The 72,089-nt window shown below is 37.0% G+C and overlaps 1 protein-coding gene and 1 long non-coding RNA gene across 3 annotated transcripts; both read right to left on the bottom strand.

Moving 5' to 3' along the window:
- Positions 1-15,438: 15,438 nt before the first annotated feature.
- Positions 15,439-19,479, bottom strand: LOC136203403 (phytoene synthase 2, chloroplastic). Its single transcript, XM_065994555.1, has 7 exons — positions 19,191-19,479; positions 18,555-19,114; positions 18,412-18,462; positions 17,389-17,561; positions 16,728-16,963; positions 16,386-16,578; positions 15,439-16,216 (listed from the first exon to the last, which is right to left on the bottom strand). The coding sequence occupies exons 2-7, from the start codon at positions 18,955-18,957 to the stop codon at positions 16,034-16,036; spliced, it is 1,239 nt and encodes a 412-aa protein (XP_065850627.1). The 5' UTR covers positions 18,958-19,114; positions 19,191-19,479; the 3' UTR covers positions 15,439-16,033.
- Positions 19,480-50,500: 31,021 nt separating this feature from the next.
- On the bottom strand, positions 50,501-54,037 carry LOC136210798 (uncharacterized). Of its 2 annotated transcripts, XR_010678211.1 has the most exons (4): positions 53,948-54,037; positions 53,530-53,599; positions 52,304-52,777; positions 50,501-50,636 (listed from the first exon to the last, which is right to left on the bottom strand). It is a non-coding gene; the product is annotated as an uncharacterized lncRNA (long non-coding RNA). The 2 variants fall into 2 exon arrangements; XR_010678210.1 differs by lacking the exon at positions 50,501-50,636 and having other exon boundaries at positions 52,229-52,777.
- Positions 54,038-72,089: the final 18,052 nt, after the last annotated feature.

Below are 72,089 nucleotides of genomic sequence, written 5' to 3'. Positions count from 1 at the left end.
TAATACACAAGAAAAGCAAATGGCTCAGTGGTAACGAATGTGGAGTATAGCTGAAGGGTCTAAGGTTCGAACTCTAAGAGTAGCATCAGTATTTTTTAATTAAATTTTACACTCAAAACTACGTAGTTTTGAGTGGTTCTCACCTAAGAAAGGGTTCTCACAAGAACATTCTCATATATATATATATATATATATAATTTTAATATTTTTAAACATACATATTTATTTATTTTTTAAGAAAACATAAATATTTATATTTAGTTTTTAAATTTAAAATATTTAAAAATTTATTTTGTACAAATGTTTTTAGTTGAATTTGAATTTTAATAATTTATAAAACTCTAGGTGTTTTGAAAAGTGCATTTATCTTTACTATTAAATTATATACTTTCAAAACTACGTAGTTTTGAGTGGTTCTCACCTAAAAAAGGGTTCTCACAAGAACACTCTCCTATATATATATATATATATATATATATATATATATATATATATATATAATTTTAATATTTTTAAACATACATATTTATTTATTTATTAAGAAAAATAAATATTTATATTTAGTTTTTAAATTTAAAATATTTAAAAATTTATTTTGTACAAATGTTTTTAGTTGAATTTGAATTTTAATAATTTATAAAACTCTAGGTGTTTTGAAAAGTGCATTTATCTTTACTATTAAATTATATACTTTCAATTAGTATATTTAAAATATTTAAGACTCTTAAACTTCTTATCCCAAATCGAATGCAAATTTCCAAAATATGTGAAGTTTGATTGATGTTAACTTCATCAACACTTGCAATTATAGAAGAAACAACTTGTTAAGAAACCTAAAAAGGAAGTGGGTAAGGTTTGGAGTCCTAGGGATCCTTGTACAAGTGTTCCTGGGGAGAATTTTACCATAGGGGATGACGTTGGGAAAATGATGAGGATATTGTGGTTAGTTATTTTGGAGAATGGCGAGGGTCACGTTCCTCTCACTATATCCAACCCGGACGCACTAGTTTAGAATATCGTACCATTTTTTCTTTTGTTTATGGGATGGGAGCATGTCTGATGTGTAGCGCATCCAGAGCTATGGATGGATTTGCCTGATTACGCATATTCTTCTTCGGAGCGTGCCTGCCTACCTCTGTGTATCATAGGAGACTTCAACGAGATTCGAGGTGCCCATGCTCATGAAAGATAAGGAGCCCTTCCCTTGAGTATTTCTATTTTTGCGTCATTAATTTAGCTCTTTTCTCTAGGACTCTGATTTATCTGAAAGTTAATATGTGATGGCCTATTTATACCTAGACCAACAATAGATTCCTGTTGAATTGTGGGAAATTTGGAGTTTCACTCTCATTGTTCCGACTAATGAGTTATTGTTGGTATGAACCATGTGGCTGGCTTTGGTTTTCATACCGTTTCTACCTCTTAGAACGATGCCTCTCCAAAGATGTCGCATATGCAGAAGCTTGAGTTTCGACAATGTAACTGATAGAATCAATATTTTCTCGATATGCATATGCTGGAGTGGAGGGAATTCAAAGGAAAGTTTCTTTGCATGGTTTTTCAGAGCAGTTACATAAGATGCATGCTCATTCTGCTAAGGGAGACCATTAACGGGACAGGAGGGAGGAAATCCACCAGCTTCGATTTCTACAGATGGGTTGGGTGTTCACTCTTTTTCTAACCCGTTCGCCGACGATAATGATAGTTGATTCGTTTATTGCTTATTTAGTTGCAATACAAGATAGATAATGCTACTTTGCTTCTTGTTGTTTCTCATTTTCTCATTTTGCTAAAATCATGGCTACTAGAGTAGCTTTAATTGCTCCAAGGTTGGGTTATCTTGATTACATTTCAAAGGCCTCTATCCGCTCAATAAAAAATTGTTTTGGATACAATGGATTTCAACTTTCTATTACAATTTTGGAAAGGTAGTTGTCTTCTAAAGAAACAAGGGCATTCCCAACCCTTCTTCAATTCGTTGCTCAATTTTGTCGCCAATTTATGTCTTGTGGCACTTGCGTAATGAGGAAATTTTCATTCTATTGGTCTCTTCTTAAGATTAATTTGGAAAGCTATTAAGGATGTTGGTTTTTATGGACAATTCTGTTTAGGACAAGGAATATAAGATCAACTTTAATGTGTATAATTTCTTTGTTCTTTTTAACATATTTGTTTTAACTACCCACTTGGTAACAAGCCTTTTCTACTTTTTTTTTTTTTTTTTTTTGTTGTTTTTTTATCACATTTTTTATCTTAAATAAATTCTAAAATTGTATTTTATTTAAATTTTTTAAAGTATCTTAACATTGTATTTTATCTCAAATAAAAGGTTATCGTTTTTATCTCAATGTTGTGTTTGATGATAAGTAGGTCATGTATAATTTAATAATAATTATTTATTTATTTAAATTTATTAAAATAATAATACGTATTGAATTAATTATTATATTAGATAAATATTTTTTTGTATTAATAATTAGTATGAATTAATTATATTGTTGGATAAAAATTATTAATTATATATTAATTAAATAAATATAGAGTGTTTTATGACACGTGAGGTCTACCAAAATAACAAAGTGCCCTAGTGGTATATAATTTTAGAATGTTATTTTTTATGATATGGATGTAGAAAGTAACAAATTTTGTTAGTAGTGCTCTTAGATAAATTTCACATCAAATGCATACCAAAACCTTCTTTATAGGTCATTTCCCACTTTTGGATTTTGGGGTATCTTTTGCATTAGTTGTGGTTTTTTCTGAGCTTGTTTTGCGTCTCCTTTAGACCAAAAGGAAGCTTTTTTGCACAATTAAACCATCTGAGAGGTTTAATTAGTTCCCACTTTGGATTGAGTAAGACTACTTTTATATGGTAAATTTGCTTCTTTCTCGGTCCACTAATGTGTTGGTTCCTGATAATTAGTTCCAAGGGGGGTTAGGAACTAATATAATTTTTTCGCGTTTTAACTGAGTTGACCAGAATTTATATTGGGAGTTTATTAACTCTGATTTTGGTCAGCTTGGTGAGATATATTTGAAGACAGCTTTAGTCAGGAGTTGACTAAGGTTGTTTTCACGTGAGTTGAGAATTGACACTCTTAAAGGTCAGCTTCTAACTCAGCACCACTTATTTACTCAAGGTCAGCTTAGTGAATTTATATGCTGAGTAAATTTAGCAAACAACATATGCAATATAAGAGAGAGTTCAGAAATTACTCAGTATCACTTATCCTGGTTCGGCCTCTCTGCCTACGTCCAGTCCCCAGAATCCTCCGGGCTTTTTGAATCCAATACTGAGCTCTTTAACGGTAGAGCACAAACCAATTACAAGGCAGTTGAATATGCAAGAGTACCTTCCTCTATTCGTCTACTCAACTCCTACTAAGTGCTACAGCCCAGCACCTAGATTTCTCTACTACTGAAATGCCAACAACCTAGCACTCAGCTTTACTCTCTCAATATCACTATTGATCACAGACTTGTTCCTTTTTGAACTAAAGAACACTTTAGATGATTACAGCTCAATCTAGCATTTACACAAGAATAAAAACGTGGGTGTAAGATTCTTTTTGTATCTGAGTGCTTTTGAGACTTTCTCTCTTGTATTTTTCTTTTTGATAGATCAGTTCACCGTATATGTTTAGGTTCTTCGATTGTCCTTATATAGGCTAAATCCTGTGGATTTGATCGTTTAAAATGTCTTGACCGTTGCTACCAAAACGGCTCTTTTGGGGAACATTTTCAGACTCCCCACCATTTCCTTCTTCTGTTTTTCTTCAGGCGTCAGGTTGTCTTTTAGCGTCTATTTTGTTTGTTTGTGACAGTTGTCTGTTTCCAATAATCCAACGTCCCATGACTCTCGGAATCAGTCTTCTTAGGTATCTTCGAGGTTTCAATTATTGGTGTAGAAGATTGGCAGACTTTGTCTTTTAGTAGGACAAATCCTTTATGTTGTCCTGATGTTTGTTCATGGTTCTTGCTGAGTTCCTCCGAGGTCAGCTTTGTTTTGTTTAAACGCTCCTGACGAGGTCTTTAGCTTTAATCAGCTTTGCTTTGTTTCTGAATTTTAACTTCACTCAGCTTCCATACTGTCATGCTGAGTTCTTTTCTACTTAGCTTCGCTTTTGCTGTCTTTTGTCCTGTCTTTTACTTTATATAATTTTGCACTCAAATTTCAACAAACATATTAGTACAACTAAATCAAAGCATTTAAATTTAATTGTCTCTTAATCATGGATGATTTTGTCAAATCAAAATCTTGTGGAAAGGTGTTTCAACAAACTCCCCCATTTTGATGTTGGCAAAATACATAATTACGGAACTCAGTTTTAAGTTGCCCCATGATTGAAATTTTTGAATTAACTCCCCCGTAAGGGTTGCATTCATTTTATCTTAGGCCTTCTATGGTTAGATTTGTTGCTTTTGATTATATTGGCTTAATTATGGAAAGATGTTGTTCCTTTGACTGGATAGATCAGAAAAGGGACAAACTGATATTGGATAACTGTTAACAACATACACAACAACCATAATTTCTAAACAACAGAACAAAAGCACATTATCCTAACCAGTGGATAAAACAGGAAAGAATATGGTGCCAAAATTTCCAAAATTCTAGACACAGAAACTCTAGACACAGACTGGCTAGATTTACTTCACTTCTTCTTCCTTAGAGCTGATGGGTCAACCTGAGCAAAGCCTTTGCCTTTGTTTCCATGCGCAGACGCAGACGCAGTTCCACCTAAAGTCAGAGGTTGAGTTCCTCTCTGAGTTCCTTTTTGACTGGTCTCCCCCGTTTTGCCATCATCGGGTTGATAAAGGAAGGTTTTATTCCTGGCGGCAGAGGAGAGGTAATTGGAATAGCGTTGAAGTCTTTTGGTGCTTTCTCCCAAACAGTCAATTACAGGAATGCTATCGTCCTGAACATGTCTGGGGACTCTAAGAGAACTGCTTATCATACTCAGGAGACATTCATATGCCTTACTTAGAGAAGAAATGGAGCTGGTGACCTGACTGTAGGATTGATGGAACAACTTTAACAGCGCAGAGTCATAGAACATTCGTTGTGCATTGTTGATCCTCATGGCTTTCATGATGGCTTGTGAGAAGCCCATTAGCTCGGTGTTTGATACTGGATCAACGTCCATCTGTGCCCTATCAATGTTCAAGGGTCTTACTGCCTCGCTCAGTTGATCAATCGTGCATTGAGAGGAAGAGGATACAAGGTCACGGGTACTTGTCAGCTCTGCTTGAATCTTAGTAAAACATTTTTGAAGCTCGGTGGTGGTGACAGATTCTGTACTGCTTGGACTGGATTTAGTTAGCTCAACATATAGCTTGGTGAAGCAGTCGTGCAATTCAGCAGATGTTGCAGATCCAGTGTGTGCAGTTGCTTTGGAGGGGGACAGTTCCTCTACTAGCTTAACAAAATGGTTTTGAAGCTCAGAGGAAGTGACGTACCCTGGATTGACTTCAGATAATTGTTGAATTTTTCCTTCAAGAGTGTTCAGATGAGTGGCCATGGTGAATACTACGTCAGTCAATTTGGCCATTTGCTCTTGTGTTGGTTGCTGGGTTTGTACTGCAGTAATAATACTGACCAAGTCTTTCAGACTTCGGAGTTCTTGTAGAAGTTGAGTGATACTGGTTAGGTGAGAGGGCTCTTGAGTGGACTGGCTACCTTCAGCTTGAGTAGAGTGAAAGTCTTTAAGTAAAGACTGAGCTGAATCAATGACCCTACGGCCAGATTCAGTTGCATTCAGGTATGCGAACTTTGCAGCATTGGACTCAGAGGCTGGTGTAGGATTTTCTGATGGTGGAGGTGTTGGTTCTTTTCCAGACTGAGTACTTGGACTTTTATGAAGTTGTTGAGCTGAGTTGTCAACATTCTGTGATGGAGGTGGAGTTGAGATATGAGTTGGCTCAATTGGTGCAGTTTGACTTGGATTTCTAGGGTTCTTGGCATGTTCCTCATGTTGAGTAACGGTGGCTTGCTTTTCCGCTAGATCTTTCGGTGGAGATTCAGTGGCAGTAGAGAAATACTTGAACTGTATTGTAGACAGATCCGTTTCTGGCTCGTCAAGGGGAAAATCGGTCATTAGATCAAGATGTTTTTGCGCTTTCTTCTTTAATCTCCGCCGAGTCTCAGTTTTTGGCAGAGAATGGTCAAGTTGAAGACCTTCACTTGACTCAGCAGCAACAGTTCCTTCCCCTACTGGTTGCTTAATATTACCTTCTTCTTTTGTTTGCTCAGTATCATCACGAGGGCATGCTTCCTCCTCAGTATTACCTTTTTGTTGCTCAGCTTGTTCCACATCTTTCTTTTCTAGGTCAATCCCATGACCTTCAGTTTGTGGTACGGCTTCCACTATCCTCAAGGAGTGATCTCTTTTCCTTTTCTTTAGTGGGGTTTCCGGAGTCTCTTCGTCCTCATCTTCAGACACTTCTGGCCTTTTCCTTTTCTCACCGTGCTCATCAACTTTGTCAGCCTTGGCTTTCTGCCTTGATGAAAGCCTTATTTTCTTTAGAACAGAGTGGATATCCTTGGAGCTAACTTCTGAAGCCTTCCTCTTCTTCCCTTTTTCAGGCTGAACTGACTTGGGTGACTCAGTATGAGCCTCAACTTCTTGAGCAGGCTCTGCTTCAGGTTCCATTTCTGCATGCTCTTCTTCCTCATCCTCCTCTGCATCTCTAGTTCCTTCATACCCTTTCAAGGGTTGATTGTACAATAGTCCATTCGGGAGGACGACAGTGATTTCATTTCCCAACGAACTTACCTCACCCACAGATTCTATTTGCTTGTCCTGTAGAATCTTTGTAATGAGTGAACCCAACCGTAGTTTACTACCGCCTCGTTGAAGGGCTCCAACCAGGAACACAGGGAGATTGAATGGAGTGGAAGTCAACATGTGCCATATGAAGCACTGTTCGAAGTTAGACGCGGAGGAGGCAGAGCCAAGTTTAGGAAAGATAAAGTTAGTCAGCATGAAATGAGCCATCTTTTGATTCTTACCCATACACGTACTGGGTACTTCTCCTTTGTGATCTTTGGGTTGACAAAATCCTTTTAACTTCTCAGACGTGGCTTTAGGTATCTTTTCCTTTGTTGTACGAAATTGGATTCCTTCGTTTGGTATTTCTAACAGTGTTGCTAGATAAGCAGGGGTAGTAACAATTTTCTGACCTTTCACATTTGTCTCCAAGTAATCTAAGTCGTCTGCATCAACTCGTAAATTTGAGTAGAACTCTCGAACTAATCTTGGGTAGGCTGTTCCTGGAAGGGAAAAGAGACCTGTCCAGTTGTTTTTGGCAATCCATTCACAGAATGGTGTTTCACTCGACACGAAACTCGCAGAAAACCACCGGCATTTTAACACCTCCATATTGTTAACCTTCGAGTGTACCTTGATCATTACCCTCTCTTTTTCTGTTGAAGGACCAGCGTGGTCAGTAGACGTGTTTTGTGCTTCAGGGGTTTTCTTTTTGCTTGGAGACATTTTTGGCGATTTTGACATTTTTGGCGATTTTGAGATTTTTGGAAAGGAAGAGGTTTGAGTTTTAAGGATTGCAAGAATGAGAAAGGGCGAGTGAGGGTTCAACTATTTTATATAAATCTCTGAGGATCCTAAATTATTACCTTGCCGTTTTTCTCCTAGGGACGTTCAATCATCAGATACTCTGTTAATTATGAAATCTTCGACGCATGGGTTTTTGCCATTAATGTGCGTCTTCCCAATGTGTCAGATTTTACACATGTAAGTTTACTTTATAAGAATGGTTTATTGCCGATATTCGAAACGTCAATGATGTTGAGTACCTATCGTTTGTTAAGGTGATCTTTCTATCTCCTATTGACTCAGCATAGTTTACGCACTCAGCTTGAGTCTTTACTCAGCATGAATTGATTCGCTTATCTACTCAGCATGGGATGTCTATTCAACCATTATGCTTAACTTAGTGTAATTGCTTACCATGTGTACGCAGGATGGCCATTTTAACCTAAGCTTGGTGAAGAATAAGTATTTCACTCAACATGACATACGTACAATCATTCAAGGTTCCACTCATATATATTTAATGCAAAATTTAGTTACAGTGGATTTGACATACCAATTGCTTCCCTTAGTGTGTTGAATTGCTCTCGTGCCAAGGGTTTTGTGAAGATATCTACAAGCTGATCGTTTGTTGGCACGTAGGTCAGCTTGATTTCATCCTTTAGTACGTGATCTCTGATGAAGTGATGCCTTATGCTAACATGCTTCATCCTGCTATGTTGGACTGGATTTTTGGATAGATCAATGGCACTTTTGTTGTCACATTTGATCTCTATTGTCTTTGTTCTGACTCCGTAATCCTCGAGCTGTTGCTTTATCCATATGACTTGTGCAACACAGCTTCCAGCAGCTACATACTCAGCTTCAGTTGTAGATAGAGCTACGGATGATTGCTTCTTGCTAAACCAGGATACTAAACAGCTTCCAAGGAAGTGACATCCTCCTGAAGTGCTTTTCCGTTCTAGCTTATCTCGTCCGTAGTCAGCATCAGTATATCCAATGAGTGTGAAGTCATTTGAGGTTGGATACCATAGACCTGCATCAACTGAGCTTTGCAAGTATCTAAAAATTCTTTTTACGGCAGTTAGATGAGATTGCCTGGGGTCAGCTTGATATCTAGCACAATTGCATACTGAGTATTGAATATCTGGTCTACTAGCAGTGAGATAGAGTAATGATCCTATCATACCTCGATAGAGTTTACTATCAACTGACTTACTCCTTTCATCCTTGCATAGAACAATATCAGTACCCATGGGGGTTGATATTGGTTTGCATTCTTCCATGCTGAACTTTTTTAACATTTCCTTGGTGTACTTAGACTGACTTATAAATATGCCATTTTTATCTTGCTTGATTTGGAGTCCAAGGAAGAAGTTGAGTTCTCCCATCATGGACATTTCGAACTCAGTTTGCATCTGTTGGCTAAATTCCTTGCACAAAGATTCGTCAGTAGCACCAAAGATTATATCATCAACATATATCTGTGCAAGTAGGGTATGTTTACCCTTTTTCTTAATGAACAAGGTTGTGTCAGCTTTTCCCCTGACATAGTTCCTGGTCAGCAGAAAGTTGGTCAACCTCTCATACCAAGCTCTTGGAGCTTGCTTCAGGCCGTACAGAGCCTTTTTGAGTTTATAAACGTGATTTGGAAATTTTGAGTCTTCAAAACCAGGAGGTTGATTAACATATACCTCTTCATTTATAAAGCCATTAAGAAATGCACTTTTTACATCCATTTGTTATAATTTAAAGTTCATGTAACTGGCATAGGCACACAGTATACGTATAGCCTCTAATCTAGCAACAGGAGCAAATGTTTCTCCATAGTCTATACCCTCTTGCTGACTATATCCTTGGGCTACAAGTCGAGCTTTGTTTCTAATCACATTTCCATGTTCATCTAGTTTATTTCTAAAAACCCACTTAGTTCCTATAGGCTTTTGATTCCTAGGCTTAGGTACTAAATCACATACCTCATTTCTGGTGAATTGATCAAGCTCTTCTTGCATAGCATTAATCCAATACTCATCTTGCTCAGCATCAGCAAAATTCTTTGGCTCATGTATTGATACGAATGCAACATTACTGAGGTATTTTTTAAGTTGATCCCTGGTCATCAGTTTGTTGTTAGCGGCATCAAGAATGACTTGTTCTGTATGGCCTCTTGGGATCTTTATTTCCTTTAGCATTACTGAGTCGTTTGGAAGAGGTGTTTCTACAATCTCTACAGGAATAGATGGGTCAGTAAATGATATTTCAATTTCTTGCTTACCTTGAGTCAGCTCCTGTATGTTAGGCATTATGGCTTCTGGTTGATCAGCGGAAGCTGAGCCTGGTTCTTCTTCTTCAGGCTGAGCTGACTTACCTGTAGGGTCAGTTTCATCGAACTCAACATGTACAGACTCTTCTACAATTTGAGTCCTTTTATTAAATACTCTATATGCTTTACTGTTTGTTGAGTACCCTAAAAAGATCGCCTCATCAACTTTAGCATCAAATTTAGCAAGGTTGTCTTTTGTGTTGAGTATAAAACACTTACAACCAAAGGCACGAAAGTATCCAATGTTGGGCTTTCGTCCTTTCCAAAGTTCATATGGGGTTTTCTTAAGTATAGGTCTGACTAGAGCCCTATTCAGTATATAACATGCTGTGTGAACAGCTTCACCCCAGAAGTACTTCGGAAGCCTATTTTCACTCAGCATCGTCCTAGCTATTTCAACAATGGTTCTATTTTTCCTTTCAACAACCCCATTTTGTTGAGGTGTTCTTGGAGCAGAGAAGTTGTGGTCAATACCACAGGTTTCACAGAATTCATCAAACTGTTGGTTTTTGAATTCTCCACCATTGTCGCTTCTAATATGAGCTACTTTTAGGTCTTTGTCATTTTCAAGTTTTTTGATCAATGTGGTGAACATCTCAAAGGTTTCATCCTTGCTACTAAGCAAAATGATCCAAGTATACCGAGAGAAATCATCTACAATAACCAAAGAAAATTTCTTACCTCCCAAGCTGAGTGGCTGGATAGGTCCGAAAAGATCTAAGTGTAGTAATTCCAATGGCCTTTTGGTTGAAATGACATTTTTACTATGAAATGACTTTTTAGTTTGTTTTCCTTGCTGACAGGCTTTACATAGCTGATCTTTTTCAAACTTTAATTTGGGTAATCCCTCAACTAATTGCTTTCTAGCTAATTTGGCAAGAAGATCCATGCTGACATGCCCAAGTCTTCTATGCCATAGCCACGAGTTGTCCTCTTTAGATACCAAGCATATATTTTTAGAAAATTGTTTTTCCAAGTTCAACATATATACATTTTCTACATGAGGGGCAGTTAAAATCAATTCATTTGTATTTCCCTCGAGTATTTGACACTTAGTATCATCAAATACAACCCTTCTGCCGCTTTTGCAAAGCTGAGCTACACTCAACAGGTTGTATTTTAGACCTTTAACTAAGGAGACATACTCAATGGTTGGGTTACCTCCAATAGTACCTGAGCCGACTATCTTACCCTTCTTGTTGTCTCCAAAGCTTACACTTCCACCTCGTTTAAGCTCTAGTGTGATGAACTGAGTTTCATCACCTGTCATATGCCTTGAGCATGCGCTGTCTATATACCATAGTTTTGTTTTCTCCACGCATGTCAAGCTGACCTGCAGTTCAAACTATTCATTTTTAGGTACCCAATTTCTTTTGGGTCCTTTCGTGTTAGTGTAGATAGGTGCAAAATCATGTTTCAATTTATGACGGCATACTTTTATGGTGTGGCCTGGTTTACCACAGAAGTCACAAAAAGGTACCCTTTGTGGGTTGAACTGAGTATAGTCAGCATTATTGTGTTGGGCATGCCAACATATTTTTGTGGTATGCCATTTTCTTCCGCAGAAGTCACATTGGACAGTCCGCTTGTTATGCCAACACACATCCGTTGTGTGTCCCCGGTTCCCACAACATTCACATTGAGTGACTTGCTTATGCTGACTAATATTTGCATACTCAGCATGAGCTCTATTTCTATTTAAGTCTTTCCCTTGACTTTGTAATTGTGTGATATCCTTTCTAAGTTTCTTTGACTCAAATCGGACCTCCGTGACAAACTTATGTAAGATTTGCATATTGGTATGCAAGTCAGAGTTGTCCTGGAGAAGATATCGGAGATCACTCAGCTTGACCTCTTCAATCTCATCACAGCGCCTGCTGAGTGCCTTAATCTTTTTGTTACACTTCTTAGTTAGTGTATATAACTCACTCAGGACATTCACCATTTCATTTCTAAGCAAAATTAAGGATGTTACCTCATTGTTGTGATTTTCTTGGTCAGTTTCATCAGAAAGGTCAGCATGCTCAGACTGCGATTGATCAGCTCCATCATCTGCCATAAAACATATATTGGCTGTTTCATTCTGCTCAGCTTCAGATGATGTTGACTCATCACTGTCACTCCATGTGGCTACCATAGCCTTTTTGCTTCCCTTCTTCTCTTTCTTGAGATTGGGACAGCTTGACTTGATGTGCCCGGTCTGATGACACTCAAAGCATGTGACAGATTTCGAGCTGTCCTTTTTGTACTTGTCGCTTGACTCAGCTTTGTACTTGTCATTTCTTCTAAATGATCTTTTGCCATTTCTATCATTCCTTCTGAACAGCTTTTTCATCTTTCTGGTGAACATGGCCAATTCCTCATCATCGGTTGACTCTGCTTTAGTTGAGTCTGCTTTCATGACAAGAGATTTTTGTTTTTTATCCTCTGATTTTTCCTTCTCTTTGGCTTCAAAGTTTTTCATAGAGATTTCATGGGTCAGCAAGGATCCTATCAGCTCATCATATTTGTAGGTAGTCAAGTCTTGAGCTTCCTCTACGGCTGTCTTCTTTGCTTGCCAGCTTTTGGACAGACTTCTCAGAATCTTCTTTACTTGTTCTTCTTCAGTGAAGTTCTTTCCAAGCCTTTTTAGCTCATTTATAATGTTTGTGAACCTTGCGTTCATTTCTGAGATGTCTTCATTTTCCTTCATTTCAAACAACTCGTAGAGTCTCATGTGTTGATTGAATTTAGACTCCTTAACTTTGCTTGTGCCTTCATAGGTTACTTCAAGCTTCTTCCAAATCTCCTGTGCTGACTCACAACCTGAAATCTTATTGTATTCTGCAGCATCTAATGCACAGTGAAGCATATTTATAGCCGAAGCATTATTTTGTAGTTTTCTGAGGTCATCCTCTGTCCACTCAGCCTCACTCTTAACAATTTTCTCATTGTTAATAGTTTTGCATGGCACATGTGGACCTTGAACAATTGTAAGCCATGCACTCATGTTTGTGGCTTGAATAAATTTCTTCATCCTATTCTTCCAGAATGTGTAATTTGATCCAAAGAATAGGGGTGGTCTGGTGATTGATAATCCCTCGGGGAGTATCTGTGTTGTTTGGTTTCCAGGAAGGAAACGAGTGCTATTCTCACCCATTTTTAGGGATCAGCTCAAGATTGTTAAATCTCTGAGTAGTGAGCTTTTAGGCTCTGATACCACTTGTTGGTCCCTGATAATTAGTTCCAAGGGGGGGGGTTAGGAACTAATATAACTTTTTCGCGTTTTAACTGAGCTGACCAGAATTTATATTGGGAGTTTATTAACTCTGATTTTGGTCAGCTTGGTGAGATATATTTGAAGACAGCTTTAGTCAGGAGTTGACTAAGGTTGTTTTCACGTGAGTTGAGAATTGACACTCTTAAAGGTCAGCTTCTAACTCAGCACCACTTATTTACTCAAGGTCAGCTTAGTGAATTTATATGTTGAGTAAATTTAGCAAACAACATATGCAATATAAGAGAGAGTTCAGAAATTACTCAGTATCACTTATCCTGGTTCGGCCTCTCTGCCTACGTCTAGTCCCCAGAATCCTCCGGGCTTTTTGAATCCAATACTGAGCTCTTTAACGGTAGAGCACAAACCAATTACAAGGCAGTTGAATATGCAAGAGTACCTTCCTCTATTCATCTACTCAACTCCTACTAAGTGCTACAGCCCAGCACCTAGATTTCTCTACTACTGAAATGCCAACAACCTAGCACTCAGTTTTACTCTCTCAATATCACTATTGATCACAGACTTGTTCCTTTTTGAACTAAAGAACACTTTAGATGATTACAGCTCAATCTAGCATTTACACAAGAATAAAAACGTGGGTGTAAGATTCTTTTTGTATCTGAGTGCTTTTGAGACTTTCTCTCTTGTATTTTTCTTTTTGATAGATCAGTTCACCGTATATGTTTAGGTTCTTCGATTGTCCTTATATAGGCTAAATCCTGTGGATTTGATCGTTTAAAATGTCTTGACCGTTGCTACCAAAACGACTCTTTTGGGGAACATTTTCAGACTCCCCACCATTTCCTGCTTCTGTTTTTCTTCAGGCATCAGGTTGTCTTTTAGCGTCTGTTTTGTTTTTTTGTGACAGTTGTCTGTTTCCAATAATCCAACGTCCCATGACTCTCGGAATCAGTCTTCTTAGGTATCTTCGAGGTTTCAATTATTGGTGTAGAAGATTGGCAGACTTTGTGTTTTAGTAGGACGAATCCTTTATGCTGTCCTGATGTTTGTTCATGGTTCTTGTTGAGTTCCTCCGAGGCCAGCTTTGTTTTGTTTAAACGCTCCTGACGAGGTCTTTAGCTTTAGTCAGCTTTGTTTTGTTTCTGAATTTTAACTTCACTCAGCTTCCATACTGTCATGCTGAGTTCTTTTCTACTTAGCTTCGCTTTTGCTGTCTTTTGTCCTGTCTTTTACTTTATATAATTTTGCACTCAAATTTCAACAAACATATTAGTACAACTAAATCAAAGCATTTAAATTTAATTGTCTCTTAATCATGGATGATTTTGTCAAATCAAAATCTTGTGGAAAGGTGTTTCAACATAATGTTCATTGAAAGTTGCGTCACAATTGATTTTTTGGCTTGGGGTTTTGAACTCTGGATATGTGTGTCTCCCACATTTTTCAAGGAGGGAATAACACTACAAATTGCTTGGATAGACTGCGACTGCTGACGGTTGGTGGCCAAGCTTTCTTGATTTCTACGCACCTTTTGTTTTTAAAATTGTTCTAGAGCGAAGTGTTTCCATTTTGCTTAGGTTTAACTTTTTCCTTGTTTCTCCATTTTCTTTATTCTTTTTTACCTTTCTTTTTTTCTTTTAATAATATTTGGTCACTGGCCAACTTAGTTGGAATGATTATTAGTTCTCCTTTGCTAGGAGGTTACCCTCCTTTTATTTAAAAAAAAATATATGATTTAAATAATTATATATTAAAAGTTTTTTCTTATGAAAAGTCACTCATAGTTAACCAATAAGTAGTACGTACTAATAGAAAATTCCAACACTATGCAATCTTGTTAATACATCTCCCGAAGATATGGCAAAAAAAAAAACATCTTTAGACACTTAATATCTTGATTTTGGTGCATTGAGCTCTTGATTTTTCATTTCAACACATTAAGTCTTAGATATATTTTCTTCTTTTTTTTATGACGATAATCAGAATAGTCAATTTTAAACATAAAACTCGGTTATTCATTCTATTTGTGGTTTAAAATTTACATCTTAACAGTTTGAAAGTAATTTCTTGTTACATGTAATGTAGTTATAGAGAAACTATGAAAACTTTATTTTGAACAATAAAACATACAATTTCAGACAATTAACTAATTTGGTAAGTAGAAACTTAATGTGATAAAAAAAATAAAATAAAATAAAAGATTAATGATTTAATATATTGGAGAAAAGATTAAAGACTCGACTCAATGTGCTAAAATGGAAATGATAAAGGTAAAGTCAGCATGGTTTTTGGCTAAAGATATTTATCCATAAACAGTAAAGAACTATAGAACGTTGGCAATATATGTTAAGGTAGCCCAAACACTAATTGAAAATATATGATAAGCATTACAAGACTTGGAACCAAAAACGAAAAGTATGAACAAAAATCCATAAAAATTATACAGATATTCAGGGAGAAGAACGAGGTCAAACCCATCTTCATATATGCCCCATGGCCTTCATGACCCTAACCTAAGAAGAAGAAGCAGCTATCTCTTCCAATTTTTGTGCAACCCAAAACTCAATTCATAATATTCCTTCTTCAGCCACTTCAATTGTATGTCCTGATACTTCTTGGCTTCCTTCAGAGAAGCTGCCTGCAGAAGCCCTTGTCTCATCCAACTTCATCTTTAAGTCAGCGTGTTATAGGCTGCTTCTAGCTTATATTTTTGTATGGTACAATGTTTGAGGGTAGGTTTTCTCTTAGAAATGGATTTCTAAGTTTACTTGCTTTCAATTCAGATTTGAGCTTGTAACAGAATGTATACATCTTGAATTCAATTCAATTGAATTTAATTGCCTTAATTACTTTCAATGAATACGTGCTGCATTATAACATTTGGTCATATACAAATTTTGATTTTCTTTTTCTGTTGTATATGCTTTTAGAATACTTTTATGCCTTCTTCGGTGAAGATGGTGATATTCTTGGTGCACCAAGAAATGATTTTGCATATGCCATTGGCAAAAAAGCTAGCTTCTTGCTTTTGCTTACATACGCCCTCTTCGTGAAATTGTTGTAATCATTTGCTTCTATCTCGTCCAATATTTGACGGTATAACAGTAATGCTGCCCATACCTGCAATATCCAATTAACACTTATGATTCTTGCTCCCATACAAAAGTTCAAGACTCAATCACAGTGTGAATTGTGTTTGCCCCTCTATGATCAGAATGAATCCAAATAAACATCGAAAGAAATCAATCACAGTACAAAATGCGTTTGATGGGAGGTCGATGATGCTTACCGGCCATCTGCTTGCAGAACTCAATTCTGTAACTCCTTTCTCCGCCTCATTAAAGAACATCCTCGCTCTCTTAATTTGATTCTTCATAAAATGTCTCCATTTATCTGTGACTCTTCCAGCGAATATGTCTTCATCTGAAAGCCCCGCCTTCGCAAGCTCATCCTGCGGTAAATACACCCTTCCTCTTCTTGCACTGCAGAAGAATATACATCAACGATGATGAGTTAATGGAAGGAAATATGAACTTTACTATGGTCTCTTGTCTCTTTCATTTTTGGAGCCAGAGGCATTCTTTTTGTCAATGGAAATCAGAAAGTTAGAGCATGAAAGCACTATACTTACTCCTCTCCAACATCCCGCAGTATGTTGGTGAGCTGATTCGCGATCCCTAATGCCAAGGCAGCATTGTAGACACTCTCAGTTGACGATTGAGATTCAGGTGCAATGCCCATCACCGGAACACTCATTAATCCAACAGTACCAGCAACGTAATAACAGTACAGATAAAGCTCATCAAAATTGTTATATCTTGACTTCTTCAAGTCCATCCTCATTCCGTCTATCATATCTTTAAATGGCTGAGAAAGAGAAACTAAAATCATCAGCTAAAAACTCAATCATCTAAACAATGCAACATAATCTAAATTCAAAATAACACAACAAATATTCTGCCTAAAGATGTAACTGCAAATAATATTGGGAAAAACAAAGAGTTTATTTGTGGTATCTCCTAAAAAATTTCAAATGAAAATGTTGAGAAATCGAGTATCCAGCAGCCTCAAAGAGTTGCCTTTTATGTGATTGCTCCAAATTCATGCATAAAACCTTACTGAAGTGAATGGCCAAGGAAGATTCAAGCACAAAAAGGTTGTATGTACCCTCCAGTTCTAATTGTAAGCTGCTGTTCATCATTTTCAAAGTGGCAATAAAACAGCTATCTGATATGCTACTAAAATAAATTTGTAGCAATTCTCTGATGAAAATCTAAAAAATATGACGTAACCTGAATGTCGACAGGAAATTTAGCAACAGTATCTGACAAAGCAGCATCAAGCATATCGAAAGGACGACCTTGGAAAAGATCTTCCAATCTTGCCTCCCACCTATCTAAAGCCATCGGCGTTATGTGTGAAGCATTTGGCCCATCAACAAGCTCATCTGTCCTCCTACACCACACTACATTTGCACACAATATCATAAGGAACTGAAAGGAGAATCTCTCTTTCTTTCAATATCTCTAGCATTGCTTTTGGTCCCTGATTAATGTTTATCACACTGCTATTGAACAATGGAAAACATAAATTCCAGCAGTCATTTGGAATGGAATTAGACCAGACAGCTGATACCAAAATATCAACTTATTCAGAGTGAGGTATGAAAACAGTGCAAAGCCATCGTCTTCCTAAGTCTATGTTCCTCCTCTTGATTACATATAATCAAGGGGAAGAAAGAAACGATGAAGCAAGATAGAATTCAGATTCAATCGTCACGATTGCTTTAACTTTATCGAATACTAACAACGTTTAAGCTTGGCTTAAAATGGCTTGGATTCATTAGTCCAAAAAAGGAAAGACTAAGAGCAATACTGCTTCCAATTATACATGATTTGAATTCCATATTTCCATATCAGTATATGTTCAATCTGTTAGCCAAATAACACTAACCGATTATTAGCATATAAGTTGGCATTCAAATTCAAAGTCATCTATACTGCTGGATATCCATATTAAGATATTAGAATCCCCTTTAATCAACACTAACCAAGATTCCATTTGGATGGATACTAAAAAAGGCTTTGCAATGGCTTAGTTGAAATCATTTGCTTGGAATTTGGAGTTTTATAACAAAAAGACAAAACTAGAAAATTTTATATTCCAAACCAAACCCCTTATCATTTCAATCCTCATCATCTATCAAAATGGACCCTAATTTTTTTCATATTTTCTTTGGGAAGGATAGAATCCAAGGTTGTTTCCAGTTCTAGTAAGAGAGCATAATTTAGAATCGAAACTCGTATCAGACTCACCATATATTGCCCAGATAGCCCTTCGCCTTTCCGGTGTCATCAGCAAAGTTCCTGAGTAACCAGAAGCCATTGATGATTAAATCTCCAAAACATAATAATAGTAAGAATTCCTGAAGCAAAACATAAAAGAAGAGAAAGCTAACCCAAGTAAAAGGTTTTGGCATATTCAGCACAAACTTCACCACAACGATCATAAGCTTCAGTCAACAATCCCAAATTTCCAGGAAGAAGAATATCAGGTTTAACATCAAGATCCCCAGTTGTGGTCAGTTGTTTCTTAACCAAAGCCGCTTGTTGCATGACCACATTGTAGACCTTCTCTTCAGATGAGATGGCCAATTCTCCGGCAGGAGTTGCTATTGTGCCTGATATTACATGGAGTTTGCTTTTGCTATGATTTCTCATCCATTTCTGCTTGTTTGCTTTCCCCTTAAACATCAAATTCCGGTCCCAAGAAGCAAACTTTGATGAATCCAAAACCCGGACAGAATGAAGTAACCCAAACTCTGCACTTGGGTTGGCAACCCATAGCAATGCTACCGTCATGTTTTCTTTCAATGGCCAAAAAGCTTAAAACTTTATCTTGTTTTGAAGATAACCCACTTCAACTTTTAATTCTTAAAAAAAAAAAAAAAAGAAGAGCCACAAACAAAAAGGAAACCAACTTTATTGGAGAAATGGGGGTTCCGTTGGAGGTCTGCAACTGCAAGTAATAAACATTCAGGAAAATTAAAAAGCAGAAAACATAACATAACATAATGAGATCTCAAAACAGTTACCTGAACGAAAGAAATTAAGGTGAGAGTCTGAATTATAATACTAGTAGTCCATTTCCATTAAAATTGGATTAAGCTCTCAAAAAGTTGATTTGGTTTTGTATATTCTAAAAAGAATATACTTAAAAGCAGAGAAATATAGTGCCAAAATAACAATAAAAAGGAGAATGAATGAATGAATATAAATAAAAAGCTGAAACCTTTTTGGTGTTTAGATTGGAACCACTCACTGAATAAATGGAAGGATAAATAAATAAAAGAAAATTAAGCAACGCCCGCCCACTACTACACTCTCTAATCTTCCAGACCCTTATTTTCTTTTTACTGGTTTGTAGTATATTATTATCTTCCAAGGGTTTGGATCCGAATGGGTTGCCTGCCTGAACCCGATTGTGGTTTGCCCGCTCCCTTTTTCACGCGTTTCCCTTCCTGTCGCAATAATTTGGTAATAGAAAGAAAGACAGATGGACTTTGCTTTCCACGTTTTACCATTCATTTTCCAACATTACCAGTGTATTTATTACATTATTAATAAAAATACTAATTTTAAAAATGTTATTAACACTGAGAGAGGAGCAAAACAAGATCATTTCGTTCCATTTTTAGTAAAATAGTGAAAAGATATTCCATTACTAATGAACTCTTAATTTGTGAAAGCACCGGAAAGTTATTCAACTATTCTAAAAATGCTTTAATAGGCTTCTCAATAATTATTTAGAAGATTAGGACAATATAATTGAGGTATTCCAAACATACTGCGTTGAAATGAAATAATGATAAATAATACATTATACTGGATAGTCTTATTTGATAGTATAATATTAAAATTACAACATTTTATCTCATTCTTTGTATCACCCTCTCTTGTATAAGATTTGATCATATCATTTTTCAAACAAACATTAAAATAAATGAGCCTTATATTTTTTATTCTTATCGTACCTCGATTATCCTCATACTAAACATCCTCTTAGTGATTTGAGAAATAAATAAGGCTTTATCTTTTATCACTTAAAAAAACTGAACTGAATGTTACTGAATTAAACTGAACTGAATGCTATTGAATATTACTGAAGTTTTTTTTTATTGAAAGTGGGGGACAAAGGAAGAAGACCCAGGATTCCCAACAAGGTTGGCATCATCTAAGCCTTCAAACCCAAACCCGAACTGAATGCTAGTGATCTTGACTGAATTCTACTGAACTTAACAATAATGATGATATTAGCCTTTGAAATAATTTTAATGATAATATTAGACATTAATAAATTTATAATAATAACAATAATAAATAAATAAATTATTAAAGATAAAAGGGATAAGGTACCAAAATAGGCCTGTGGTTTTTAAGGAAGTATTAATTTAGGCTCCACGTACAAAATAGCATCAATATAAGCTTAACTTTTAAAAAGGGTACCAATTTAGGTCTCAATAACGGAATGAGACACGATGTTGATATTACCCCGTTAAGTTCTGTCAATTGTACGTGTAGGGAGAAATCAAAACTGAACGGAGTAATAGAAATGACGTGTCTAATCCGTTCTCGATACCTGAATTGATACTATTTTATTATTGATTTATTCTTTTATTAGTTTAATTTAGTTATTCTTATAAGATTTCAATAATTGAAATGTAATACGTGTAATATAATTTCAGGGAGCAGCAAACGCTCCAGGGATGCTACAGGTTGTAACAAACTGAATTCTTCCGTAATTGTTATTGATGACAAATTGTCTATTTATACAAGAGTACAATTTGTGTTGTGTTCAATGACTAGTCTAAGATACACACCTAGATATGAGGAACTAACTATGAGATACAAAGTTATCTATTTAATATATTCTCTAATACACTCCCGTAGTCGAAGGGTTCGGAGGCCGAATATTGAGACTAGTCCTGAAGTCTTCAAACAAAGGTGACGGCAGACCTTTGGTGAAGATGTCGGCAATCTGATAACGAGATGGGACGTGTAGAACACGGACTTCACCTTTTGCCACTTTTTCCCGAACAAAGTGAATATCCATCTCAACATGTTTGGTGCGATCATGCTGAACCGGATTGCCACTGAGATATACTGCACTAACGTTATCACAATAAACCAAGGTGGATTTTGCAATTGGGCATCCAAGTTCAAGAAGAAGGTTACAAATCCAGCATGTTTCAGAAACTACATTTGCAACCCCACGATATTCAGCTTCAGCACTGGATCTGGACAATGTAGGCTGTCGTTTGGCGGACCAAGAGATGAGACTGTCGCCGAGAAAGAGACAGTAGCATGAGGTGGAGCGACGTGTGTCAGGACAACCAGCCCAATCAACATCATGACGTCAATTGAGTGGGTGATGAGGCTAATAAAATTTTATCTATTTTATCTATTTCCCTTTTCCAAGATCTGTTAATTGTTATTTCATATAAAGAGGGATAGAAAGTAATACCTTCGGTGAAGAACTATCTACGGTTGCAAACGAAGTGCCCACAACTTCTTATTATCAATCCGTGAGCAACGAACTTTTTTGTTCAACACAGAAAAACAAAACTAATCAGTAATCAACCTTTAAAAGCAATCGCAATGATTGCCTCTAACGGAAATCGATACGAGATCAAAGAGAGAGTAAGAATAATGAGAATTAGCCGAGACGACGACGGAACGGTTTCTCCTCCTTTTATCTGTGTAGGTCGAAATTCCTGGGGTTAGGGAGTCTATTTATAGACTTCTCTAAACCCTAATCCCAGTTGTGTTAGGTAATTAAATAATTGGAATCTTATTCGGAATAGGATTCCTAATTAGATAATTAAATAAACACTTTACTATTATCTAAATAATAACTAATTATATCTAGATAATTATTATTAATCAAATTAATAATTAATTAATGTTAGGATAATTAATTAGAGTTTCAATCACATAAAACTTCTAATTAACATTATCTGATAATCCTTTAATTTAATTCACAACCATAATCAAATTACAGTTATTAATCAAATTAATTTATCCCTAATTAATATGCAAATTTCGGCCCCCTATATAGTGTCTCACTAATTACATTTTTGTCCTCCGATTCCAAGTCCCATATGCGACCCATTAGGTTCTTTATTGCCACTAGCCATATATATCATTTGAAATTATTCATCACGATTAATTCCAACATATATATATATATATATATATATATATATATATATATATATATATAAGGGAACACCGTCGCGAGCTGTTACTAGCAGAACCTATGATATTCCCCCAGAGCAATTAAGAAGTCAGGTTGATAACTGACGTTAACCTTTCTGCATTAGGTACAGTATAATACGATCCTTCATCAAATATATCATGTTGGTCAATTCCTTATAACCATGGAGCGTGTCAAGGTTACATATAACGAAGAGTCGGTTTTACTTGTACAGGTTGAATTCACTATGAAAGATAAGTTAAGTGAAATATTCATTTCTACTCTTAACTCTATCACCTTGCAATGATTTCAGTTAATTCACCACAAGCGACCATTTGGATATATCTCCCACTTATCATGAGTGACGAATGCCCAATCTGACATTAACTATTCTGCAATCACTTTGTGTGATACCCAACCCTGCTCTCACACACCCTAGGCTCTCACCTGTTGGATCGTGCTCGCATAGAATCAAAGTACCAGACTCCATAATCCAGAATCACTAATTAACGAATGTTTGAGTCTACTAATACCAATGAGATGAACAGTTGACACTTTTAGATAAATTAATCCATACTGTTATCTCAAGTCGGGTCCCAATCCTAATGAACTCCTTCACCGGATCCATGTAACTATCTAGATATCTAAATATCTAAAGCTTGTGAGATCAGCTTTCTGTCTCGACAGAAAACACTGTTACATACAAGTCTCAATAGTAATATGCCAACCCCTATAACATATCACTTGACTTGGGTTTACTTTAAGTCTATTGGTCTATTATAAAGTACAGTCTCACTCCATGCTTGTATGAACACTTTATAACTACTTAAATGAACTTAGGGTTACTTTCTTTATGAAAGATTTGTGCCTTTATATATAGCTACATTTTAATGCTATATGTCTGATTAAACAAATGATCAAATAAACAATTTATTCATTAATATTAATATCCTAAAACAATTGTCTTTAGGACACTAAACTCCAACATTCTCCCACTTGGACTAAAGCCAATTGTTCCTGAAACTAATACCAGAAGAAATAAGATGTTTATCATGAGCTCTTTGTGGTAATGGCTTGGTCAACGGATTTGCAACGTTGTCCTCAGTATGCACCTTTTCTATTCTCACATCTCCCCTGGCTATGATCTCTCTAATGAGATGATATCGCTTGAGATAATGTTTGGATGCATTATAAGACCGTGGTTCCTTTGCTTGTGCAATGGCTCCAATGTTATCACAGTACAGAGTAATGTGATTCACAATGTCAGGCACCACTCCAAGTTCCGTTATGAACTTCCTAATCCAAACAGTCTCCTTTGCCGCTTCTGCAGCTGCGATGTACTCTGATTCAGTCGACGAGAAAGCAACACTTCCTTGCTTGGAACTCTTCCAACTAACTGAACCTCCATTTAGGATAAACTGGTATCCTGATTGGGATCTATAATCATTTTCATCAGTCAGATGACTAGCATCTGAATATCCTTCAATTTTCAATTCTCCGTGTCCATATACGAGGAACATGTCTTTGGTCCTTCTAAGGTACTTAAAAATGTTCTTGACAGTAATCCAGTGATCAAATCCTGGATTTCCTTGACAGCAGCTCGTCATACTCAATGCGAACGCCACATCAGGTCTAGTGCAAAGCATGGCATACATGATCGAACCAACCGCACTGTAGTAAGGAATTACAGCATACGATCCTTATCACTGTCTATTTTAGGACACTGATCATTTGATAACTTGACACCATAGACCATTGGCAAGTTACCCCTTTTCGATTCATGCATGTCAAAATGCTTTAGGACTTTGTCAATATATGTAGACTGGGATAGTCCAAGCAGTTTCTTTGATCTATCCCGATAGATCTTAATTCCCAAAATATAAGCTGCTTCTCCCAAGTCTTTCATGGAGAAATTTCCCGATAACCAAACTTTTACTGTTTGCAACATTGCGACATCGTTTCCCATAAGTAGTATATCATCAACATATGGTACTAAGAAAACGACTGAGCTCCCATTTCTCTTCTTATAGACACAAGCCTCTTCAAAGTTTTGTTCGAAACCAAATTGTTTTATGGTTTCATCAAAACGCTTGTTCCACCTTCTAGATGATTGCTTAAGTCCATAAATGGACATTTGAAGTTTGCAAACCTTGGTTGCATCCTTCGACGTGAAACCTTCAGGTTGCATCATGTATATATCCTCAAGCAGATTTCCATTTAGGAAAGCTGTTTTCACATCCATTTGCCAGATCTCATAATCAAAATGAGCAGCAATTGCAAGCAATATTCTGATGGATTTGAACATGGCTACTGGAGAGAAAGTCTCGTCATAGTCAACTCCTTGCTTTTGACGATATCCTTTCACTACTAACCTAGCTTTGTAGGTACTAACCTTTCCATCCATGTCAGTCTTCTTCTTGAAGATCCACCTGCACCCAATGGGTTTTATCCCTTCAGGTGGATCAACCAAAGTCCATATTTGGTTGGTATACATGGAGTCCATTTCAGAATTCATGGCCTCAATCCATGCTTTAGATTTTGGACTAGCAAGAGCTTCTTCGTAGGTTTCGGGTTCATCGTCTAATACGGGAACTAGTTCGTCATCTCCCACTAGAAAACCATATCTAACTGGGAGTTCACGAACTCTTTGAGACCTACGAGTGGGATATGACATTTGTGTTTCATCTAGTGAAACGGGTTCGGGTTCAACTTCTTCTTCCGCGGTTTCAACATGTGATTCCTCTTGAACTTCCTCAAGTTCAATTACGATTCCATTCCGTGTCTCTTCCAGAAACTCTTTCTCTAGAAACACTGCGTGTTTGGATACTATTACTTTCTGATCATCTGGATGATAAAAGTAATATCCCACAGTTTCCTTTGGGTATCCAATGAAGAAACACTTGTCAGATTTGGGATCTAATTTATCTGACACAATACGTTTGACGTATGCTGAACATCCCCATATTTTCATGAAAGAGAAGATGGGTTTTCTACCAATAAATAGTTCATGTGGTGTAGAACTTGTGGATTTAGTTGGAACTCGGTTTAAGGTAAATAGGGCAGTTTCTAAGGCATAGCCCCAGAATGATTTTGGAAGAGATGTGGTACTCATCATGGCTCGTACCATATCCAATAAGGTTCGATTTCTCCTTTCTGACACACCATTGTGTTGTGGTGTATAAGGAGGCGTCCATTGTGAGCATATTCCACATTCATTTAGATAATTCATAAAATCTTCTGAAAGATATTCCCCACCTCAATCAGATCGAAGTATTTTAATAGTCTTTCCGGTTTGATTTTCAACTTCATTCTTAAAGCATTTGAATTTCTCAAAAGCTTCTGACTTGTGCTTCATCAAATAGATATAACCATATCTAGTATGATCATCTATGAAGCTAATGAAGTATCTGAATCCTCCTCTTGCTTGGACTGACATAGGACCACATACATCTGAATGTATTAATCCTAGAGTGTCTGATACACGCTGACCTTTATTGCTAAAGGGTGTCTTTGTCATTTTTCCTTTTAAACATGACTCACACGTTTCCATTGATTCACAATCGATCGAGTCTACAAGCCCATCTTGATGTAGCTTAAGCATGCGTCTCTGGTTTTTATGGCCTAAACGACAATGCCACAAGTAAGTTGAATTATCTAGTCTAAGTGTTTTGGTATCAATTGCGAAAGCAGAAATCTTATCATTCAAAATATAAATCTCATTCATTGATATTCCTGAAAAATAGAAAATGTTGTTTCTATAAAATTCGCAACTATTGTTCTTAATCGAAACATGAAAGCCATCATCAACTAGACAGCTAATAGAAATAATGTTACAAGACATCTCTGGAACATACAAACAATTCCTCAATTCTATTACAAGTCCTGATGGTAGATGTAGATCATAATCTCCAATCGCGAGTGCGGCAACCCTTGCACCATTTCCAACTCGCAGATTCACGTCTCCTTTCTTCGATTCCCTAGTCTGCTTTAGTTCCTGCATATTCATACAAATATGAGATCCACATTCGATATCCAATACCCAAGATTCAGACTGCGAGATTGAGTTAATTTCAATATAGAACATACCAGAAGTTGAAGCACCATCCTTTCCCTTCTTGAGAGAAGCTAGGTACTCCTTGCAATTTCTCCTCCAATGCCCATCTTTACCACAGAAGTGGCATTCCCTTTTGGGCTTCTTGACTTGCTTTCCTTTAGCTTGAGCTGGCTTGCCTCCCTTATTCTTCTTGGGATATTTTGGATTGGGAAAATTCCCTTTCCTCTTCTTTGATCCCGCAATCATAAGAGCGGGTATCACCTTATCTTTCTTTAAGTTGGGCTCAACAGCCTTGAGCATATTGGCGAGCTCTTCAAGAGATGTCTGTAAGTCATTCATCTGGTGGTTCATAGTGAACTACGAATAACTCTCTGGGAGGGATGTAAGACGTAAGTCAACACTTAGTTCATGATCCATCGCGAAGCCAATGCTTGAAAGTTTGGTGATATAGCCAATCATCTTGACACAGTGTGTCATAACAGATGTGCCCTCTTGCATCCTACAGCGAAACAATAGTTTTGATATCTCAAAACATCCACAGCGAGTCTGTTTCCCAAACAACTCTTTCAAGTGCATGACAATAAAATAGGCATCCATCTCCTCATGTTGCCTTTGCACATCTGGTGTCATTGATGCAAGTATGATGCACCCCGCATGTTCATCATCGGATTTATGCTTCTGATAGGCATCAATCTCTTCAATGGGTGCATCATCAACCGGAAGAGCGGGTATCGACGTATCCAATACATACCCTATCTTTTTGAACTTCAAAACGATTTTGAGGTTACGAAACCAGTCGGCGAAGTTTGAACCATTCAATTTGTTATCGATAAGGATATTTCTTAGATCGGTTTTCGACATGATTGTTTTTAAGAGTACGATTTGTTTATAACCTGAGAGTGAGAAAGGTGACGAATGTTATTCATTTGTTTAATTCATTTACAATTTAAATACGTTGGACTTTTATGTTTTTAAATTACTCCCACTATTTTACCAAATTAATAACCCTCAATATCAATTCGAAGAATTTATTCAAATTCTTTAATAGGCTAGGATCCTATCTAGCGAAGTTTCACCTTGAGTGACTCAACAAGCTAGCCCCATTCGATAGGTAGATTCGTGTAATCAATCATATCTCAATATGACTCCTAGGTTATTGGGTTACTAACCACATTAGTAACTAATATATCTTTGATTATTAATCCCAATCATATTGCCTACTAGCTTTTAACAACATGAGTGACTCATCCAATTGTTCTCGGCTAGTTTAAGTCGTAACCTTATATTCGTGAAAATGATTTTCGATAATTCAGGTGTTACCATAAGACCCCGAGCTTGAGTGACTCAACAACCCAAAGGCCCCCAGTACTGCCGGCTAAATTATAATATTAGGGAGGCAACTATTTTATAACTTGCTTATTGACTTAACTTTTATTAAGTGAGGGAATTTATTTTAAGTCTCATAATCTAACCTAGTCTTGATTTGCTTTAGCATACATCAGACACTCATACATTCAACATTGACAATTATGGACATATCTCTAAATTTATTCAGTTGAGCCAGAAACGGAATAAAGGGTCACCCTAGGGAAATACTAACTATTACATATTTCTCTTTGGGTCCTCCGTCTTCTCCTTGGCGCATTGAATTACAACAATATTCAATTTCTAGAAACTTCAATTTACTTGAAGGGATTGGATGAGAAGAGAAATACAATAGAGAGTAAGAGAAGGCAGGATACGCATGTCCTATTTTAAAATACCAAAAGACTGAATAACTATTATAGAGGGTCTAATATGTCCATAACGCCAAACATGCAAAGACTCAATTAAATTAAATTTAATTGGTTGATTACACAAACTATTTGTGTAATATTTTTAGTTAATCAAATTAACAACTTAATTAATTTTACTTCCAAATTTATTCTTGCTAATTTTGTATCCTTTATATTTAATCTAATTAAATTGTAACAAGTACATATTAGATTAATATAACATGTACAAAATCAGTATTATGCATACCCTAATTAATTCGTATAATTCATTTAACGCTTTGAATTACCTATATCAAATATTTAGGTAAAGCAAACTTTTAAATAAATTAATTTTGATAATCAAAACAAATTATTATTTTTTTTTACTTAAAATTGGGACGCGAGGGCAGGTCAGACATCCCAACGAGGTTGGCACCCCCGACACAGCCCTCAACCCGAATATTATTAATAAAAGGAAAAAGAATACAGAGGGAGAAGAATCAAAAAATAAAGCAGAAAAGAAAAGGACAGATCTAGTGCACACGGATGTGCGCTACATTACAGATATCTTCGAAAACAAAGCTTTGGCAGGAGTCTGGTGGCGTGTTCCACCACAATTTGGTATTAGCATTCTGACCAATGCTAGCAAGACGGTCCGCAACTTGGTTTCCCTCCCTGAATATGTGTGTGGCGTTCCAGTTCATTCCGGCAAGCTTTTGGAGACAATTGCACCAGTCTCTCCTAATCCTCAAGGGAACCTCTCTAGATTGATGTCCGAGGAGATTAACAGCAAATGAAGAGTCTGACTCAATCCATAGATGATCCCAATTTCTCTCCCAAGCTTCATGAACAACACAAATAATGGCCTGTAGCTCCGCAACTTGGGCATTCGCGAATTGCAAAGGCGCAGCAAAACAGCCAACCATAAAGCCACGGTGGTTCCTAAATATTCCTCCAATACCAGCACATCCATTCGATCCCGAGGCTCCGTCAGTGTTAACTTTTAACCAGCCACTCAAAGGGGGTATCCATCTTACAATGCAGTAATTCGGTTCAGGAGGCGGACGATTTCTCATCGCACCAGTCAGCGAGCCTTCCTTGAGGAGAAGCATCAGACTGTAGCCAAGATTTTGGATTGAAGGGAGATCCTAGTCAAAGATTGCACGGTTTCTGATGAACCAAATGTACCATATGCAGGTGATAGCCGAGAAGTACCAGCCCTTCCTCGCATGTTTCTTAATTCGGGCTCCTGTGACCTCATCGCAGAAAGAGCTTATGTTAAACAGCGGACAGCGCACCCCGTTTGCACCACAAACCAACCGCCAGAGGAAGGAGGATGTGCTACAACCGAAGAACAGGTGCTCAAGGTCCTCACCCGCCGCCTTGCACAAAATGCACCTCTGGGCGAGAGCAACACCACGCGACTGCAGCAGCTCCTGAACCGCCAGCCTGCCATTTATAAACATCCAACAAGTAAAGGCTTGCCTTGGAGGAATAAACTGGTTCCAAATGACCTTGTTCCAACTGCAGTCCTGGCCGCGAAGGAGGCGTTCATAAGACTCTCTGACAGTTAATACCCCGGAGTCCGAAGGGAGCCAGACACAGCGGTCCTCGTCCTCGAATGCAAAGATCTGTCTGATGTTATTTTGAATTTGTAGGGGGAGGAAGGCCAGATTAGCCCAGTTCCCATTTTCCCTGAACTGATGCAGAGGTTCATACATAAATTCATGCAGATTCCGTGGAATACCCAGTTGATCCGCTACAGACGGGACAATCCACCTCGTCGTTCAGAAGTTCAGTGCAGAATTTTCCCCAAACCACCAGAGAGACTCATTCCTAATAACCTTAAATCTCGATTTCAGGGAGGACCAAATGGTGGAACTCACAATGATTTTTTTCTCCAAACCTGAGATGGTTAGGAACCTTGCTTTGAGCAACGAGATGATGAAGCTATTACCTTGCAGAAAATCCCAGCAGAGCTTATCTAACAGCGCCAAGTTGAACATCTTAAGGTCTTTCACCCCTAAACCCCCATGCTTAAGCTGTAAACAACAAGTGGCCCAAGGAACAGTGATATATTTTCTTTTCTCTCTGTCATCAGTCCAAAGGAAGTTACGGATAGCCTTGTTAATCCGTGTTAGAAGAGCACAAGGCCATTTGTAAACTAAAAATGAGTGCACCAGGGCACCAGTCAGGGAAGATTTAATTAATGAGAGCCTGCCCGCCATAGAGAGTGACTGACCCTTCCAAGAACTAAATTTGCCCAGGAACCTGCCAATGATCGGTTGCAGGTAGCGGGATTTGGGCGCTCCTTGGAATAGCGGTACCCCAAGATAGGTGAAAGGAAGCGAGCCAGTTCGAATATTCAGTAAGTTTGCAAGCCGAACCTTCCTAGAGGGAGAGACGAAGTTGCCAAAGAAGACATGTGATTTATCCCAATTAACTGCCTGTCCCGACAAAGACTCATAGAAGCTGAAAAAATCTCTGATACACTTCATGTTTCTGAGAGAAGCTTGACCAAAAAGCATGATGTCATCAGCATAGAGGAGATGAGAGGGGAAGGCAGTGTTAGCGGTATACCTCATAGGTGTGAACCTACCATCAACCACCAACTTGGCAATCCACCTACCCAGGAAGTCCTCAGCAATCCCAAAAAGAGTGGAAGAGAGCGGGTCACCTTGTCTAACCCCACAGGAGCAACTGAAGAACCGTTTAATACCACCTCCAATAGCAATAGAGATTCTGGCTGATCTGAGGATCTCAAGGATCCAATTTTGAAATTTCAGGGAGAAGCCAAAAGAGTTCAGGACAGCCAATAGAAAATTCCAGTCTAAAGTATCAAAAGCCTTACTGATGTCAATTTTAAGCGCCATGTTGCCTCCAAAGCATCTCTTTTTGAGCAGATTGACCCCTTCCGAAGCTGCAGCTATGCAATGGTGGATGCTTCGACCAGGAATAAACCCAAATTGATTGTCAGATATAATTTTAGAGGCAATGATCGTGAGTCTGTCAGAAAGGATTCTAGAGATGATCTTGTAATTAAAGTTACCCATTGCAACCGGCCGGAATTGATGGATCTCATTGGCACCATCAATCTTGGGGATCAGTGAGATGATGCTGGAGTTCATGCCAGGGAGCATACATCCAGACTCAAAGAAATATAGAACCATCCTGCATACATCCGGACCTACAATGTCCCAAAAATGCTGGTAAAAGATCCCACCAAAGCCATCTGGACCCGGTGAGCTGTCACTGTTCATACTGAACACCGCATTCTTGATCTTAGAGATTGTTGGGGGCCTGGTAAGATTCTCATTGTCCAGGTCAGTCACCTCTCTTGGAATAACCGAGCTGATTGCTTCGTAATTGATATGCCTCAAATCCCCAGTGAAAAGCGATTCATAATATGAGACCACATGCTGTGCAATCGTACTCTCATCTGACACAAGGTGATTATCGATTATGAGACTTCACAGAGATGATTGTACCTTTTTTATCTTTGCCGATCTCTGAAAAAACTTGGAATTGCGGTCTCCAGCTGTGAGCCATTTCTCCCTGCTTTTGTCACGGAGAAGCATCTCTTGCCTGAGAAGTTGGAGCGTAAGCTCCTGCTTAGCTTCCTCTTCCCGAGCCATATAGGATTCATTCATACCCTACTCAGAGATTCTGAATTGAACCTCCTCAAGCCTCTTCGTAGCAGAATCAATGTTACTTTCCACCCGAACGAATACCTCACGGTTCCAGAGGCGGATCTTAGGTCTCAAGGATTTAAGTTTATAGCAAAGGAGCTGAGCCGGGGGAAGGGAGATAGAACTGGAGGACCAATGTTCGGAAACCAACTGCCTTAGCGAAGCATGTGTAGTCTACATAAACAAGAACCTGAACCTGCTAACACGAGCGGTGTGGATTTGCAGGCAAGAAGAAGAGGGCAGTGATCAGAAGAATCCCGTGGAAGGGCTGAACACCGGACGCTGTCCCAGCAATCAATAAAACTCTCATTAGCAAAAACCCTATCTAGTTTAAACTCTACATGATCATCTCCCAGTCTGCTGTTAGACCAAGTGAAAAAAAGTCCAACGCTCTCTACCTCTAGGTAACCACCCATGTTGATGAATTCCCTAAAATCCATGCAGCTTCTTTGGGATGGAGGTCTTCCCATTTTTTCATACGTCCCTGTAATCGCGTTGAAGTCACCGATTACCAACTGTCTTTCATTCCCTTCCAGACCCAGCAGCGAATCCCAGAGCAATCTCCACCTAACTGCACTATTTTTACCATATACAAACGAGATCAGAAAATCCTGAGAGTCCAAACTATAGCCACAAGTGATGTGTTGTTCATGATTAACGATGACTCGTAAGCCGCTGGTAAGACCAGTCCTACATAATATCCAGATTGAGTTACAATCATTTCTGAAACAAAATTAAAGCCCAATTGATTGCCAGAAATGCGTGGGGGTTCTATCAAACTCAACTAAAGGCTCAGACAAGCAAACTAAATCTGGATGGTTTGTCCTACATAATTGCCTTAGTGATCTTTGGGTACCCGAGTTTTGGATCCCCCTACAATTCCAGTACAGACAGATCATGTGTAAGAGATAGACAAATGGTTCCTGCCCTTCAAACGGGAACCAAGAGATTTGGCCCTAGACTTTTTCCTCTTGGTGATCCAGTCGCTAGATTCAGCCGCATACTTATGGTTCAAGAGGTTTTCCCTATTTTTAGGGCAGATAGCATGCTTGTCCCATTCACTTGTATCAGTAAGGAAATTTACCTCATCGTGATTACCCGGGCGGATGTCCTCCATTTCTTCAGTATCAGTGCCAGCTATAGGCTCGTTAATCTCATCCTCACCAGGCATTCCATCCCGAGGTGCAGAGTCCAGCTGTTCATTATGCTGAATCAGATGCATCGGGCTAGATTCTCTGGCAGCACCTTCATCATGACTATGCTTCTCATACCCCTCTTGCTCATTCGCAACAGCACCCGAGGGAGCTGTTGAAACACCTTTCCACAAGATTTTGATTTGACAAAATCATCCATGATTAAGAGACAATTAAATTTAAGTGCTTTATTTTAATTGTACTAATCCGTTTGTTCAATGTTGAGTATGAATATAAATAAAGATAAATATAAAAAGTAAGACAGGAAGCAGTCAGCATGAGATGAACAGAACAAGCTAAGTAGAATGAAAGTCAGCATAGAAGCCTAAAGTATCAAACTGAGTGGAATCAACCTTATCATCAAGAGACTAAGACATAAAAGTCCAACAAAGAGAAGCGAAATGCAACTCAGCATAAGAAACAGCAACAACAACTGTCTTACGAAGCTGAGCTGACTAAAAACATACTTAGCCTAGGAATTGCCAAAGACAATGATTTACGCAGTAGAAGCTGAGTGATTCTTCAGGACAGCATGAAAAATTCGTTTGCTAAAAGACAATGATTACCGCCCCTCTGTACCAATAATTGAATCCTTGGAAATACGCAGAAGACACATTCCGAGATGTATGGGTCAATGGATTATTGGTAAAGGACGACTGGCACAAAAAGACAAGCCAGACGCAAGAAGACAAACCTGACGTCTGAAGGAAAGCAGAGGAAGGGAATGGCCAGAATAGTCTGAAGCTGACCAGAATCTGTCCCCTAAAAGAGCCGTTTTAACAGCAACGGCTAAATCATTTCAAAATGATCCATCACAGATTTTCCCTATATAAGGACAATCGAACTTCTTGGTGTTGAAACACCTTTCCACATGATTTTGGTTTGACAAAATTATTTAAGTAAAATTAAATATATTCTAAACACACTAAGTTTAAATGCTTTGATTTATTATACTAATGTGTTTGTTCAATGTTGAGTTAAAATTGTTTATAAGACATAAAGAATAAAAGGCCCAAAGCCCAATACGGAAGTCAAAGCCCAAGTCAAATAGATCAAGGCAACTCGGCCCGCGTGTGTAAAACACTGTCGTTATGTACAAAACGTAGCTCAGCGGAAGAAGGATCGAGAAGACCTTCGTTGAACAACTTCGTAACGAAGCTGCTGGGTTGAATCGACAAAGAGTACAAGACAGTAGCTGAGCAAGAACAACTTCCAGACAAAGTGTTTCCACTTTGGGTAAAGTTGAGAAGACACAGGACGCTGTCTAGTTGACCTTACCATAAATGGAGAGACATTCTGCCAAGCTGACTAAAAGCTGCTCAAGACTGACCGAGGACAGAAGATACTCAAATCTGATTGGCCGAGAGCTCTGAGCAAGACTGAGTGACAACGACAGGAAGCCGTTTCCCTCCAACGGTTATTTCGAAATTCGAAATGACTGATGTCTCAGACGTCTCTATAAATAGAGCCCTTCAGTTGCTTCATTCGACACAGAACTTTTATCAAGCCATTACGCTGACCAAAATTCTATGCAAAGTTCTGCAAGAAAAAGAAAAGCAAATTCTTACACCAAATTCTATATCTTTTGTGTAAAAGTCTAGAGTGATTATTCAATCATCTAAAGTGTCTTAGCAATTATGGTTTAGGACAAATCTTTATCATTTCTAGAGATTAGAAAGGAGAGGCTGAGTACTCGGTTATTGTACTCAGTGTGAGTTTAGGAGTGAGTAGAGGTATAGAGGAAGGTACTCTTGTTATACTCAGCTTCTAAGTTGTAAAAGGTTTGATGCTCTACCATTAAAGAGCTCAGTAGAGAATTCGAAAGCTCGGAACGTGTTCCGAGGACAGGACGTAGGCTCAGAGGCCAAACCTGGATAAATCTGCTGAGTAACATCTTTCTAACCTTAAACTCCTTAACATATATATTGCTTGCTTAAACAAAACTGACCAAGTAAAGAGGTCAAGCTGAGTTGTGTGTATTGAGTGTCTGAGTTCAGGAATAGACTCAAAGTGCTATCTTTTGACTCAACGAAAGAATCTGACTCAGTCACCAGTTGACTAAGCTAGAGTCTTATCTACTCAGCGCGCTGTGTAATCCTTTTTCAAAGAAAAGAAGTCAGCCTTAACGTACTTAAATTTTAAATAGTTCCTACCCCCCCCCCCCCATTTTAATTTATTTCAGATTGCTCCCACTATTTTGCTAAATTAATAGCCCTCCATATTAATTCGAAGAATTTCACAAATCCTTTAGTGAGCTAGGATCCTAACTCTTGAGATTTCGCCTTGAGTTTACTCAACAAGCTAGTCTCATTCATTAGGTAGATTCATATAATCAATCACATCTCTATTGTGATTCCTAGGTTATTGGATTACTAACCACATTAGTAACTAATATGTTATTCATATTAATCCCAACCATCTTGCCCATTAGTTTATGATAACATGAGTTTACTCATCCAATTATCATAATCTAATTTAAGTATTACCTCATATTCATGAAAGAACGATTTTCGATAATTCAGGTGTTGCCATAAGACCCCGAGCTTGAGTTTACTCAACAACCCAAAGGCCCCCAGTACTGCCGGCTGAATTATAATATTAGGGAGGGGCAACCGATTTTAATAACTTGCTTATTTACTTAACTTTTTAATGAGGGATTTTATTTTAGGTCTCATAATCTAACTTAGTCTTGATTTGCTTTAGCATACATCAGACACATACATTCACATACATTGGCGTTATGGACATATCATCTAAATTATTCCGTCGAGCCAGAGACGAAATAAAAGGGCAAAACCTAAGGAAATACTAACTATTACATATTTCTCTTTAGGTCCTCCGTCTTCTCCATGGCGCCTTGAAATTACATATTAATTTCTATACTACTAAAGAAAACTTCAACTGAATTGAAGGGAATTAGATGAGAGGAGAAATTACAATAGATAGTAGATAGGCAGGACTCGCAGGCCCTATTTCAAAAATACCAAAAGACTAAAAGAGGGTCCAAATATGTCCATAACTCCAAACATGCATAGACTCAATTAAATAAATTTAATTGGTTGGTTACATAACTATCTTATGTAATATTTATGTTAATCACATTAACTTAACAAATTAACTTTCATCCAATTTTACTTCTAATAGTTTCGTATCCTTTTATATTAAACTTTTAGGTTAATATAACTATACAAAACTTTAATTATGCATGTTCCAATTATTTAGATTTTAATTCATTTAACATTTTGATTTACAAATTGGTAAAACAAACTTTTAAACAAATTTTCATTCGATAATCAAGAACAGAAAACTATCAATTTCTGAAATATATATATATTCAAATATAAAACGATTTTAAACCATTTAAAATCAAGTGGGTATCGGGCCGGGCCCGAGAGTGGGCCGCCGCCGATTGGCAGCGGCCCTTAGGGCGCGCGGGATGCCGCTGCCTTGCGGCAGTGGCGCCCCAGCGCCGCACGCAGCTGCTGCCGCGAGGCAGCAGCCGCGCGCGACAGCGGCCAGTCGCGCCGCGAGGCGAGACTTGGGCTGCTGTCGCGTTATTTTTATATATATATATATATATATCAGGTTTTTAAAACGGTTTTAAAAATGATTTTTCAGAAATAGGAAAAACTACAATAGGTTTCCGTTTTATCTTTAGTATTAATAAAATTGATTTTATTAACCTAACTATAAAACTAATAGATTTTGTTATAATGATTATCAACCGAAATAATTAGGAACATACGCATAATCAATTTTAATTAACAATTAATTAAAACTTATTTATCCTTAGGATTAATTAATCAAAACTATTTGTTAATTAATCCTAACCATAAATATTTATTCAATCCTATTGAAAAACTTCTAAATTTTCATATATGAAATAACGGATTTAACGATGGCTCTGATACCACTGAAGGAAATTAAGGCTAAGGTATAGCAGCGGAAATATAAAAATTTCAGCCTACTTCCTTTTAACCATAGGATCCGCTAATCGTTATTTCATATAAAGAGGGATAAGAAGGAATACCTTTTGAAGAAGAATCTACCGTTGTTAAAGAAGCGCCCACAATTCTTCTCCGAGTTCCCAAGCACGAAGTATAACACGGTGAGGTTAAGTTAGAATCAACCCTTATGAGATGCAACCAAAATAGCTTGCCTCTAATTAACCAACACAAGATCAAAGAGAAAAAGGAGATGAATGAAAATTAATCAATCGACGGAAGCCGTATGAATTCTTGTCCACGAACTAGGGGATGCGAATACGCTTTCTCTCTCTATTGTATGTTTCGAAAATCACAATAAGGGGAGGGGTTAGGCTTAGTCGAAATTCACTTATTAGGGGGGTATATATAATAACTTGTATCTAAACCCTAGTTAGATAGGAATAGGTTACTTAATAGGAATTCAATTCGGAATAGGATTCCCAATTATTATCTTATAATATATCTAATATATTTAGGATAATAATAAATAACCTAATTGGATAATAATAGGAGTATATTAATCTAATTAAAACTCCTAACTTAATTATCTCTTAATTAATTTAATTCACAAACCTAATCAAATTAGGATTAATAGAATTAAAATATTCCCTAACTTATTATATATAAATTTCAGCCTCCCCTAATTAAATGGTCTTTACTGGGCTCATTTGGACTTCCATCTATTAATGACATCCATCTCTCTTTTGGTACCAAGTCTTATGTGTGATCCATTAGGTTCTTACTACTTCTGGCCGTATGCAACTATTAAATTAATTTCTTCAAGAATTATATTTAATCCTTGTATAACGGAATGATGTACTGAGTATGTTATTGGCAAGTCTGTAATCATTCCCCCAGACTCCGTTAAGAAGACAGGTAGATTCTGTCGTTAACCTTTCCGTATTAGTTACGGTATAATTCGATCCTTTATCAACTACATCCTTGAACTGAATCTTATGACTATGGGTGATGTCAAGTCACATATAGCGAGACGTTCATTTTACTTGTATAGGCCGAGTCAACTCAAATAGATAGGTTAAGTGAAATCTGTATTTCTTACTCTTAAGCTATCACCTTGCAAGGATTTAGAGTCGAGTCTTCCACAAGCGATCCTTGGATGTATCTCCCATTAATCGGGAGTGATAAATGCTCAATCCAATGTATAACTACCCTGACATTACCTCCTGTGACACCCAACCTTTGCAGTTCACACCCCAGAGTCATCTCTGTTAAGGATCGTGGGACCGTAGGATCAAAGTCTCACATTCAGTAATTCAGGATGACCAATTAACATTCCTTTGAGTCTGAGGATTAGTTATACCTATTAATACCAATGAGATGAACAGGTGACAAGGATGAATCTACCCATCCTGTTATCTCAAATCGGATCCCCAATCCTAATGAACGACGTTTCATCGGATCTATGTAACTGTCCAGATATCTATATATATGAAGCTTGTGAGATCAGCTTTCTGTCGGACAGAAGACATTGTTACATACAAGTCTCAATAGTGATATATCAATCCTAAACATATCACTTGACTTGGGGTGGTTTTAAGTTTATTAGTTTATTATAACATTTTGTCTCACTTCATGCTTGTATGAACACTTTATAATCACTTTAAACAAACTTACGGATTTCCTTTTATTTAGACTTTATTTAGTGCTTAAAAGGGATTGCCTTTATATAGTTATAAAACATATTTCTTATTAAAACAAATGATATAAAGAACAATTCATTTACATTAAGTTTGTATCCTGCAACAATTGTCTATAGGACACTAAACCCCAACATCTTGAGCGGATCCCCATAAATGGCTGAGAACAGCACTCGTTTCCTTCCAGGGAACCAAACTACACAGATACTCCCTGAGGGATTGTCAATCACTAGACCTCCCCTATTCTTTGGATCTAATTATACATTCTGGAAGAATAGGATGAAAAACTTTATTCAAGCCACAAACATGAGTGCATGGCTTGCAATTGTTCAAGGTCCACATGTGCCCTATAAAACTATTAACAATGAGAAAATTGTTAAGAGCGAAGCTGAGTGGACAGAGGATGACCTCGGAAAATTACAAAATAATGCTTCGGCTATAAATATGCTTCACTGTGCTTTAGATGCTGTAGAATACAATAAGATTTCAGGTTGTGAGTCAGCTCAGGAGATTTGGAAAAAGCTTGAATTAACCTATGAAGGCACTAGTAAAGTTAAGAAGTCAAAAGTCAATCAGCATATGAGACTCTACGAGCTGTTCGAGATGAACGAGAACGAAGACATCTCTGAAATGAACTCAAGGTTCACAAATATTATAAATGAGCTTAAAAGGCTTGGAAAGAACTTCACTGAAGAAGAACAAGTGAAGAAGATCTTGAGAAGTTTACCTAAGAGTTGGCAAGCAAAGAAAACAGTTGTAGAAGAAGCTCAGGACTTGACTACTTACAAATATATTGAGCTGATCGGATCCCTGCTGACCCACGAGATCTCTATGAAAAACTTTGAGGAAAAAGAAAAATCTGAAGATAAAAAACAGAAATCTCTAGTGATGAAAGCTGACTCCACAGAAGCTGAGTCTACTGATGATGAGGAAATGGCTATGTTTACTAGAAAGATGAAGAAGCTGTTCAGAAGAAATGACAGAAATAGCAAATGGCCATACAAGAGAGGTGAGAGGTACAAAGCTGAGTCTAGTGACAAATATAAGAAGGACAGCTCCAAGTCCGTCACATGTTTTGAGTGCCACCAAACTGGGCACATCAAGTCAAGCTGCCCAAACCTAAAAAGAGATAAGAAGGGAAACAAGAAGGCAATGGTAGCAACATGGAGTGACAGTGACGAATCAACATCATCCGAAGCTGATGCAAATGAAACGGTAAACATATGCTTCATGGCCGATGATGCTGAACACTCTCAATCTGAGCAAGCTGATCTCTCTAACGAAACTGACCAGGAGGAACACAACAATAACGTAACATCCCTACTTTTGCTTAGAAATGAGATGGTAAATGCCTTGAGTGATTTATACACTCTAACTAAAAAGTGTAACAAGAAAATCAAATCACTCGGCAAGCGGTGTGACGAGATTGAAGAGGTCAAGCTGAGTGATCTCAGATATCTCCTCCAAGACAATGCAGATTTACATAACAACATTCAAATAATGCATAAGTTTGTCACGGAGGTTCAATCTGAGTCAAAGAGACTTAGAAAGGACGTTACAACCCTACAGAGTCAAGTAAAAGGCTCAAATAAACATAAATCCCATGCTGAGTACTCAAGTACTAGTCAGCATAAACAATTCACCCAGTGTGAATGTTGCGGGAAAAGAGGACACACAAAAGATGTGTGTTGGTTCAACAAGCGGATTTTCCAATGTGACTTCTGCGGAAGAAAAGGACATACCACTAAGGTATGTTGGCATGCTCAACATAACAATGCTGACCACACTCAGCATCACCCTCAAAGGGTAGTTTATTGTGACTTCTGTGGTAAAAATGGCCACACTATAAAAGTATGTCGTCACAAACCAAAATATGATTTTGCACCTGTTTATACTAACAAGAAAGGACCCAAAAAGAATTGGGTACCTAAAGATGAATAGTTTAAAATGCAAGTCAGCTTGACATGCGTGGAGAAGTCAAAACTTTGGTACATAGACAGCGCATGCTCAAGACACATGACGGGTGATGAAACACAATTCATCACACTAGAGCTTAAACGAGGTGGAAGTGTAAGCTCCGGAGACAATAAGAAGGGTAAGATAGTCGGCTCAGGTACTATCGGAGGTAACCCAACTATTGAGTCTGTCTCCTTAGTCAAAGGTCTCAAATACAACCTACTGAGTGTAGCTCAGCTTTGCAATAGCGGCAGAAAGGTTGTATTCGACGACACTAAGTGTCAAATACTCGAGGGGAACACAAATGAATTGATTTTAACTGCCCTCGTGTAGATAATGTATACATGCTAAATTTAGAAAAACAGTTTTCTAAAAACATATGCTTAGTGTCTAAAGAGGATAACTTCTGGCTATGGCATAGAAGACTTGGACATGTCAGCATGGACCTTCTTGCCAAATTAGCTAGAAAGCAATTAGTTGAAGGATTACCCAAATTAAAATTTGAGAAAGATCAATTATGTAAAGCTTGTCAGCAAGGGAAACAAACCAAAAATTCATTTCAAAGTAAAAATATTGTCTCAACCAAGAGACCATTAGAATTACTACACTTGGATCTTTTCGGACCTATCCAGCCACTCAGCTTGGGAGGTAAGAAATTTTCCTTGGTCATTGTAGATGATTTCTCTCGGTACACTTGGATAATCTTGCTGAGTAGCAAGGATGAAACTTTTGAGATGTTTACTACACTTATTAAGAAACTTGAAATTGACAAAGACCTAAAAGTAGCTCATATTAGAAGTGACAACGGTGGAGAATTCAAAAACCAATAGTTTGATGAATTCTGTGAAACCAGTGGTATTGACCACAATTTCTCTGCTCCTAGAACACCTCAACAGAATGGGGTTGTTGAAAGGAAGAATAGAACTATTGTTGAAATTGCTAGAACCATGCTGAGCGAAAATAGGCTTCCAAAGTACTTTTGGGGTGAAGATGTCCACACAACATGCTATATAATGAATAGGGCTCTAGTAAGACCTATACTTAAGAAAACCCCATATGAACTTTGGAAAGGACGAAAGCCCAACATTGGGTACTTTCGTGCTTTTGGGTGTAAATGCTTTATACTCAATACAAAGGACAATCTTGTAAAATTTGATGCTAAAGCTGACGATGCGATCTTTTTAGGGTACTCAACTAACAGCAAAGCATATAGAGTCTATAATAAACGAACTCAGGTTGTAGAAGAGTCTGTCCATATTGAGTTCGATGAAGCTGACCCTGCAGGAAAGTCAACTCAGCTCATTGAAGATGAACCAACCTCAGCTTCCGCTGATCAAAATGGAGCCTCTGAATCATCAATACAAGGGCTGACCAAAGGTAAACAAGAAGTTGAAATAATATTTACTGACCAATCTATTCCTGTAGAGATTGTAGAAACACCTATTCCCAATGACTCAACATTGCCCAAAGAAATAAAAATCCCAAGAGGACATTCAGAAAAGTCCATTCTTGATGCTGCTGACAACAAGTTGATGACCAGAGATCAGCTTAGGAAATACCTCAGCAATGTTGCATTCGTCTCAATACATGAGCCAAAGAATTTTGCTGATGCTGAGCATGATGAATATTGGATCAATGCCATGCAAGAAGAGCTCGACCAATTCACCAGAAATGAGGTATGGGATTTAGTGCCTAAACCAAGGAATCAAAAGCCTATAGGAACTAAGTGGGTGTTTAGAAACAAACTAGATGAGCATGGAAATGTAATAAGAAACAAAGCTCGACTTGTAGCCCAAGGCTATAGTCAGCAAGAGGGTATTGACTATGGGGAAACATTTGCACCTGTTGCTAGGTTAGAAGCAATACGTATATTGTGTGCTTATGCCAGTTTCATGAACTTTAAGTTGTACCAAATGGATGTTAAAAGTGCATTTCTTAATGGTTTCATAAACGAAGAGGTATATGTTAATCAACCTCCTGGGTTTGAAGATCCAAAATTTCCAAACCACGTTTATAAACTCAAAAAGGCCCTGTACGGCCTAAAACAAGCTCCAAGAGCTTGGTATGAAAGGTTGACCAACTTCCTGCTAACCAGGAACTATATCAGGGGAAAAGCTGACACAACCTTGTTCATTAAGAAAAAAGGGAAACATACCCTACTTGCACAAATTTATGTAGATGATATAATATTTGGTGCTACTGACGAATCTTTGTGCAAAGAATTTAGCAAACAGATGCAAACTGAGTTCGAGATGTCCATGATGGGGGAACTCAACTTCTTCCTCGGACTCCAAATCAAGCAAGGTAAGAATGGTATCTTCATAAGTCAGTCCAAGTACACCAAAGAGATGCTAAAGAAATTCAGCATGGTAGATTGCAAACCAATATCAACCCCTATGGGTACTGATACTGTCCTATGAAAAGATGAGAAAAGTAACTCAATAGATAGTAAACTCTATCGAGGTATGATAAGTTCCCTACTTTATCTCACAGCGAGTAGACCTGATATACAATACTCAGTATGTTATTGTGCGAGATATCAAGCTGACCCCAGAGAATCTCATCTAACGGCTGTAAAAAGAGTTTTTAGATATTTGCAGAGCTCAATTGATGCAGGTCTATGGTATCCAACTTCAAATGACTTCACACTCATTTGATATACTGATGCTGACTATGGATGAGATAAGCTAGAACGTAAGAGCACTTCGGGAGGATGTCATTTCCTTGGAAGCTGTCTAGTATCTTGGTTCAGTAAGAAGCAATCGTCTGTAGCCTTGTCTACAACTGAAGCTGAGTACGTGGCTGCCGGAAGCTGTGTTGCTCAAGTTCTATGGATAAAGCAACAGCTTGAGGATCATGGAGTGAAGACTGAAACAATAGAGATCAAATGTGACAACAAGAGTGCCATTGATCTGTCCAAAAATCCAATCCAACATAGCAGGATGAAACATGTCAGCATAAGGCATCACTTCATCAGAGATCACGTACTAAAAGATGAGATCAAGCTGACCTATGTGCCAACAAATGAACAGCTTGCAGATATCTTCACCAAGCCTTTGGCACGTGAACAATTCAACATACTAAGGGAAGCTATCGGTATGTCTAATCCCCTTCAATAATTATCTAGTGAATGTTGAGTGATTGCCATGCTGAGTGAAAATTAGAACGTTGTGCAAATGCCATGCTGAGTAAATTAAGTAACTACTACCTACTGAGCTTAAAATGTAGAAACATCATCCTATACTGAGTTGACATACATATTGAGTGATTATGCTGAGTAGGTACATATACTAAGGAACTATCATATACTAAGTTAGGAATTCACCTTGATAAGAACTAGGTTCTCAGTATCACAAACGGTTCATTTTCTAGAAAAACTGCGCCAAAACCCACTTGCACCATTAAATGCCACCACGTGTAAATAATTGGCACCTGGAAAAGGCAAACAATTATGAGACAACCCATGCGCCGAAAATGTCATAAATAACAGAATCTCTGTCGGTTGAACGCCCTAAGGAAAAACGGCTAGTTCAATAAATAGGGCCGTTTTAGATCTATATAAAATGGAAGAATTACTCCTCAAAACTTCTCACGTGTAAATCCTTTGGTATTCAGAATCTCTCTCTCTCTCTCAAAACTTCCTAAAAAATCTCTGAAAATGTCCAACACTCAAAACATCTCCGGTGAAAATTCCGGCAAAATAATCACCGATGAAAGCCCTAGATCTACTCCTAAATCTACTCTAACTCCGAGCAAACGCCGTCAAGCTGACCCAGCAAGCTCCACAAAATAAAAACCCAAGGCTAGAACCATGGTAAAAGTTCACACGAAAGTCAAAAACCTAGAAGTCCTAAAATGCCGCTGGTTCTCTTCCAGCTTCATTACCACCGAAAAGCCATTCTGTGAATGGATTGAGAAGAACCAGTGGACAGGTCTCTTCTCTCTCCCCGGAACCACCTATCCTCGGTTGGTTAAGGAATTCTACTCCGGTCTCCATGTTGATAAGGACGATGCTGACTATCTGGAGACGCACGTTAAGAACACAAGATTGTAATCACTCCATCCTACTTGGCAACCTTACTCAACTTGCCTAACAAAGGAACCGAGTTTATAACAACAAAGGAAAAGGTATCAACGGAAAATCTTGACCAGATGAAGGGATTTTGCAAACCCAAAAATCACAAAGGAGAAATACCCAACACTAGTATGGGGCAAAACCAGAAGATGACGCACTACATATTCACCAACTTCATCTTCCCTAAACTCAACTCAGCCTCGTCTGCCTCCAACTTCGAGCAGTGCTTTATATGGCACATGCTAACCTATTGCCCACTCAATATGCATGTGTTTCTAGTTGGTGCACTCCAACGTGGAGGTAGGAAACTTCGACTAGGTTCTCTAATCACCAAAATCCTTGAAGATCACAAGATCGAGACAATCTCTGAGACTAAAAGTTTGGGATCAGAAATAACTTTCGCCTCTATTATTTGGGTTGCTATTCAAACAACCTTTAAAGGGAGTTGAAGATGCTGAGGAAGATGAGGAAGAAAATGATGCTGAACAAGAAATCGAAACTGAGCTTGCAGCAGATGATGCTGAGCCAGAAGTTGAACCAGAGGAAGTTCCTGCTGAGTCCCCTAAGGCAAAGAAGAAGAGAAAAGCACTTGCAACATGTGCTAAGGATATTGAAGCTGTGCCCAGGAAGAAACGAGCTAACCAGAGGAAAGAATATTGATGCTGACCTACCTCAGGTTACACCTAAGTCAGCAGAGAAAAGGAAAGGACAAGCTGAGCCCGAAGCAGAAAATGAAGAATCCCCTGAACAACCTCTAAAGAAGAAAAGTAAACGTTTTGGGTTGAAAGTTGTTGAAGCTGATCCCATTGATTGGGTTGTGACACCTAAATCTCACTGCACTCAGAACATTGGGACTGATCTTGAGAAAACTCCAGTTGAGCAAGCTGATGAAGGGGAAGAACAAAGACAGGTTGATACTGAGCCTAATACTGAAGAGAAAGATCATGCTGAGCCGGATAATGTTGAGCAACATCAGGAAGCACATGTTGAACAAGAAGAAGAAGATAATCAAAGAGAGGATCTGAATGTTGAAGCCCAGGTTGAGGATATAAATGTTCAAACTGACCCGTCACCTCCAAAAACTAAGTCCCTGAAAAAACTGGAAAAAAAGCTGTTAAAACTCCTCTCATTAATCTCTTGGCAGATTCTCCATCTTTGGAGCAAACTACGGATCCATCCAATATCCAGTTCGAGTATTTTTCCCACCATGTTGAGTCTCCTCCTAAGGAACCGGAGCAAAATCAAGCCTCTGTTACTCGCACTGAGGAACATGCCAAGACTCCACAGAATCCAAATCCTGCCGAGCAAGAGCTCGAAGATCCAGCCACTCAACTCGGGGAGAAAGCTATGGATCCACCTGTTCAACCTCAACATCCTGGTATTGCACCTCATCAAGAACCAATTACTCAAGCTAGTAAGCACCCAACTCCACCACCATCCAGCTCCACCTCCATTCCTGCGTCTGAGCCAAATTCCACTGATCAACTTGCATATCTTAGTGCAACTCAGTCTGGCCGTCGAATCATAGAATCGGCTCAATCTCTTCTCCAGGAGTTCACCACTTCTGATGCTGCTAGGTCTGCTCATCCTGAGTCAACAAATATCTCTGCCATCACTCAACTTCTTACTGAAATTAAGGGACTCAAGGATCTTATCAGTGTTATGAGCACCGTCCAATCACAGCAACCTAAGCAATATCACATTGCCAAACTGACTGAGCTATTCCTTCTGATGATAAACCACATGAACTCCCTTGAAGGTAAAATCAACAATCTCTCTGCACCTAATCCAGGATATGCAACTTCGGCTGAGTTAGATCACCAATTTGCCAAACTGAGAACAGAACTACCCAACCTTGGGACAACGGCCAATCCTGCGTATGCCACATCTGCTGAGCTGCATGACTGCTTTGCCAAGCTGACTGCCGATCTCACATGTACACGAGAGCTCGTTTCCTCCACTTCTCAATGTATAATTGATCAACTCAGTGAAGCCGTGAGTCTTCTTAGTGTCAACAAAGCTCAGATGGATGTTGACCCCATCAATGATAATCTGTCAAAAGGTATTCTGCAGGCCATTCGCTACGACAATGCTCAACGCATCTTCTATGACTCTGCTCTACTGAAGATGTATCATCAATCCTTTGCTCAGATTACCAGCTCCGTTACTTGGCTTAGTAAGTCCCATGAGTGTATTATCAACCTGATCACTGGGTCCATCCCAGTTCCTCGAAACGTTCGAGATGATTGTGTTCCTGTGATAGATGGCTTGAGTGAAAGCACAAAGAGATTACAACGCTATTCAAATGTTCTATCCTCTGCTGTGAGAAATGACACCTTTGTCTATAAACCCGATGCTGGCAAAACGGGGGAGAGAACTCAAGATGGAACTCAACAAGGGACAGGAACATCAGGGAGCTAAGAGAAAGGCAAGGGTGAGAAAGGAAAAGGTAAGGCTTAAGAAGAGAGACTAAGAAGAGAGACTAGTGAAATTTTTTTTATGATTCTATTTTGTGTGGGCACAAGTATTTTGTATTTGTATGTTTCATTCTGAGTTCCAATGAACTGTGTTTTTCATTCAGTTCAAATGCCATGCTTGTCAATGCACATTAACATAAGCAAATTGAACAAACAAATACTCAGTATACATAATAACGAGTAAATCAAACTGAGTATTCAAGCATTTTTGAAAGCTGACCTAAACTCAAAATAAATTAGAACTGAATCTAGTCAGTACACACATCCTTAGTTTGTCTCAAAATAAAATCTTGGAAGGTTTAAGAGGTAAATTAACAGATGCAACCCTTACAGGGGAGAAATTTCAGAAACATGAAAAATAAATCAATCATGGGGAATTTCAAAACTGAGTTCCATAATTATGCATTTTGCCAACATCAAAATGGGGGAGTTTGTTGAAACACCTTTCCACAAGATTTTGATTTGACAAAATCATCTATGATTAAGAGACAATTAAATTTAAGTGCTTTATTTTAATTGTACTAATCCGTTTATTCAATGTTGAGTATGAATATAAATAAAGATAAATATAAAAAGTAAGACATGAAGCAGTCAGTATGAGATGAACAGAACAAGCTAAGTAGAATGAAGGTCAGCATAAAAGCCTAAAGTATCAAGCTGAGTGGAATCAACCTTATCATCAAGAGACTAAGACATAAAAGTCCAACAAAGAGAAGCGAAATGCAACTCAGCATAAGAAACAGCAACAACAACTGTCTTACGAAGCTGAGCTGACTAAAAATATACTTAGCCTAGGAATTGCCAAAGACAATGATTTACGCAGTAGAAGCTGAGTGATTCTTCAGGACAGCATGAAAAAGTCATTTGCTAAAAGACAATGATTACCGCCCCTCTATACCAATAATTGAATCCTTGGAAATACGCAGAAGACACATTCCGAGATGTATGGGTCAATGGATTATTGGTAAAGGACGACTGGCACAAAAAGACAAGCCAGACGCAAGAAGACAAACCTGACGTCTGAAGGAAAGCAGAAGAAGGGAATGGCCGGAACAGTCTGAAGCTGACCAGAATCTGTCCCCTAAAAGAGCCATTTTAACAGCAACGGCTAAATCATTTCAAAATGATCCATCACAGATTTTCCCTATATAAGGACAATCGAACTTCTTGGATCATTTGCCGATTTTACAAAAAGAAAAGTACAAGAAGAGAAAAGATACAAAAGCACTTAGATACAAAAAGAGATCTTACACCCATCTTCCATTCTTTGTGTAAATGCTAGAGTGATTACTTGTAATCTTCTAAAGTGTTCTTCATCTGAAAAGGAACAAGTGTTTATCAATTGTAACATTGAGAGTGTTGTGCTGAGTGTTTGGTTGTAAACATTCAGTGGTAGAGAAATCTAGGTGCTGGGTTGTAGCACTTAGTAGGAGTTGAGTAGACGAATAGAGGAAGGTACTTTTGCATATTCAACTGCCTTGTAATCGGTTTGTGCTCTACCTTTAAAGAGCTCAGTATTGGATTCTAAAAGCCTGGAGGACTCTGGGGACTGGACGTAGGCGGAGAGGCCGAACCAGGATAAGTGATACTGAGTAATCTCTAAACTCTCTCTCAATATATATATATGTGCATGTGTTGTGTTTGAAGTTTACTCAGCATATAAAATTGTTTAAAGTTGACTCTGAGTAATTTCAAGTGCTGAGTTAGAAGCTGACCTCCAAGAGTGTCAATATCTAACTTACAAATAAAACGGCCTTAGTCAATATTCGGCCAAAGCTGTCTTATAGCATATCTGGCCAAGCTGACCAAAAGCTGAGTTGACAAACTCACCAAATAACTAAGTCAGCATATTAATTAAACGAAAAAGTTATATTAGTTCCTAACCCCCCCCCCTTGGAACTAATCACACGGGACCAACAGGAGCTTTACGCCAAACTGCACCAGCACCAGCCTGCTTCTTGACAGTGTTCACTTTGGTAAACCCCTGGTTTCTTCTGCACTGAGCTGCCAAATGACCAATAGAGGAGCAGATACCACAGACAGAGGGGAGGTTCTCATAATCCACAGAAATCCATTGCTTATGATTGAGAGTGTCAATACGTAGTTCAGATTGGATCTCCCCTGAAAGATCAACATCAACTAAAATTCTGGCGTAATGTGCAAACTCACCGTTGATCGTGTTTTGATCAAATCGAAGTGGAACTCCAATTGCTCTGGCAATGTTAGCAAGAATCCTGGGGTCCCAGAATTCCCAGGGAAGATTATATAGACGAACCCACACTTGAGCCGATGAGTTCTTATGCAGGTCCGGATTGAACCACGGAGTCCAGGGTGAGAATCTGATTACTCCGGGCTTCAAAGCAATGGCTCCAATCCCCCAAATGGCTTGCAGGGCACATTCATTTGGCATAATGATCTGATAAAACCCTTTCCCTACTGAAATCAATTGCTAGTCCAGAGTACGATTCTATACCTTATTCAATTTCTGCTTGAGATCGGCGTGCTTCCACGGTTTATCTCCCTTATTCAGCGTGACCCGCGCAATCACAGAGTGCCGAACCGATTTGATTCGTTCCTCGTATAGGTCCTATTGAATCCGAACTGCGCGAAAACCACCTTCATCAGAGAAAATAGGTTGAGAACGTGTCGGAATGGCTGTGGAGGGAGTTGCTCTTTTGACCGCATTAGCGTAGGATGACGGAAGAAGTGGAGGACCTTCATTCAAACAGCCGAAATCCGCCTTAGAGAACTTCGCAAACGCAGAGCGATCGAAGAGGTGGGCAATGGCAAAAGCGCCGGACCCTTTCGACCAGTGGCAGCAGCGTCCGCCGCTACTGGTTGCAGCCGCAAGGCAGCAACCAGTCGCAATAGCGATCGGGGTTGCCGCCTCGCGGCAGCGCCCCCAAACAGCTATTTATTTATTTTTATTTTTTAAAATTAAATAAATATATATATATATATAATTGTTTTAAAACAGTTTCAAAACAATTTTCAGAATATCTGAAATCAGTTTTATCTTTTAGATTTAATAAAACCAAAACGTTTTAATTATCTAACTATAAAACCTTTTAAGCTTTTGTTTAAACGATTATCAGCCGAAGTAATTAGGAACTATGCATAATCAGTTTTAATTATTAAGTAATCAAAACTTATTTATCTTTAGATTAATTAAACTAACCGATTAATTAATTAACCTAACAATAAATATATTCAATCCGATTGAAAAACTCTTTTATTTACATATATGAAATAACAGATTAACATAGGCTTTGATACCAATGAAGGAAAATATACAAGCCTAGGCGTAGCGGAATAATAAAATTTTATCTATTTTATCTATTTCCCTTTTCCAGTATCTGTGTATTGTTATTTCATATAAAAAGGGATAGAAAGTAATACCTTCGGTGAAGAACTATCTACGGTTGCAAACGAAGTGCCCACAACTTCTTATTATCAATTTGTGAGCAACGAACGTTTTTGTTCAACACAGAAAAACAAAACTAATCAGTAATCAATATTTTAAAGTATAGCAATCGCAATGATTGCCTCTAACGGAAATCGATACGAGATCAAAGAGAGAGTAAGAATAATGAGAATCAGCCGAGACGACGACGGAACGGTTCCTCCTCCTTTTATCTGTGTAGGTTGAAATTCCTGGGGTTAGGGAGTCTATTTATAGACTTCTCTAAACCCTAATCCCAGTTGTGTTAGGTAATTAAATAATTGAAATCTTATTCGGAATAGGATTCCTAATTAGATAATTAAATAAACACTTTACTATTATCTAAATAATAACTAATTATATCTAGATAATTATTATTAATGAAATTAATAATTAATTAATGTTAGGGATAATTAATTAGAGTTTCAATCACATAAAACTTTTAATTAACATTATCTGATAATCCTTTAATTTAATTCACAACCATAATCAAATTACAGTTATTAATCAAATTAATTGATCCCTAATCAATATGCAATTTTTGGCCCCCTATATAGTGTCTCACTAATTACATTTTCGTCCTCTGATTCCAAGTCCCATATGCGACCCATTATGTTCTTTATTGCCACTAGCCGTATATATCCTTTGAAATTATTCATCACGATTAATTCCAACATATATATATAACGGAATACCATCGCGAGCTGTTACTAGCAGAACCTATGATATTCCCCTAGAGCAATTAAGAAGTCAGGTTAATAACTGACGTTAACCTTTCTACATTAGGTACAGTATAATACGATCCTTCATCAACTATATCCTGTTGGTCAATTCCTTATAACCATGGAGCGTGTCAAGGTTACATATAACGAAGAGTCCGTTTTACTTGTATACGTTGAATTCACTCTGAAAGATAAGTTAAGTGAAATATTCATTTCTACTCTTAACTCTATCACCTTACAAGGATTTCAGTTAATTCACCACAAGCGGCCATTTGGATATATCTCCCACTTATTAGGAGTGACGAATGCTCAATCTGACATTAACTATTCTGCAATCACTTTGTGTGATACCCAACCCTGCTCTCTCACACCCCAGGCTCTCACCTGTTGGATCGTGCTCGCACAGAATCAAAGTACCAGACTCCACAATCCGGAATCACTAATTAACGAATGTTTGAGTCTGAGGATTAGTTATACCTACTAATACCAATGAGATGAACAGTTGACACTTTTTGATAAATTAATCCATACTGTTATCTCAAGTCGAGTCCCAATCCTAATGAACTCCTTCACCGGATCCATGTAACTGTCTAGATATCTTAATATCTAAAGCTTGTGAGATCAACTTTCTGTCTCGACAGAAAACACTGTTACATGCAAGTCTCAACAGTAATATGCCAACCCCTATAACATATCACTTGACTTGGGTTTACTTTAAGTCTATTGGTCTATTATAAAATACAGTCTCACTTCATACTTGTATGAACACTTTATAACTACTTAAATAAACTTAGCATTACTTTCTTTATGAAAGATTTGTGCCTTTATATATAGCTACATTTTAATGCTATATATCTTATTAAACAAATGATCAAATAAACAATTTATTCATTAATATTAATATCCTAAAACAATTGTCTTTAGGACATTAAACTCCAACACATACCGTAGGATACGCTTAAAGGCAGCCATGTGCGAAGTTTTTGGATCGTGCATAAACAAACAAATCTGTTGTACTGCATAAGAGATATCTGGTCTTGTAAGAGTGACATACTGGAGAGCCCCGACAAGTTTCCTGTATTCCGTGGGGTCATGGTAGGCGAAGCCGGAGGAAGCGCTAAGCTTCTGTTTGGTGTCGACAGGAGTATTAGCTGCGTTACAGGAGCCAAGACCGGCTTTCTCAATAATTTCTGCTGCATACTTCTTTTGGGATAGAAAAATTGAGCCGGGTGTGTAACACCCCTTTTTCAAAAAACTCTAATTATATAGACAATAATAAATTTCTATTCAACGTATCATCAAATTGATGTTCACAGACCAATAAAAACCTTTATAAAATAAAAACAAACACTTAATTAAATGACGACTCTACATACTGGCCGATCCAGACGAGCATCACGAAGCATTTAATGACATTAACCTGAAAGAAAACTAGTGGAAAGTGGGGTGAGCTTGGGGAGCCCAGTAAGATAGCCAATTAAATACATAGCACAACCACACGCGCATACAATTCAGTTTACATGCACTTAATAATTATTAGTTATCAAGCAAACCATCAAATAGTAAAAAAAAATATTATTAGTTTATTCAAAGGGCCCTGCTTACTCTAGTCTAGTAATACCCAATGGTTGCTTGGCCAATAAAATCATATCCTGGGATACCCTGTCGTAACAAATACCCGGTATCCCGTCTCTTATCTTTAGGTACCATGTCGTAACAAATACCCGGTACCTTAACACCCTGTCGTAACAAATACCCGGTGTTTATATTTCACGTGATCACAATATTCATTTTTCTCAATTCAGTCGCAACCATTGAATATACTATCCTAGATAAGCTCTTATTCTCATAACTTCCCAATCTTTCATATTATCCAAGTTTATCAAATGTATCATAACAAATTTACATTCTATCATCAATAAGTCTCGGTCTAAAAACCATTCATGTCCTCACAACCATCAAATATCAAATTCAATTCGTTCACGTCACCGCAATCATCATAAATATCAACCATCAATATCAAATTCAATTCATTCACGTCACCGAAATCATCATACATATCAAGTATACATGTCAAACATATAACTCAAATCAATAAGCAATTATTACACCAAGTCAATTATAGCACCCAAACATACGACACATATACTATATATTTAATTAACCACTTACCTCAAATATCCAAAGCAAATCTAATTACCCAACGAACTCTTCTAGCCTATCTTCGGTTGACTCTGATATCCTAAAAATAATTTAGTCACACTAATTACTCAAGCATCATGTCACATTATTAATAAGTTCCTTTTTTTTTTTTGAAACAATTAAACTCTATGGATAGATGAAACTTATCTTCAAGTTAATAATAATTATTATTATTATTATTATAATTTGGAAAAACCTTTCTCCACCATGATTATAAGAAAAGTTAAAATAGCAAACTAATTAATTAAAATAGAAAACCATTTTTCTGCAATGATTCAATGGTTCTGGAATCATTTTGTGAAAATCAAGAAAGTGGGAAAATACATAAATTCCTTTTTCCATATACAATATTCTTAAAATTTAATAGTAAAAAAAAACAAAAAAATACCTTTCGAATTTGCTTTTCCATGGAGAAGCAAGCTTTTGACTGCGGCATACAGAAGAAATAAACCAAACTGCCCCCCTTTCTTATTTGCCGCACAATTATATATATAAAGAGCATTGGTTAGGGTTTTGGGCAAAATAGGAATTTAATAGAAATTATTTTAAAAGGTATTTCGTTAAATTACAACTATTTACTTTATTATATTTGTACATATATTTCGGTAAACTTTAATATATATATATATAAATTTAACAATTCGTATTACAATTTCGATTAATTATTTTACAATCTAATATTTTTTTTAAATAGGATAATGCAAATAAAATATATCCATATAAATATAATAAATGTCTATATATGATTTTACGGGCGTTACAGGTGAGCGAGTCACTGAAATTCCCAAGAAATAATACAACGGACCCAAGTCTTTCATTGCAAATTCAGAGTTCAAATAAGATACAATAGATGTCTGTAGCCTGTCAGAAGAGGTGACGAGAACTATGTCATCGACGTACAGGAGGATGTTGTTGGTCCCGTGTAACTTGATAAGATTAGTTCCAAGAGGGGGTTAGGAACTAATATAACTTTTTTCGCTTAATGATACTGACTTAATATATTGTTTGAATAATTTGAACTTAATTTAAGTCAGCAAGGCTGAGTATGGTATGAGACAGGCAGTAATCAGATGCTGACTAGGGCTGTCTCAATTCTGAGTTGGGAATTAACACTTAAGTTAGTTTCCAACTTAGCACTCAGATTACTCACCTTTTGTTTGTACAGATTATTTACTGAGTGATTTTAAGCAAGCAACACATACATATATATATCAAGAGAAAGGGTTAGAGTTTACTCAGCAGACTTATCATAGTTCGGCCTCTCCGCCTATGTCTAGTCCCTGGAATCCTTCCGAGCTTTTTCAATCCTCTATTGAGCTCTTTAAAGGTAGAGCACAAACCATTTACAATAGCAACTGAGTATGCAAGAGTACCGTCCTCTATTCGTCTACTCAATCCTATCTACCACTGAATACTATAACCGAGTACTCAGCTTCTCTCTACCACTAAGTACTATAACTGAGTACTCAGCTTCACTCTTCTAACCTTTTACAAATGATAAGAAATTGTTCTTAATACAACAAAGAACACTTTAGATGACAGAATCAATCTAGACTTTTACACAATGATTGGAGTTTGGTGTAAGAGCTTTCTTTTTCTTTTCAGACAGCTTCTATTTTGGATTATCACTTAGTGAAGATTTTGCTTATCTGTATGTATATCTCTTGTATGTGTATATAATCCAAGTGATGATTTGGCCTATTTATAGCAATCTTGTGGCTTCAATAATTGGAAATCCGACATAGCTGTTGTGGGAAGAACGGTCTTCTTAGTCATCACGTGGTCAGCTTCCAGAGCTGCAGGCCAATCATGTCTTCTGTTTTTAGCAGGAGCCAGGTTTGCCAGTTTCGTCTTCTTGCGCTAGGTTTGTCTTCTTGCCAAAAGTCAAATGGTCCATGCGTCTCGAAAAGGTCCTTAATACGGATTTCCAAGACTTCTGATTTGTGTCAGACCTTGTCTGCCAAGTTGACAAATCATTTACGCTGACTTGATTTTTACTCAGCTTGACTCAGCGGCTTCGCCTTCAAGATTTTCTGAAGAAGACATTTCTTTCGCAAAGCTGAGTTGCATTCTACTCAGCTTCTCCTGTGTGACTTGCTTATGCTGACTTTGTTCTGTCTTTCTTTTATAGACTTTCAGTTCCTGTTCTCGTTAGTTAACTTACTCAACATTGAACAAACACATTAGTACAATTAAATCAAAGCACTTAAATTTTAATTGTTTTAATCATGGGATTTACTTAAATAATTTTGTCAAATCAAAATCATGTGGAAAGGTGTTTCAACAGATGTAAGCTGTATTCTTACCTTGTCTGTAAACAAACAGAGAGTTGTCTGAGATACTGTTGGTAAATCCCACCTTGATCACAAAGTTGGCAAACTGCTGATACCAGGCTCGAGGAGCCTGTTTAAGACCGTAAAGTGATTTGTGGAGCAGACAAACATGATCAGAAAATTAAGCATCTCTGAAGCCCAATAGTTGGTGCATGTATACAGTCTCATTGAGATCTCCGTACAAGAAGGCGTTTTTGACATCTAATTGCCAAATATTCCAATTTTTGGACAAAGCTATACTGAGAACAGCTCTAATTGTTGCCGATTTAACCACAGGACTGAAAGTTTCACCACAATCCACTCCAGCCAACTAACCCGAACCATTTCCAACCAATCTGGCTTTGTAACGCTCAAAGGAGCCATCTGCATTTGTTTTGTGCCTGAAAATCCACCAACTACGAATAACATTAGTATTTTGGGGACGGGGTACGAGTACCCACGTCTTATTTTGAATTAAAGTCTCAAACTCATCAGTCATGGCATGTGTCCAGTTTGGATCACTTAATGCAAGTATTGGTGACTTTAGTATGGGAGAGATAATGGGCGATGTAGTGGTTGATAAATTTAGCATACGACGCGGTTTTCGTATGCCATATTGAGCTCGTGTGACCATGTTATGTAATGTGGGATGTGAAGGCTGATCTGATGGTTTTGTTGGGGATTGGCTAGGGGAAGTATCAGTGCTAATGATTGGTGGAGAGGATGGTGGGGTTTGGGATTTGTGAGACACAGAACGACTCGAGGAAGGACTCGATCGAGAACTAGACGACAGGACAGACGCTGTCGATAGGGAAACAGGGGACGTAGATGACGACATGGACATGGGAGACAGATGCGATGGGACTGATGCAGGGGACGCTGCGGATGCGAAAGACGCAAAAGGCGATGGAGATATAGACTCGACGGACAGAAGAGGCGAATGGGGTGTAATATGTGAGTGGTCTAGGCGACCAGCAGGAAGCAGGCCACCGTCGACTTCCGCAAGGGTCCTGAAACTCGATTTGGACGACGGGATGTTTGATGAACACGAAAATTTGGATTCGTCAAACACGACATGTCTGGAGATTATAATTTTGTTGTTTGAGAGGTCTAGACATTTATACCCGCGATGATTGGATGGGTAACCGAGGAATACACAAGGATGCGAACGAGCCTCTAGCTTATGACGTGACACAGAAGGAATTAAAGGAAAACAGAGACATTCAAAAATGCGTAAATGAGTATAGGTTGGGTCTGTCTGATATAGGATTTTAGTGGGAGAGTGGTATCCTAAAATTTTATGGGGACAAATGTTTAACAGGTAAGTTGCCAGTTCAAGAGCGTGATGCCAAAATTTAAACGGGACTGATACATGATTCATAACAGTGCTCACTGTGCGTATTGTTCGCCCAGATTTACCATTTTGGGAAGAAGTGTAGGGATATGAGAATCGAAATTGAATTCCGTGAGTTAAAGAAAAGTGACGGAACGAATTGTTATTGAATTCACCCCCATTATCATATTGAAACGTCTTAATGTTGCGTTCAAATTGGGCGCGAATTAGTGAATGAAACGCAAGAAAAACATTAAAAACTTGTGATTTTGGAGGGAGCAGGTCCCCGGGGGTCTTGTTGATGGTTCAGTGATTCCCATTTTCATGGGACATGTTGCAACTGAGATTTGGAGAGAGAAGAAGAAAAGTGTCCTCAGGTGCCATACGAGATCAGGGTTTTGTAGTAAGCTGGTCACATGGTTCAATGATACTTCTGAGGAGACCCATGTGCTTATACAGTCATCTAGGGTGGCACATCTCCTATCTATTAGGGGTGCACATAAAAATCCAGAAAACCGAAAAACCAAACTGAAACCAAATCGAAAATAAGGTTAACCGAAACCGATGGACTAGTATACGATTTTTAATTTTAAAAATAGTTGTTAATGGTTACGGTTATGGTTTCTTTATTCCAAAACTGCGGTTAACCGAAACCGACCGAATCTCAATTAAATATTAAAAAAATATAAAATAAATTTATTTAGATGGATAAACAATTATTTAGTCCCTATAGTTTTTCATAACTCATTAATCAATCCATTATTTAATTAGAAGGTCTCTAAATTTTTCACTATTAATAGTTTAGTCCTTCTATCAAATATTAACATCAAATGAGATGAAAATATGTAAATAACTCTCGGTTAATTTGTTAGTGTCTCTCTAATTTCACTTTATGCGGCTTTATAGAAACAATGATAAAAATTTATTACTTATTTTCCAAAACTTTATAGCCAGAAGTTTTATTAAGGACAATTTAGCCTTTTTTTTACCCGTTTAATTGTTCTTTAACCCATTTTTAGACGGAGATTTGATATAGGGACTAAATAATTTAACAGAATCAAAACTGTGGGATCATATAATTATTTTTAAAAATTTAGGAACTAATTAGTGTATTACGTATGTAAAACCACAAGGGTTAAATAATTAGTGTATTATGTAAAACCACACGGACATAATACACATACATCTCCCTCTCCGTAGTTAATCTCTTCAACTCGCCATTGACACACCGTCTCCCTCACAATAAAAATTAGAATTTTTTATTATTTTTATTTTTATTTACTAATGGTTAGAAACCGAAATAAAAGGTTAATCGACCGAAATAATTGGTTAACCGATTAGTGGTTAACCGAATTTAATGGACTAGTGTATGGTTAATATTTTTAAAATACCCGATTAAATGGTTAACCGACTGAATTAACCTTAATGGACTGGTTAACTGACCATGTGCACCCCTACCATCTATCATGTACACTCATATTGATGCATCTTTGATATCTGCTTTTACGGAGTGTTGGCAGCCGGACATGTCATCATTTCACATGCCTTTCGGTGAGATGACCATTCTATTGCATAGTGTGATAGATTTCGCGTATCCTAGTAGATGGGGATATGGTGACTGCTGACCATGGACCATCGGAGCTTCAATCCTCAGTTATGGATCTGTTCGGGGTGACTAGGGAGGAGCTACTGGCTGACCACTACTTCAGTGGCGGAGTACATGCAACTTTCGTCATCAAGATGTGCAAAGTAGGACAGATGATGATAAGCTTCTCCTACTACTCGAAACAATTCTCAATTGCAATGCTTTTAGCCCATGCAATAGCTTCAGAGCTTGTAAGGAAAATGGTGTATGTAATGAAACGACAACTGCAATCAATCCCGTTGATATCCCAATCTTCTAATGGCACTTGAAATGAAATGAAATGCATAGTATTGGTCAAAAATACTAATAAAATAGGACAACTATGGACGATTAGAGAAATTTAAGCTCCCCATAAAGGGGGGCGGGTACGCCAACCGTTTATCCTAAGGGGAAACGGGTGGATTATCCGTTTTCCCCAAGGAAAAAACGGGTGGCTGATGCTTGTAAAGTATATAGCATTTAATAGGACAAGTGTATCCTATCGCAGCAAGTAATATTGTGCTAAGCACAAGATCGAACCACGAAGACTATTTGTTATAACTAGTAAATCTACCTAGAGTGATCTAATTGTTTAGAGGGTTGAATAAAGGTTTGGGTTTGGAATAACTAATTAATTGAATGAATTAAAGGCAATAACAAAATAAGCAATAAAGCGAACAATTGACAGGGTAGAAGGTGGACAATCTAGGCTGAGGAATCCTTTGATTAAATCCTATGTATGGTTTAGGGAGTTCAGATTTATGTTTTACCAGTGATTGACGGTAATTGCCCTAATAAGAAAGACAAATGTGATCAAGATCCATCTAACCTATTCATATGCATTTGGGTGACGACTTGATTAGGCATATACGCTAGGTCATGCAAAGCATTAGGTTCTTTGGCAACTAAGGCTAAAGCCGTAGCCCAGCCACAAAGCCTCATTCTTAGTGGTCTCTAGCGAAGTCAAGTTAATACAAATTCGGTATAGACGATTCCGTGGTCAGGTTCTCATCTATCTATAATCCAATTTAATGTCAGGGTCACAGGCATTAAGCACATTATATACATAAACAGACTAGTTGATCATTATCAATGTTCATTCTAGCATAAATCCTGTTCCTAACAATTTATATGCATTAAGCATGTATAAACTGATCAATCAAAGGTCCTAGATCCCTAATCATACATATTCATACAATCAATTTCATCCTCATCCCAAATTGGATGGGGATCAGTTCATAGACAAACCAATCAGAGCAATAGGCATATATGAATAATGGAAAAAGCTTCAATTAAATATAAAAGGAAAAGATAAGAGGGAGAGATAGAAATCCAAAACCCATTTTGCCGATTCCAATTACAGAAATAGAAGATGAGGAACTTCTCCCATCAATTGTTCTTGAAAGAAATAAAGAATGAAAATAAACCTAATCTAGAAAGCTGGAAAAGCTAAATTAAAAGCTAAAAATCTACATTGGGGAGAAGAGAAAGCCCTAGCGGCTCTCTAATTTATTCAATGGCTCATCCCCCCCTCAAGGATTAGGATTAGCTCCCTATTTATAGAGTTATGGAGGAACCCCTAATGCCTCAAGGGTAAAAAGGGACATTACAAAGTGTTTTTAATGGACTTTTGGGCCCGATCCGCGCATTCCAACAAGGGGGAAGGCGCTGGTGCGCCTTTCCCCGCCTCATCTCGTCGGCCTGTCTCGACGCGACAGGTATTGTATCAACGAGACAGGTCCTAAATGGGGTGATTTTGCTCCGGCTTTTATCTGTTTAGGTCCCTAGGCTTCCAAAAAGTGCTCTAATGGTCCCTGATGAATCCCAAAAGTGCTCTAACGATCCCTGAATAATCCGAAAATGCTCCAATAGGCTTGGGTCTAGTTCGGAAATGCTCAAATAGACCTAAAAACACCGAAAACGCCATAAATACTAGAAATTACTAATTTAAACTAAAATGTAACAAAGCGATACTAAAGTTAAAGGGAAATAAAACAAAAACGAACTAAAAGGGGTCTAAAAACCCTATACAAATGGGAGCTATCAGTGGCTCATAACTATCGGTGGCTCATACTGCCAGCCCCATGGACTGATAGGATGAACTATCCATTCGGTCATAGGGGCGAACGAGAAGTTCATCCGCGAGTTCCTAGGCACAGACAGTATGAACTACCCGTTTAGGCAAAATTCATCTAAAAAAAATCGATTTCTGTAATACTTCGCAAATTTCAATAGTTGTAGGATCGAAACATTACATCGTCTTCCAAATCGTTCATTTTCGGCGTTTTTGGGTCTATTTTTTCAGAATTCCAATTTTTTGTCCGGGAGAGAAAGGATTTTAAGTTTTTGAATGAAAAACTGAAAAGAGTTAAAATATCGTACAGGAGAGGGTGATAAATAATTTAGGAGCGGTGAATAGTAAACCCATTAATAATTAGAATTGAAATGAAAAAGGCAAATGAGTTGATGCAAACCACATGAACAGTTGAATAGTCACATGGATATAGTTAGTAAGTGGCATAAGCAAAGACAAAAACAAAATCTTACCTAAGAATCGGAAATGACAATTTAAATTAAATAAATAAAGAAATACTCCGGGCGAGTGGGCCGACCCGGAGTTCCGGGTATGAGACAAAAGGAGTCCAGAACCACTGAACTTAAATTCAGTTGACCAAATCTTATCAGAAGATAACCTTATCATTCTTCTTCCACGTGTCCACTTCTTACTCACCCTTTCAACCTTACTCTAGATTACTCTCCAATGCTTCAAAATGTAAGAGGATCCTCATGGTTGGAGGACAACTCACCCAATTCTAATAATTATTTCTTTAAATTACTTGTATCACCATTATTCAATAAATCACACATATAATATAATATTTATTATTAATTAAAGAAATATTAACAATTTCAATATTTTATTTAATTGGATTAAAAATTTTAAAATCGAAATATAATGTTTTTATCAAATATTAACCTATATATTAAGTAGTGGATGTGCTTCAAAAAAAATAGTGGATGAAAAATAATAATTATAAAGTAATGAAAATGTAAAATGTATAAAAAAAACGGAATAAATTCAATATTTTGAGAAGTTGTCTATATTATTCATCATATATATTATAATTTAATTTGAGTTGTAATTGGTAAAAAATATCGGTAATTTGAATTTCTTTTATTTCAGACTCTTAATCTTTGTGGAGGGGTTGATTATGGAGGTATAATTATGGAGGTATGTTTATACTTTTTGGATTACATATATATGAGGTAACTGAAAGTGTTGAGTATTTTCCGTTCAACATAATTTATTGTAGTTATGGATTGTTTGATTGTTTGACATTTTATTTTAAAAGTCAGAGTTTTAGGTATTTGGTTAGTAATCTCACGTTTGCTTTTACACCTAAAAAGTAGCATTTTACAAAAGCAGAAAATCATTGTTTTTTTTAGAAAAACAGTTTTCCAAATAACAAACAGCAACATCAAACATTAGGTAAAATAAATAACCCTTTATATCATAATTATCTCAATTATTGAATTGCATGCATCACTTATTAGTTTCTTAATAAATAATTGGATCCATTACAATTTACAAATTAGTAACGACTCCTCCTACCTATGTCAATTTACAGATGATACGTGTTTGATGGTTGATGGGGGATTCCTTAAATACAAACAATTCTTGCAAAACTTCTTATTTTGTATTTCTTGATTTTTACCTTTTCTTTCACGGTATTATTTGAGCTGCCCAATACTGAAGGCCAAATTATATTTATAGCCACTGAAATTTTATAACATGAAACTTTGAAATATAACATAACAACCACTCAACTTTATATTTTTTAATATTAGATTTACTAAAGTTCAATCAATACCTCAAAATAACTCTTGACGACTTCAAAATAAAAACTTTCAAAAATTGATGATATTCAAAGTAATTTTAATTCTTCAAAATTTTTGTTTTAAGATCACTTATGTGTTGTTTAGTTAGGAGAGAGAAGGTAATAGAAATGATGATTTTGAAAAAAAAAAGGATTCATGGTAAATGTCATTCTAAACAACTTTAATTCCTAAAAATTTCCATTTTGAGGTCGTTAACAGTCATTTTGATATAGTTAAACTTTAGTGGTCATAATGTTATAAAACGTAAATTTGAGTGACTTATATTACATTTTAAGTTTAATAATCATACTGTGAAAATGAAAATGAGTAAAGTTCAATAGCCATAGGTGTAATTTACGCTCATACTGGATATACGACCTAAGACAAATCTTTTAGATCAAAATTTGTTTATACATATAACAACAGTTTAAAAAAAGTGGGCTGCTAAATACAGCTTCCAAATTATTTATCCCCACCCCCACCCTATTTGGACTTTTTTTCCCTTCTCAATTTTGATTAAAAACTGAAAATTCTCTCTCCAAAATCATAAACCCGAACAATAATAATTGAAATTATGAAGATAATTGATGTGTGACAATTCGAACCTCGGAAATGGATGATTACGAGTCGGAAGCATTAAAATTTACGTTTTTTTTATCAAAGAACTCATGAAAATAATACATATTTTTTATGATGATTTTGCATTTTTCGTTACAAAAAATTGGAGAATTTTGCATTTTTCATCATAAAAAATTGAACGATTTAGTATTTTTCGTCACTAAAAGTTTTACAATTTTGCACCGGCCTGGCCTAGGCGGATGCCGCATCCCCGCCCCTTCCATGGGCAGGGCGGAAGCCACATCCGCATAGGCCAAATTTTGCCCAATTCTCTAAAAAAATCAGTTTTGAATTTTTTTTATGAAAATGGTAAAATTATCTGAATAGGGGTGGTGATAAGTAATTTGGCGATAAATAGCAATACCCTTAGAAAAAAAAACTAATACTCTTGAGGAAAAGAGTTTTAATAACCAACACACATATTTTTCTTAAAATGCATAAATAAAATTTATTAAAGTAATAAAAACTGAAAATTCAACCACCTTAAACAAAAGAAAATAACATTAAAATTTATTTTACAAGTATATTTTTCAAATAATGCATGATGCTTAAAAGTACGAAATAGTGTAAAACTATCATTTAAGATCCATTTATGTTCTTTGCTATCAAAAATTAATTTTATTAAAAAATAGAATATTTATAATAGAATCTTTTAAGATTGAACATTAGTAAAATATCATACAAAATACAATTATTATTTTTAAATAAATAAAATAATATAACCCACACATTGTGTGGGTTTTTTACTAGTAATTACAAACATTGGATCAACAATTAAAATATGAACAGAGGCCTTGAGTTTGTTACGATGTACTTTCCCCAAAGCGATATCCGAACTTCTTCACCACCATCTCTGCATCGAACTTGAGAGGCTCTAGATCGTTGGAATTCAATTCCTAACCCTACAAATAAATCGTTTCAGGATGTTGTCAATAGTCATATCCTTGTGGAACGTAGAATTTGCAAAGATTACCTAGCTCTTGAACTTGTCGAAATAGGGTTTGTGGATAATAACAAACTGCGCCCTAAAATTGTGTTTGCCCCTACTTTGGCCGACTGCTTATAGCAACCATGGAGAGATGCCTTAATCGTAAAAATATTAGGCCGATGCATAGGATTTCTAGAATTAGACAAGAAGATTAGAGAGTTATGGAAGCCAATGGAGGAATTAATGTTGACAAGCTTGGGGTTTGGATATTATTTGGTGAAGTTTGAGAGCTTGACTGGTATGGATACTGTGATGAACAGAGGACCATGGATGATCTAGGGACATTATTTAATTGTTCGTACATAGACTCCGAATTTTATTGTATCTGAGGCAATGGTTAATTCCACGATGTTTTGAGCGAGATTTCCAGCATTACCCTTGCAATATTATGATGAAAATCTACTCATGGCCATTACAAATATGATTGGTAAAGCAGTAAAAGTTGATACTAATACTATTCAAGCTACGTGAGGTCGCTTTGCACGTGTTCACATTGAAGTCGATCTCATGAATCCACTTATTGCTCAATTAGATATTGGGAGTGATACTTTTAGAGTGGAGTATGAGGGGCTCTATATAGCATGTACGAATTATGGTCGGTATGGTCATGTGCGCAATGGTTGTAGCTTCCCAAGTGCTACATGGAAGGGAGAAGGGGTTGTGGAACCTAGATCTCACATGGATGTTCATGAGGGCCCACAAGTGCCATCAAATACTACTACGAAAAACTCTTCGTAGTAACACAAACTGAGATGAAGTTAAGGGTAAAATTGTATCATTTTAGATGTTAAGGATAAAATTACTTCTAGATGTAAAAATTAATGGTATTTTTACATTTTATCTTTTATTAATACGTGGAGGTTGTAGAGACATTGGATTGAATTAGACATGTCCACTGGTCCGGATCCGGGTACCCGCCCGATCCGTGTCTCTTGGGTCGGACTTGGACAATGATAATTAGTGTTAGACCCAGGCCCATTAAAGCCCGCCTATTTTTTGGGTGGGCTTGGAATTAATAAAAATAGCACGGTCCGGCCCACCCCGGCCCATCTATTATTATTAATTAATAAATTTTATATATTTATAGATTTATATATTAAATATTTATTTTTAAGTATTAAAATGTATTTTTTATAATTAAAAAATGATATAGGTATGTTTATGGGGTTGAGATTTGATTTTTAAACCCGAGCCGAGCCCGGTCCGAACCTACTAAATTAGACTAGACTTGGATTGAAAAGTCTGCCTGATCCGGCCCGAACCCGGTCTAGCCCGACTCATGGCCAGGTCTATAGATCTGATTACTAATAATATAAAAAAGGCTTAAATGGTTGATTGGCCCCCTGAACTTTCAAAGTGTCTCGATAGCCCCCTAAACTTGCATAAAATGTTCAGTTAGCCCCCTGAACTTGCATAAAATGTAATCAATTAATCACTCGGTTGTAAAAAAAGTAAGTTAAATGCGGAAGATAAGTTGCACGCATCTTAAAAAAGTAAAACGACCAAGATCGGGGTATGCGATTATAATATTAGAGAAGAAAATGTTTTATAATTGAATAAGTAAGAAATTATTTTTTAACATGTTTTAATTTATTTTGTGAAGTATGTAATGACATTCTAAGGCACGTGTAACATATCTTCCGCATTTGACTTGCTTTTTTACAACCGAATGATTAATTGATTACATTTTACGCAAGTTCAGGGGGCTAACTGAACATTCTATGCAAGTTCAGGGGGCTATCGAGACACTTTGAAAGTTCAGGGGGCCAATCAACTATTTTGGACAAATTCAGGGGGCAAATGATGTATTAAGCCTATAAAAAATGTTTTGGTGATTTTGGCAAAGTAATAGAAGGGTAAGGCTTAATACATCATTTGCCCCCTGAACTTATCCAAAATGGTTGATTGGCTCCCTCAACTTTCAAAGTGTATCGATAGCCCCCTGAACTTGCATAAAATATTCAGTTAGCCCCCTGAACTTGCGTAAAATATAATCAATTAATCATTCGGTTGTAAAAAAGTAAGTTAAATGCGAAACATATGTTGCACGCATCTTAAAAAAGTAAAACGACCAAGATGGGGATATGCGATTATAATATTAGAGAATAAAATATTTTATAGTTGAATAAGTAAGAAATTCTTTTTTAACATGTTTTAATCTATTTTGTGAAGTATGTAATAACATTCTAAGGCACGTGTAACATATCTTCCGCATTTAACTTACTTTTTTACAACCGAATAATTAATTAATTACATTTTACGCAAGTTCAGGGGGCTGACTGAACATTTTAAACAAATTTAGGGGGCTATCGATACACTTTGAAAGTTCAGGAAGCCAATCAACCATTTTGGATAAGTTCGGGGGCAAATGATGTATTAAGACGAAGGGTAAATTTGAAATGAGTAAAAGGAGGGAGAGAGTGGGAGACATGGAATGTGGTGTCCTGTCCACGCATTTTGTTGAATGTACTGTGTGGGTCTTGTTTTTGACACGTTTCCACTTTCCTTTTTATTATTCCTATCTTCTAAATCCATTTTTTCACCTCAAAGTTCGAAAACATTATCCGATTATCCCTACACTACACCTAGCTTCGGGTACTTTTAGGTAGTTGTTCCTCCAACTCTACATCACTACACTCTTCCACCTAGCTCCCTCTATTTTGACTTGAGAATAAAGCTGATACAATAACATTAATATTAATATAATAAAATTTTGGTACAAGAAAAATAAGAGCATTGAATTGGAGAAATAATTAGAAAAATGGAAAAATATAGATACTCATATGGCTTAAGAAAAACGTAAAAAGACCTATTGGTGTACTACCTTCAACATTAAAGGCATAATACCTATTTAGGTCCCTAAACTAAAACTTCAAAATTAATTAGGATCTTAAACTATTAAAATAATCAATTAAGCCCTTATACAAAGTAAAAATTATCAATGAAGTCTCTATCATATCTTAAAATCAGAAACTATGACTATTTGACATAAATTGTAATGATCTTTATGTTGGCTCAAAATTGTTTTGGGGAAGAGAGTTTGAAACTGTTCAACTGAATGATTTTCGTTGAGGACTCAACTTATAATTTTTACTTATGATGGGAACTCAATTGATTATTTTTACTTAGTTTAAGGACCTAATTGATTATTTTAATAATTTAAAGTTCTAATTGATTTTGAAACTTTAATTTGAGGATCCAAATGGATATTATGTCAACATTAAATGTCATTATTTACTAGTTCATCCTCATCATTATTTGGTGGGACTCATTCTATTCTAGTAGGGAACATGAATATTGCATGCAGAGTTCTAATTCTAACAAGACATAATTTTTATATGCAATTTGACAGTCATCTTTATTAATAGATAAAAACATATGTTATAGTTACCTCTGTCGAGTTCATGAGTCAGATCTTATTGTCAAGTTCACGTGAAAGTGAGGTCTTATATTTGTTATATTTGAGCGTTATCAGTAATATTACCTCTTCATAACTAGTGTAAAATTCTAAATGAGAACGATGTCAAGTTTCTTTTTATCTATCAGAGCCGATTCTTGCAAAACAAGAGAGGTGTCAGTTTTCCCGTGTAAACACTTCAATGCCTAAGTTAGTTTTTATCTTAGATGAAGAGAAGAAAAAAATGAGTCTAGAATTTTTCGGCATAATTGAAAGATTATCCAAAACCTTATATTTATAGGTTATTATGCATTCTATTAAGGTTTTGAGGTGTTATGTTCCATTAGAATAATATGATTCTCCAATGGAAACCCTTCATGTATAAAGTTCTTCCATACATTCACACTGACACTCAAAATATATGTCAAGTAAACTAGCATTTTCATGGTTTTCAAAGGTCGACTCTACTCGTATATATGGCATTTGGTCTGCTATAAAGCTAGACGACCTTGATTCATCTTAAATCTGCATGTGCAGATCTTTGTAAGCCGACTCTAGATTATCATCCAAAAGTTGATGACGTATTTTAGGGGGATATTTGTCTGCTTGTTATCAGAAGCCCTCCTAGTAAAGGTAAAAATTCCCTTTAAGGCTTTTATTGATACTTCAATTCTCGTATTATAACTATTTGAGTTATGATTTAACAAAGCGTATCATCTACATGAACTAATTGTGCAACAAGTATCAGACGTAAATGGAGATAATCGTTAGAGTCTTTATTTCTATTTGTTTAATTACCTTCATTGCTATAAGTGGAAATTTTCTATCTTTTTTATCTTTACGGTCTCCCTCTCCTTTTCCCAATAAATAACTTTGAATTTTTGTGCGTTTTCACCATCTTTTGTTGTTTGTCTAGTCTTTTTTCCCTTTTTGTTTGTTTTGACATTCTTCTTTGTTTAATTGCGCCATTGAGCCAAGATGAAGGAAACCAAGATTTTGAACTGTTGTTGATGACTTCTGCACATTTTACTTACAATTGAATTGTTACTCAAACTTTGATTCCTATAGGTGATAAAACTTTTTATGAACAATTGGAATTAAGTGAACCTGAAGTCTTTAAGAAGAAATGGGTGATTGTGAATCGAACTCCGTAAATTACTCGAATTTGTTTTGACATCCATTTGCCATATCTCATGATTGTAATATGCAACTATGTCAAGTAGTATCCTGATGGATTTGAACATGGCAACTTGAGAAAATGTTTTGTCATAGTCTATACCATGAAATCAATTGAAACCTTTTGCTACCAGCTGCCCCTTGAAGGTGTTATCGGTCGTCAATTTGAAACACCATCTACTATCAATGATGTTAGCACCTGATAGTGGATCAACCAAGTTCCAAACTTGGTTATCATACAACAATTGCATTTCAGCTTTCATTTCAAGACATTGAGCTGATTCAGTGCTTTCAATAGCCTCTTGGTAGATGTTTGCTTCATCTTGATCATGAATCATAATGCTTTATTGTCAGCTACAAGGAGACCATACCTTACGGGCTCCTGAAAAATCCTACCAGAAATCATCAGTTCCTATATGATTGGTGTGGGCTCCATAACTCCTCGTGAATCCACCTCAATCTCCAAACTACCCTCTACATGAATCTATAGGATTTTAAACTTCTTTGAGTTCAACTCCACTCCCACTATCTTTCTTGAGGAGAAACTCATTTTAAAGAAATACACCATTTCGAGCAACAAATACTTTGTTCTCTTCCGGATGGTAGAAGTAATACCCTTTTATTTCTTTATGGTATCCCATAAGTAAGCATTTATCGGTTTTGAGCAAGAGCTTGTCCCCGTTAATCTTTTAACGTAGGACTCGCAATCCCAAATTCGAAGGAAAAACATATTGGAATTTTTACCCGTCCATATATTATACGGTGTCTTTTCTAATGTTTTAGTCAGTGTACGGTTAAGTAGAAAGGTAATTATTTCTAGGGCATACCCCTAAAAAGAAATTAGAAGAGATGTTTGACTCATCATTGATCGAACCATATCCAATAGGGTTCAATTTTTTCTCACAAACACATGACATTCCATTGTGGTGTCTTAGGCGAGGTGAGCTGCGAGGAGTCAAATTTTTGGCTTAAGTATTTGCTACCCTGATCTGATCGGATGGCCTTGATACTTTTGCCAACTTGGTTTTCAACTTCATTTTTTAAGTCTTTCAACCTTTAAAATGTTTTAGACTTATGTTTCATCAGATAGACATAGCCATATTTGTTGAAAACATTCGTAAAAGTGATGGAGTAGCTATAACCACCTCTAATCGGGGTACTTAATGGATCACATACATCTGCGACTATTAGGGCCATTAAGTATATTGTCCTTTCAGTTTGCTTATTGAAAGGACTTTTATCATCTTACCCTGCAAACAAGGCTCACATATGTCATATTATTGTAAATCAAATGAATCGAGCAATCCAAACTCATGGAATCTTGAGATGTAGTTTCTCGTTTATGTTCCTTAAACGATAATGCCAAAAGTATGTTAGGTTAAGCTCATTTAACCTAACCTGTTTGGTGTTTATGTTATAAATATAATTGTTATTGTTTAAGTTTAGGACATGAAGACCAATATTTAGTGGTGCCACACCATAAATAACATCACCACGATGAATTGTCATAGAAATTTTTGAGATAGTAAATCAAATTTGTCGTTGTCCAAACAAGACATTGAGATTATGTTCCTACCTATAGCAGGAACATAGAAGTAATTCTTTAGAACTAGAACCAATTATGTTGGCATAGGGAGGTGGAACTCGCTCATTTCCATGGCTACAACCCATGCACCACTTTTTATAACATCTACATATTACCCTTGGGGTAAAAATGTAATAACAAGAGTAAGGAAGGGCTCACTAGTGTTATGCCACGCCACATGGCATGGGGTAGGATATTCCATGTTAAGACATGCGCCAAACGGAGTTGAATGGGTAGGACTCACTATCCATTCTCCACCCATAGACATCCGCCCTCATATCTCTTCTGAAACGGTCTCAAGGGAACTCAAGGGTTATTGCCATTAATAACCTTAAAGATAGTAACATTTGAACTCAAGGAACAATCAATAACTATTAAAAAGCATTAATGGCATGACTGTTCGAATATAGCATCATCAATGCTTAAAGGTTATATAAATCTGTATAAGTACCTCTCAATCTCGAGGTATTATATGTATGCTTACTAATTCTTAATAAGAGCTCTTGTCATTGTTCTTAATATTGTCAAATATTCAACTGACTTTGGCATTAGAGTGTTCCCTGCCGATCCCAATAGCACCTCACATGGAAGTATTGCAATGAATAATATTTCACACAAGTATCAATTTCCAATTCTAAGGTCTACCTCACCTTGAGCTAATACTCTCATGTTCCTATGTCCTTATGAATATGAGAAAATGTGAGAGTCACATCTAGTATCCAATACCCACGAGGTAGGAATATAAATGTTTATCTATATATAACATTCTGATGTGGAGGCCCGACCTCCACTCTTCCTTAGCTTTTCTAAATTTAGAGGGCATTACTTTTTGTAATGGCCTAACTCATTATAATGGAAGAAACTCATTTCCTTTCTTTTAGGAACAATTCCCTTGGGCTCAAAGCCATTAATTCCATTCCGAAGGGTTAATCACACTATTTTAATGTTCTTCTTTGCAACCATTTATATCTACAGGGAGAAAAAAGGTTGATTAATTAATAAGGTCTTTTATTTCTCCCACACAATAAGTTAATATGTCCTATCAAATAACCCATGTTAATGTATACATTTATTATTGTGTCAAGGCATTTGCCCTCGACTTAGTCAAGCTGAACCTTTACACCTAATTCTCGATTGATTAGGTAGGAAACCCTTTTTCGATTTTAACCTTGCAACTCTCAATTTGGAGGGAATAATTTAGCATATCCCATAATATGCTTAGGCTCATGGTCTGTTTAGTATGCATGTTATGTCCAACCACCAAGCGATATTAAGACGTAACTATTATTCCCAACCCTTGCCTCGCGAAGATAATCCAAATTAAGTAATATTCAAAATTGATTTAGCTAAATCCTAGTTTAATCTTACCTTAACTATATAAATATATATACCCATATACATATAAATATTACTTAATTAGCTATTATCTTCACTGTTAAAATAATAAATAATTGGTTAGGATTTTTTCTAAATTAAATCTTAATTTAATTTTTCCAAAATCATATATATATTATTTAATTGATTATTATGTTTTAACTATTAAAACATATTAACTAATTAATCTGGCAGAATTCCCATATGATATGCTTGGATTTAGGCTTGATTTGAATCCAATTAA

The sequence above is a fragment of the Euphorbia lathyris genome, chromosome 1 (genome assembly GCF_963576675.1).
Source record: "Euphorbia lathyris chromosome 1, ddEupLath1.1, whole genome shotgun sequence".
NCBI lineage: Eukaryota > Viridiplantae > Streptophyta > Magnoliopsida > Malpighiales > Euphorbiaceae > Euphorbia > Euphorbia lathyris.
The sequence above is the reverse complement of the archived record's forward strand: the minus strand, read 5'-3'. Positions and strand labels throughout refer to the sequence as shown.

What these genes read in the sequence shown, in the direction of transcription:
- LOC136203403 (XM_065994555.1), bottom strand. Translation starts at nt 18,957, where the DNA reads ATGACGGTAGCATTGCTATGGGTTGCCAACCCAAGTGCAGAGTTTGGG. An exon ending in TGCCAAAACCTTTTACTTGG is followed by an intron (nt 18,463 to 18,554) that starts GTTAGCTTTCTC and finishes CTGGTTACTCAG; the next exon opens with GAACTTTGCTGATGACACCG. An exon ending in CTGCGGGATGTTGGAGAGGA is followed by an intron (nt 16,579 to 16,727) that starts GTAAGTATAGTG and finishes ATTCTTCTGCAG; the next exon opens with TGCAAGAAGAGGAAGGGTGT.